At 44.4% G+C, this 72,089-nt stretch overlaps 3 protein-coding genes and 1 long non-coding RNA gene across 5 annotated transcripts; 2 read left to right on the plus strand and 2 right to left on the minus strand.

Annotated features, from left to right (window-relative positions):
- The first annotated feature begins 636 nt into the window (after positions 1-636).
- Positions 637-1,619, plus strand: LOC136541353 (cyclin-dependent protein kinase inhibitor SMR1-like). Its single transcript, XM_066533200.1, has one exon. The coding sequence runs from the start codon at positions 802-804 to the stop codon at positions 1,213-1,215; it is 414 nt and encodes a 137-aa protein (XP_066389297.1). The 5' UTR covers positions 637-801; the 3' UTR covers positions 1,216-1,619.
- Positions 1,620-3,229: 1,610 nt separating this feature from the next.
- LOC136541342 (uncharacterized) lies at positions 3,230-24,704 on the minus strand. Of its 2 annotated transcripts, none has more exons than XM_066533186.1 (25): positions 24,180-24,704; positions 23,915-24,082; positions 23,756-23,830; positions 23,353-23,431; positions 23,009-23,073; positions 22,825-22,914; positions 22,490-22,579; positions 22,162-22,248; positions 21,849-21,932; positions 21,623-21,742; positions 21,480-21,508; positions 20,946-21,078; positions 9,988-10,467; positions 8,907-9,388; positions 8,770-8,833; positions 8,562-8,664; positions 8,269-8,447; positions 7,133-7,258; positions 6,965-7,035; positions 6,469-6,531; positions 4,328-4,400; positions 3,988-4,107; positions 3,833-3,910; positions 3,576-3,626; positions 3,230-3,487 (listed from the first exon to the last, which is right to left on the minus strand). In XM_066533186.1, exons 1-25 carry the CDS (start codon positions 24,429-24,431, stop codon positions 3,377-3,379), a joined length of 3,273 nt encoding a protein of 1,090 aa, XP_066389283.1. In that variant the 5' UTR covers positions 24,432-24,704; the 3' UTR covers positions 3,230-3,376. The 2 variants fall into 2 exon arrangements, with proteins under 2 accessions (XP_066389283.1, XP_066389275.1); XM_066533178.1 differs by having other exon boundaries at positions 8,541-8,664.
- A 12,949-nt stretch (positions 24,705-37,653) lies between these two features.
- On the minus strand, positions 37,654-41,355 carry LOC136493536 (uncharacterized). The gene is made up of 3 exons (XR_010768374.1): positions 40,953-41,355; positions 38,710-40,853; positions 37,654-37,895 (listed from the first exon to the last, which is right to left on the minus strand). It is a non-coding gene; the product is annotated as an uncharacterized lncRNA (long non-coding RNA).
- Positions 41,356-46,535: 5,180 nt separating this feature from the next.
- LOC136463107 (uncharacterized) lies at positions 46,536-47,554 on the plus strand. The gene is made up of 2 exons (XM_066462143.1): positions 46,536-46,973; positions 47,069-47,554. The coding sequence occupies exons 1-2, from the start codon at positions 46,536-46,538 to the stop codon at positions 47,552-47,554; spliced, it is 924 nt and encodes a 307-aa protein (XP_066318240.1).
- Positions 47,555-72,089: the final 24,535 nt, after the last annotated feature.

The following is a 72,089-nucleotide window of genomic DNA, read 5'->3' on the forward strand; positions in this document are numbered from 1 at the left end:
TTTTTTTTTTTGAGATGGAGAGACCGTATGTCATCAATGGTAAAAAAAATTTCAAACAAAGATGCGTGCTCGCTTTCGTGACGGGAATAGGAAGTAATTAATGAGGCACTACCATGCATGTGCAATCCAAACTGATTACGAATTCTTGGAGGGATTTGAGTGGGAACGTACGTGCCACAAGTCTATTCAACGTGCCTGTATGAACTAATCAACATTCAACTCCGAGTGAGCTCACGACGCTGTTACTGTGACGACGTACCGATAATCGGGATTAGGACTAAAGAATGTAAGCATTTCGTAATTCGTATGGAGTACAATATTTTTAGTACCGTGAGATTCGGACTAAAGATTTTTGCTGAGAACTGTATTGAACCTAATAATTGAAGCGAGTGGTGGCCCAGTGGAGTAGAGTATCCATACCAATACCATCGCATGTGTGCACTGTGCAGGATTTTGTGTGGGGGGCTGGGGGCATGCCGCATGGGGCTATCATCATCAAGGACCTAAATGCAATAACCGTGTCATTCGAACGTGCTGGGTACAAAAGGACACCCAGCACAATACAAAAGGGCCGAAACAAAGGGCCCTTTCTCCCGAAAGCAGACCACATCCCCAGGCAAGAACCCCAACCCAGGGAGGAGAGGTAACCAAGCGTCTCAAGCAACCTCCCGCCCCCGCCCCTTCCTCGTTTCCACCCTCCCTCCCTCCATTTCACACCCACCGCCACACCTCCCTCTTGTCTTCCTGCTCTCACCAAAGAACCAGCACACACAGCCCGAGCAATCCATTCCCATACCCGCCATGTCTGCGTCGCCGGAGTTCTACAAGCCAGCGCCGCCGGCGTTCTCGCCGTGCAGCTCGCCGCTCCTCCTGCACGGGGCAGGGGCAGGAGCAGGAGCGGTAGCGGAGGAGAGCACCGCCGCCGCCGCGACCATGTGGCAGCAGGAGGAGGAGGACTACCGCTGCCGGACGCCGACGAGCGGGGAGAGCCAGGTGAAGCCGCCGGGGACGTGCCCGCCGGCGCCGCGGAAGCCGCGGGCGCCCGCGGCCCCCACGCCGTGCCGGAAGCGCCTGTTCGAGGTGGAGGTGTTCAGCCTGCGGCTGGAGGAGCTGGAACGCCTCTTCTGGCGCCCGCACCCCGCCGCGCAAAAGCCGCCGACCACCCAGAAGAAGCGCCGGAGGGTGGCCTGCCCGGAGCCCAAGAAGAGCAGCTAGCTAGCTAGCAGCTTCGTGTAGCAGTTGGTGCTAGTAATAGAGATCGAGTAGCAGCGCTAGCTAGGTGCAGGGCCGGCCAAGTGGTTTTGGCTGGGATCACATCAGCTTAGGAGGTGCATGGTGGTAGGGGTGTTAGCAGTACTGCGTTTTTACTGCTGTACTTGTACTACTACAGCTCGTATATATATCTCTATAGCTAGTTTCCTCTATAGCTCATCAGTAATCAGCAGTTCTTATAGTTGCTAGATGCTGTTCAGTGTATGTGATGATAGTGTTCAGTTATGGTGTCAAAAGGTGTAGCTTAATACTAGGCAGGATCGGAGCTGCATGCCCTGAATCTTCATTCTTCCATGTAGCCTGTGTAATGAGAAGCTCACTTGTACCACTAGCGTCATATGTACTCCGATCGAAGCTCTCATTTCGCATTCACTTATTACACGCACGGGCTGTTCTTTGTGTCTTCTGTTCAACGACAACTGGTCTTGGCCCCCTTGGAGGGCTTCTAACAGAGCTCCAGCTTATTATCAAGAGGCCCTACTAAATGAGATAAAAATGGTTTCGCCCCTGAGGCCACCAAAAAGCCGAAGCCCTTTTCGAATTAGAAACTAGATAGAATCAAAACTTTTGGTTCTCTCTGTTCCTTTCCAAAAATGCTCGCCGAAATCGTTTTACCAAACGTTCCATATGAAGTGCTTTAGCTTCACTAGAGAATCTGCTTCGCGTTGCAAGGCGGGGCCATTTTAGGAGAATCCGAGGTGCTGGCAAACTGACTTTGCGGTGAGACAAGACTTGTGCTCAATCGATACTTTCTTTTCCCCCACTGGAATGACTTGGCCTCCTTCATACGCTGAAGCTGACGCACATGATGACCGATGAGAGTTCTGTTTCTGCAACATGGACGCCTTCCAATCCGCCGTGGCAGTGTGCCACTGCCTGCTGCTGCAGCAACCAGCGAGCAGGACGTTAAGCAGCCTGCAAAGGAGAGGAATCCGAGCCAAGCGGAGCGAGCCAAACCGGTGGTAATCATGCGCGGCAGCGAATTCACCGAAACCGCTGCAGCTTTGGCGTCCTGCAACTGTTGGTGCGTGTGGACAGCAGCAGCGCAAGCAGTTGCAGCTGTCCGGCGCCCAGGAATGGTCGAGCAATCGCAGACGGCGGGCACGGCGCACGCAACAAGCGCGCTGGCGGGGACGCCTGACGCCTCCAGCAGCCCGCAGAGTCCCGTTGCCGTGACGCCTGACGCCTCCAGCAGCCCGCTGCTGCTCGCACAGTGGCGACGGTAGGTCGAGGACGGCGAGGGCAATTGGCAACACGGACGACACAGGTTACGGGCCTGAACTCGTCTTAAAAACCTGTTTAATAAAAGTATGAGATCCCGAGGCTTGGATCGCACACGTACGAGACCAGAGTCGGCATTGAAAGTTCTGCACAATCTTAAACACCTCTACTATATACAACCTCTTACTCCTCCAACCGTCCAATAGAGAGTCGACGTGTAATGGCCGTGCAAACCATGCGAGGTCGGTCCCGGTGATGATCACATCCTTCAGCTTCCAAGCAAAACGATGAAGGCTACCGGGCAATACGGATGAAAACAGACCTCACTGAGCCTGCCTCAAAAGCTTGTAAATAACTCAGGCTACAGTTGCTTAAGTATACGGAGGTGAAACAGACCTGAACCGGTATTAAGACATGGAGTACATGAATCTATTGCAGCGCCATTGATTCGTTACACGAGTACCAGAACTTGCTACCGTACAATGTTTCTGAGACGCATCCGTGCAGTTCATAATAAAGGCATCTGTGACATGCAATGCAACAGTACTATAATCTGAGAAAAAGGGTTGCTACAAGTATTTATGAACGATTCATATTTATTACTGAGCCAATGTTCCATGTAGGGTGTACAGTTCTTTTCCTTTTGGTGAGTGTCAACCCGCCCCACTCGCTTCATATAATACAGGGTCAACGCTTATAAATATACACCATGGATGGGCGGGCGATGGCCTGATGGTGTTGGCATCAGAATGGCCTGAGGGTGAAAGAATCGACAAAATTGATTCTAAGGTGAAAGAAGAGGAGGGGAAAAAAAATACAGCTCCTATGTGCAGCTGAAGCAAACAGAAGAAAAACAATCACCGCAAAAACCTCCCCATCGAGTCTATGGCCCTGCCTCGATCTTCTCGACAGTTTCTAGTCTCGTCTTCCGTTTCCACCCTTTCATGGTGGCCACCAGGTTAACCAACCCGACTACCTGACTTTTGCTGTATTCCTGTTGAGTTCAGAAACAGCAGCGTTTAAATTCATTTGTACCTCCCACATAGGATCAATGAGAGATGGAGGTTTTGCACGGTTCTTACTGGATGAGACCGTGCCCAGTGAACGTACTCGGTCTCCGGTAAATAGTAAGCCTGTTTGATTGGCACAAGAATTGTTAGCAGCAATCCTCTTTGCCAAGATTTCACTAGTATAAGAACAGAATGAACACAAATGAAACTGCTGTTCACGGAGAACCACTAGGACAGCAGGATGGCGAATGCTCTAGGTAATCAGAACGTGCCGCCGCTAAGTAACCAGGTATCGTAGGAACTGGCTACCACTAATTTGCTCTGCTTACCTTTATGAAAGTGTCCACAGTTTGCGGCTTCGGCCTTACATTTGATGATACGATGTGCTGCAGCCCATTAATTAGTACCTGAAAGAACATCAAAGCCGTTACTATGGATTCCTCCATGGCATTCACTTCCAAATATTAAATTGAAAAATCAAGACCTGGAGGTCAAGTGACATCAAAGCACGCCCTTCATCAGTGCACCTTTTCACTCTAGAGAGACCTTCAACTAAAACTTCTGATATGCTCTCTACGCCATACTCTAGCAAAAGGTGTTGGAGCTGGGAAGCACATATGTGAATTTACTCAGGTTGTCAGTAAATTCATCATCAAACGATTCATAAGAAAGAAAGAACAGCATCCTTTTCAAGATGAAGCAGAACAAACTCTAGTAAGTTCATTACTTAGCACCAGGATAAAAAAAAAACAAAGTGAGGTCAAAAGAAAGGGGGAGGAAAAAAAAGAAAGAGAGCAACTATTTATTAGTTCTCTCACACTGACCTCCTTAGAAATTCCTCCATGGTCCAATCTTGTTTTGTAGTGTTTGAATTCACCCAATAACAAATCAACATATCTGCAAATAACAAACACTTGGTCAGTGGTGCACAGCAGTATCTGCAAATAACAAAACACTGAGGGCCCGTTTGCATCCTTGGAATTGAATTCATTCTAATAATTATAATTTAGGCATAGATTAATTAAGCTAATATAGTTATATATAGAATATATTTGTATATTTATTGTTAGGCATACAAGGGACATACTTATATGTTGCATTTCTATTGTAGGGAAGTGAGTTGAAGAGTGTGCTATAAGTTGGAGAATAGAATTATAGCATAGTGATCTATAGAATCTATTTCCATCTCCCACCCTAAGAATTTGAGATAGACTTATTTGTGAGCTTGGGAATGTTATGGAATGTCAAATTCCAAGCCAAATAGCCTAATCCATTATGTAGATTTCAATTCCTACAAAATGAAGGGATCCAAACGGCCCCTGAGCATTTTTCCGATAACCCTCTAAACTGATTTTGTGTTCAACTTACCCATTCAGATCTTTCAGTTAGTCCAATCTACCCCTTAATAAGATTTTTCATTTTTTTTTTGTTTCTCCGTATATAAGTTGAGTTTTAGTTTCAATTTTGTAGGGTGATAGAGAACATCATTTGTGTTAGAAAAATATATTATGAATTTTCATCATTATTTTAGCTCAGGCATTTAATAACAAATGAACCCTACAGATACAAAATTATACAAAAAATTAATGATGAAAAAAATCCTAAAGTGTTTTTTTCTAACATAAGTTATGATATTCACTGTCACTGCTATCACCCTACAAAATTTGAACTTAAAACTCAACTTGTATGTGGAGAAATAAAAAAAGATAAATGTTATTCAGAGGTAAACTGGACGATTTAAAAGATCCGGAGGGGTAAAATGGTCACAAATTACTTTAGGGGGTCATTCAGATAACTTTCCTGTGAGCGCACTGGGGGGCAATAATTTGGACTTTTCCTAATATATTGCCAATTTGCCAGAGCCCGACAAACACCAGATCCATGCAAATTGATGGATTAAGTACAAGAGTACAACTGAACGATATATCCAGATGGTCTACTCAGCCTGGGCAATCGGTTTTAACCGATAGTTCGTAGTTCGGTGTCAGTTTCTTCGGTTCGGTATTTGGTTTCCACCGAAGTTCACAGAGGATTCAGAGGCACCGTGCCTAGGTGAGCGTCGCCGGTTATTGCGAGCTTGCTGCTCGCCTGCGCGCACAACTGCGCTCGTCGCTGCTCGCCCATGCGCCACACTCATCAACCATCACGTCGCCCGTGCTTGCTCGGGCCACAGCCCCGTACCACCGCCGGCCCCCACGGCATGCATCCTCTGCAACGCGCCGCGGCGCCGCCGCCTGCTGTCGGACATCGCATGCTGCGTCGCTGCAGGTATTCGTGCAAACGTGATTTCCTGCCGCAGGTATGCTCCTATGCGCTCTGTCAGTTGTGTGATCGAGATTTGAGACTCACGAGAGAAGAACGAAGAAGAAATAGATGAGGATAAAGGAGAGAGAGAGACGGCTAGATAGGGTCACGGGATTGCCTGTTTCCTTTCGGCTGCAGGTTCTGGAGTTTTGGTTGTCTACGTGATGGGCCTTGGGACAGGCCTAGTGCCATGCGGTTGCGACTTGCAGGACGAGGACACAGGCAGGGTGCGCCGGCGCACCTGCAAACTTCGGTTTTGATCGGGTGTTCGGTTCTCTACGTCTGCAAACCGACACCGAAGCCAAACACCGAAACGTTGAAAACATAAAACCGAAACCGAAACCTGAAAAAACCGAAAGCTTGGTTCGGTTCGGCTATCGGTTCTCGGTTAAAGTGTGCCCAGTCCTATGGTCTACTACACAACCACTGAAGATAAATTACCACAAAGTGCTTTCTACAGTAATCATACAACAAAGGACATCAAGGCTGTCAAGATTAGATTTAGACAAGGTGAATTGCTATAAAACTAATGTATAAATGATTATGAAGAGGTAAAGGAGAGTTTCAAGGAAGCGTAACAAACAGTAGGAAAGCTGCCAAAACAGAAACTAAGAAAGGGGGCAAATTTGTTCAAATTAAGAAGGCTCCAGCATAAGCATACCCATTGTGCTCTATTCCAAGCTCCTTCACCTCCCATTTAGCATTCGCAATCTTATCTGGATACCTGAAAACACATTCAGTCCGTGACTCAACTGAGCATACATGTGTCATGTGTGGTGATTCAAAACATCAAGCTATGGTACTAGTCCCTCCATTTAAAATTGTAAGTTTAAGTTTTTTCCTGTCAAACTTGTCCAACTTTGAACAATTGTATAGAAAATATATTAACATTTGCTATATTCAAATAAAAGCACTATCAAAAATATATTTCATGGTCTATATCCAATGAATGTTCATGCATTTTTCTATAAACTTGGTCAAAGTTGGAGAAGTTTGACTTAGGACAAAGCTAAAAGTGACTAACAAATTGGAAAGGAGGGAGTACTATCCATCTAACTACTAACAGCATGTCAGCATCAATGGTGATGCAAATCCCGCACAAATTTATATGGCCAAAGAGAAGATGAAAAGAGAAGGGATTGGATGATTTAACATACCCATCAATATGCAAAAGCATACGTGCACTCGTTCTGTGAATGTGCCCTGTCAAATCTGGAACAGAGTCCACCTGTGACACAGAAGGTAAACTCTGGAATTAATTGCAACTTTTCTATTTATGGACTACCAAATAAACAATGAAAACCTCCCAAAGTAGAGAAACGTACCAGTGTCCTAAAGAACTCTTCAAGAACAGAACTGTTATTTTTAGACAATACTGAGTGTAGATGGGCTCTAGATCGGTTCAAAACTCGAGCAACCAATGATAATGTTTCAGCAGCTGCACATCTCTCCTGACGGAAAAACAAGGTGAAATGCACTTTTTAGAACGAGGACACTGAAACTAAGGAGTCTGGGCATGCAAAAATTATCTTTTTTTCAAAGCATAAAGAAAAATGCATTCTGCCATACAAAATGCTATGCTTTCATAGCAACCTAACCAAGCAGAAAGGTAACTTCAGACTCCATGAGTTACAGTTCAGCCAAGGTTTACATTAATAATGGGGGACACATCCAATGGCTTATAGTAATCAAAAGGATGTCCATCGAGATTCTTTCCGTTGTCACTATTTTACCTCCATGGTACACACACCATTTGCTAAAGACATTATGTGCTACTTTTGACCTCCACTCTCTACCACTGTTATTTTAGGACAAGGTATATAATCGAGTTGCCAGTCCACAAAGAACTCTCAAAGCCTAGACACCTACTAACGCCTTCTACATTGAATGCCAAAAATGTCATTCCGACAACCTCCAAGGCTATAGGCCTATAGCTTATTGGCATGTGATGCTTGTATGGAAACAATTAGAATAAGCTAGTATTGTCATACCATCACTTCAATTATGGCAGCAAGGCAGCAACAATACAGAAATTCCTAAAAAGAACAGCAAACTAAAAACGAAGAATTGTCCCACATAAATGAGTAAAATGTATTGCCTAAAAGATGAACACCTACCAATTTTTTTTTTATTTTAAACAAACTTCGGAATGGTTAACATCAATAGTTGATAAGTCGATAAATACTAATTAATTGTGAGAGCAGATTAATCATATCTGCAGTAGACTTCAAGGTATATCTTCAAATTTTAGAGTTTAAGACTGCAGGAATTAGCAAAGTTGAACTCAAATGAGACAAGCTCAAGTCAAACAAGCAAACACAATTCACTTATGTCTATTACAGGGCAAACGTTGCATGGTAAATATCACGACTCAGTTCCATATACAAGAAAACATGTTAAGTCTGCAAATGAGTTGGGATTACATAGGATTATGTAAAGCCCATGTGAAACCAGCAGTTACCTTTAACCCATAGGAGGTGAACATTGAACTGGGAGGCGCAGTAGGCATCACATCCATTTGGCCGAAAGTTGAATTCATTGACAAAGGGGATGAGGATGAAGGTGAATATGAAACATTATTTGGCTTTGTCCACTGATCAGAGTCTTGTGTTACTTTTGATAAAGCGGCTTTAAGCCGAGCTGAGTACAGCGCAAGTAGTGGTAAGGACAATTAAGAAATGCGATCATCTATGTAAGCAGTGATAGCTAAGAAATGTGTATATGAGAACATACTGTGGAGAACTAAATCCTTACATGATTGATGATCAGGTAAAGGCTTGCTGCTTTGACTCTTGTCTAGATTCCCAAATGTCTCATATATGTAGTGATAAAAGATGCCAAACAGTTGGGAGATACCCTGAAAATTTTGTCCAGCATGATCAGACAATATTCCACAAACTAGACACCCCCCCTCCCTCTCTCCCGCAATTGACTACACGATGATGGATATGACATAACTAACCTTAAAAAGCTCAACATTGACGATTTCCAGCTTTTGCATCAGCCTGGCGTATTTGTCCATCATCCTAATTCCAGTGGCAATTTAGCCTAGGAAGCAATGCATAGAAACATTACTAAGTTAACACAAGCATTTAATACCTTAATAAAGAAAGTGATGAGCCTGTCTGCGATGAAATGTCTCCATCTTTCCAATGTGAAGAATTGCCTTTTACAATTTTTGTTTTTGGTATCCTACTAGGCAACTGACTATCTTCATCAATGAAATCCGCTAGAAGGTCTTCATTCTCTTCATCAAAAGATGAATTTTTTCCATTGCCATGATTAGTGCTAACTGATGAGTCAAAAAGCATATTGGACTTTGGGGATTCGGCAGAGCCATTTTCTAGCTTAAAAGAAAATGGATTTTCAATCTTAAGCCAAGAAGCAAATCCGAGCTTTTCGTTTCCTGAGTTGGCTGTAGTTGAATTCCCATGGTAACAATTTATTGGCAACTTGAGACTTCTACTGGTAGGAGAGCACAGTGCAGCACCATCACCAGTTAGACCTGCTAAACTAATTATTTGTGAAGCTTCAGCAGACATTATTGTCCAAGATTCCTTTTCCAGTACCATCTTAAGGGCCTGCCAAACGAATGGCAAAACACAGTAAGTTAAAAATGCTACATGCAGAAGACACAGAGAATGACTCACTGCATAGAGAGCTAACAGTTTGCAACTCCGATATTTGCAGTTAGGTCCAAAAGGTCAGAGTAAAACACAGTACTGACTAGAGCAACCACACATTCCCAGAAAATACACATTTGTTTTCTCTCTTTTAGACATAGAACTACAATCAAACGTCATTATTAATGTATTTTCTTACAGATTATACTGTGAATGAAGTGACTTATGGTACATATCAATTGCAAACCCTTCTAATGTGGATGCACTGACTTAATGTTCGTATCAGCTTCAAACTCCTTTTGTGAAAACATAAGAGCACTGGTAGCTCATATCAAAATCAGTCACAAAAATGGGCTACTATGAAACCAGCACTACCAATGGGGAAAAGGAAAAGAAATCCGAAGAATATTCCTAAAGACTACAAACACTTCATGAACTGCATACACATTTTAAGTTATATCTATGGCTACAGTTAAAAAGATGATAGCACTTCAAAATTCACATGTTTCAACTTTGAGCACTACTAATTAAGAACCGAGTCAGAGTTATTGACATACATATATATTTTGCCGGTGAAAGGACACCATGTAGTTCAAACAGACAGTCTTCAACTTCTGGCGGAACTCACTAGCTTCAAACCCACAAAATGCTTCGCCAGCCAAAATGAAAATGACGAGATCTTCATAATTCTTCAGGAATTGGTATGTGCTAGTTGAACAAACAGCTGAACTAGATAATAAAACAGACAAGCGACTTGTTGCCAGCTGCCAAAGATTTCTTCGCCCTCTTTGAAATGTTTGCGCAACAAGTTTTGTAGCATCTGTTCTAAGCTGATAGAATGGAGAACCTGTTTCTGATGTACTAGCATCAGGATGGCGGACCTCAGATGATGATGCTCTATCACTTTTTTCAGCTGCAGAACCGTCCTGAGTGACTGCTGCACTTGATTGACCTCTTCCTGAATTAACTAAAGTTTCATTGCTATTCTGAGATATGTCATTCTTATCTGCTAGATCTGGACCCTTGGAGTCAATATTCTGAAGAGGAAACCAATTTCATGAATAAGAACAAAACCTTATACTGAAAATTAGACTAAGTATAGATAGCATCAGATCCACATATATATGTATATATAGGTTATTGGATAGGATGATAGGTAGTATTAACTCAGATTTCTTTCATACTGAAAACAGAAGATTATTCACCATATATTGAATATAAGTTCAACAGAAAATAAATAGGGCAGTTGCCCTGTTCCACCAAACAAGAGAGTTTTAAACTGATAGCATTTGACATCTTTTCTACTCCAATTCAAAATATATGTCGCTTTACAATTCCTGCTGGTCAAGCTTTTAAAACTTCCATCAACATATGCAGAATTACGTAGTTTGGCTAAGATAGGTGTTGCTATTCATCATTATTGAGTTGCATGGTGGGAAATTCACTTATACTCCAACACTCCCCCTCATGTGGAGGCTCCCTCAGGCCTCAGACGTGGAATAGGAGCGAGCAATAATTATTTATTTAATTGCACTAGCCAAGATTCTATCAGTAGTTAGCCTAGTGTTTATGTTTTCCAGCATTTACATTTCAGTCCTAATGTGGTTGGTAGGGCTTGCCTTGGTGGTGAAGTTGATAAACACCTTGGCAGCCAAGTTTCCTAAAGCATCTACCATTAGGTAGTTAGAATATTCCCTGGGATAAACCCCTGGCCTATAAGAGCACATGGGGGGGGGGGGAACCACTTGTACAATTCAACTGTCTTGTATTTTGCAATTCAATAGAAGGCCACAGGCCAAGTTATCCTCCCAATTACCTGTGATCTGGTGATCTATGCCAACAATTGGCATCAGAGTTTGGGGTTGAGAGAAAGGGAGAGGCATGGCCACCTCCGCAGAGAGAGCAGCAGCAGCAGCCGCCGCCGCCGCTGAGCAGCGTGCGCAGCGTCTGGCCGCGGCAGAGGCCGCAGCCACGCAGGCGCAGCAGGCCGCGGAGGCCGCAGCAGCAGCTCGGAACGCGGCCGCCACGGCCGTGGCTCTGCGTCGAGAGTTGGTGGAGGATCCGCCGCGCGATCGCCGCCCGCTTCCGCGGAGGAGCCCGGAGCGCGAGCGCAGGCAGACGCGGTCGCCCAATCGGGATCAGGATCGCCGCCGCGGACGGGCCAGGGGCCGCTCGCCGGTGATCCAGACCGTATACAAGGATTCTGGCTCAAGCTCCACCTGGCCGATGCTCACCAAGTCAAATTACCATGAGTGGGCCTCGATCATAAAGCTGAAGCTCCAGGCGCGGCAACTCTGGGACGCGATCGAGTACCAGGACCTGCCGTACCATGAGGACAGGCGCACGGTGGAGGCGATCATCGCCGCCGTGCCGCAGGAGATGCAGATGCCGCTGTCTGAGAAGGGATCGGCCAAGGAGGCCTGGGACTCCATCGCCGCCGCGCGGATCGGCGTCGATCGGGTGCGCCGCGCCACGCTCCAGCGACTCCGCAGCGACTGGGAGAAGCTCGCCTTCCGCCCGGGTGAGCAGATCGAGGACTTCACTCTTCGCTTGATGGCCCTGAAGCAGCAGCTCCTTCTCCACGGCGACAACGACATCGATGAAGAGCGCGCGGTGGAGAGGCTCCTGCGCGCCGTGCCGCCGAAGTACGCCCAGCTCCGGATCGCCATCGAGACGCTTCTCGACTTCCAGGACCTCACCATCGAGGAGGTGTCTGGGCGTTTGAAGACGGTGGACGACATGGAGGCGCTGGCCGCAGAACTGGCCGCCATCGGCGGTCTGCTGCTAACAAGGGAGCAATGGCGTGCCAAGGAGAAGGAGGAGGCTGCCGCTTCCGCGTCAGGCAAGGAACCGCGACGTCGTCCACGCGGCGGCAAGAAGCAGCGCGGGAAGGGCAATCGCGACGGAGGAGACAGAGGCGGTGGCGACGATCGCGGGGCGGACGACGACACCTGCCTCAACTGTGGTGATCGCAGCCACTGGGCACGCGACTGCCGCCAGCCGCGCCGTGGTGGTGGTGACTGCGGCGGCGGCGGTGGCAACCAAGGCGGAGGAGGCAACCGCGTTGGAGGTGATCGCGGTGGTGGTGACCGCGGAGGAGGCAACCGCGTTGGAGGTGATCGAGGTGGACGGCGCGGTGGTGGGCGTGGCAGTGCTGCGCACGTCGCAGAGGCGGAGGACGATGATGGTGCTCTGTTCCTCGCCCACGGCTTCCTCGAGCTCGACGAGAAGGCCGACGCCGTTTGCTCCAAGGCCACGGCTTCCCTCGACATCAACGAGCCGCGCGCGCGTGTCTTCCTCAACACCAGCGCCAACGAGGAGGCGCTCGACGGCTGGTACCTCGACAGCGGGGCCACACATCACATGACCGGCCGCCGGGAGCTCTTCGCCGAGCTCGACACCAAGGCGCGCGGCACGGTGCGTTTCGCCGACTCGTCTCGAGTGGAGATCAAGGGGACCAGCTCCATCGTCTTCCAGGCCAAGAACGGGGAGCAGCGCGTCCTCCATGGCGTCTTCTACATCCCAGCGCTCCGGAACTCGATTATGAGTTTGGGGCAGCTCGACGAAGGAGGCTCCAGGGTGGAGATTGATCATGGAGTGCTCCGTATCTGGGACCGGCGTGGTCGTCTTCTCGCCAAGGTACATCGCGGGCCCAGTCGACTGTACATCCTGCACTTGGAGGCCGCGCAGCCGGTGTGTCTGGCCACCAGGAAGGAGAACGAGTCGTGGAGGTGGCATGAGCGCTACGGGCATCTCAGCTTCGAGGCGCTGCACCAGCTCGGCAAGCAGGAGATGGTGAGGGGGATGCCAGTGATCAAGCATGCGGAGCAAGTCTGCGACACCTGCGTCACCACCAAGCTCCGCCGCAAGCCGTTCCCGCAGCAGGCGCAGTACCGCGCGCAGGCGCCCCTGGACCTCGTCCACGGCGACGTGCGGGCCGGTGACGCCGGCGACGCCAGGAGGGCGCCGCTACTTCTTGCTGATGGTGGACGACGCCACCCGCTTCATGTGGGCGGTGCTTCTGCCGACCAAGGATGCTGCTGCGAATGCCGTGAAGCGGGTGAAGGCCGAAGCAGAGAAGGAGACCGGCCGTGAGCTCAAGGTGCTGCGGACCGACAATGGAGGAGAGTTCACCGTCGGCGAGCTGGCGCAGTACTTCGCCGCCGAAGGAGTCAAGCGGCACTACTCTGCACCACACTCACCGCAGCAGAACGGTGTGGTGGAGCGGCGCAATCAGACGGTCGTGGCGACCGCGCGCGCGCTCCTGAAGCAGAGGTCCATGCCGGCCAAATTCTGGGGGGGAGGCGGTGATGACGGCGGTGCATCTGCTCAACCGCGCGCCGACAAGAAGCTTGCAAGGCAAGACCCCCTATGAGGCCTGGCACGGACGAGCGCCGGCGGTGAGCTATCTGCGTACATTCGGCTGCGTCGCCTACACAAGGGAGCTCGGGCAGCTGCGCAAGCTCGACGACCGCGGCAAGGCTGGGGTCTTCATCGGCTACGCCGAGGGCGCCAAGGCCTACCGGGTCCTCGATCCGGCGACAGGACGCGTCAAGGTGAGCCGCGACGTGGTGTTTGATGAAGGGCGCGGCTGGGATTGGTCAAATTCGGCCGCCGGGACGTCTGCTTCCGCCTCCAGCGACTTCGACATCGAGTTCTGGGGAGTCGACGCAGACGGAGCTCCGCCGCGCACGCCGTCACCAGCTCCAGGGGAGCACGATCCACCGGCCTCCTCTGCTTCACCAGCAGCGGAGACCGAGCAGGCGGACCCAGTTGAGTTCACGTCACCGCTCGAGGACGACGACGATCGCCTTGACGCTTTCTACGACGGCGAGCAGCTGCGGTACCGTACCATGCCCAACATCATCGGGGACGCGCCCACACCGCCGCCGGCTTCACGTCTCTTCGCCGAGCTTCACCTCACGCACGCCGGCGAGCCGGCCAACTTCGCGGAGGCTGAAGGCGATCCTGCCTGGCAGGCCGCCATGGAGCAGGAGATCAAGGCGGTCGAGCAGAACCGCACGTGGGAGCTTGTGGAGCTTCCTCCCGGTCACCGGCCCATCACCCTGAAGTGGGTCTACAAGCTCAAGAAGGACGAGCGGGGCGCGGTGACCAAGTACAAGGCGCGCTTGGTGGCGCGGGGTTTCGTCCAGCAGGAAGGGATCGACTTCGACGACGCGTTTGCTCCCGTGGCGCGCATGGAATCCATCCGAGTCCTCCTCGCGCTGGCGGCCCAAGAAGGATGGCGTGTCCACCACATGGACGTTAAATCGGCCTTCCTCAACGGCGACCTCAAGGAGTAGGTGTACGTGAAGCAGCCGCCTGGCTTCACCGTCGCCGGGAAGGAGAAGTTGGTGTACCGTCTGCGCAAGGCTTTGTATGGCCTACGGCAGGCTCCACGAGCTTGGAACGCCAAGCTGGACGCCACCCTCAAGGAGATGGGTTTCCAGCAAAGCGACCATGAAGCCGCGCGATGTACAGGCGAGGAACAGGGGAGGAGCTGCTGCTGATCGGCGTCTATGTTGACGACTTGATCATCACCGGTGCCAGCGCTCAAACCATAGAAGGTTTCAAGGCTCAGATGAAGAAGGTTTTCGACATGAGCGACCTCGGCCTCCTGTCCTTCTACCTGGGGGTCGAAGTACACCAAGATCCAGCTGGGATCACTCTGAGGCAAACCCATTATGCCAAGAGGATCCTTGAGCTAGGAGGTATGGATGCCTGCAACCCCGCCCATACACCAATGGAGGAGCGGCTGAGGTTGAGCAGGCAGAGCACGGCTGCAGAAGTTGATCCTACCCAATACGGAAAATTGGTGGGCAGCTTGCGCTACTTGATCCACACAAGACCTGACTTAGCCTTCTCAGTAGGCTTTGTCAGTCGATTCATGGAGAGGCCGACTGCAGAGCACCAAGCTGCCATCAAGCGCATCCTGAGATATGTGGCTGGTACTCTGGAGTTTGGCCTGCACTACACTAAGGCTCCAGGGAGAGCAAGGTTTGTTGGATACTGCGACAGTGATTTGGCTGGGGACATTGACACCAGCAAGAGCACTAGTGGCACCCTGTTCTTTCTGGGAAGCAATCTTGTGTGCTGGCAGTCAGTGAAGCAGAAGGTGGTGGCTCTATCTAGTTGTGAAGCTGAGTACATTGCCACTACCACAGCTGCAACACAAGCTATTTGGCTATCCAGGCTGCTGGCAGACCTCCTTGGAAGGAATGTGGAAGTGGTTGAACTGAAAGTTGATAGCAAGTCTGCACTTGCTCTAGCCAAGAATCCAGTCTTTCATGAGCGCAGTAAGCACATCAGAATCAAGTATCACTTCATCAGAAACTGCTTGGAAGATGGAAGTATCAGGGCTGATCACATATCCACCACTGATCAGCTGGCTGACATTCTAACCAAGTCTCTTGGAAGATCAAAATTTGAAGAGATGAGGGGAAGAATTGGGCTCAAGCAGATCACTTCTAAGGACCACAAGGCTAAAGGGGAGAATTGTCAGTAGTTAGCCTAGTGTTCATGTTTTCCAGCATTTACATTTCAGTCCTAATGTGGTTAGTAGGGCTTGCCTTGGTGCTGAAGTTGATAAACACCTTGGCAGCCAAGTTTTCTAAAGCATCTACCATTAGGTAGTTAGAATATTCCCTAGGATAAACCCCTGGCCTATAAGAGCACATGGGGGGGGGAACCACTTGTACAATTCAACTGTCTTGTATTTTGCAATTCAATAGAAGGCCACAGGCCAAGTTATCCTCCCAATTACCTGTGATCTGGTGATCTATGCCAACAGATTCGAACTCGAGATCTCTGGCTTTGATATCATATTGAGTTGCATGCACCGACTAGTTCAACCCACATGCTTAAGCTGATGGGGGGAGGTGGGCAATTCACTTATACTCCAACAATCATGAAACACACCTTCATAATTTCTCCTTTCTACGAAATGCCATATTTTCATATAAATTTCTAGTCAAAATGTCGCCTTGTAAACCATGTGGATGTCCTAAACATCTTATATTTTGAACCAGAAGGAGTATGTCGACAGAATATCGTCGACAGTCCTCCGAGGGGTATCCCACGAAGGTAGATTGATTGGCAGAGGTGCGCATAATCAGGAACCGGATGGTGACACAAGACGCAGAAACAGCGATTTAGACTGGTTCGGGTCGTCTGATCGACGTAATACCCTACGTCCTGTGTTTTTTGTGTATTGTATTGAATATGAGATGATTTCGAGGGGGTCCCTGCCCGTCTTATATAGTCTGGGGGGCAGGGTTACAAGTCGGTTAGATCTAGAAGATAACCGGTATGTAATAACAGATTACAACAATCATGGGATCGAACGTATCCTAACAGCTCGTAGTATCTTCAGGATATCGCCCTTGATGTTTTGCGGTACACGCCAAGCAGTGCCGTGCACCGTGGGTCTTCGTCTTATGGGCTGGACCGCCCCTGGGAGCGCAGCTCATGTAGTCTGTCGTAGGTATCCGGGGTCGTACCCCCCACAGCTAGTCCCCGAGCACCTTGTATCCGCTGTGCAATGCCGTCTTGAGCTTGTCCGAGCAAGTGTAAACAAAGCCGAGTAGTCAGACTCATGGTCCGACCACCATAATGAGTTGTCGAGCAGTTGTAGACCGTAGCCGACCAGCTTAACTGTCCGGACGAGCACGGACTTACTCAGGTAAGGCTTGCCAGAAGGATGTAAGGAGCTCAAGTTCGAAATTGAAAATTTCCCCGCAGTGGACCAAGTGTTCCCACTTAGAGTTCGACCACAGGAAAGGGAGATAATCTTCTTCAACTTCAGGAGGCACGGAGTCTTCCATATTAAAGAAAGCACACTTACCGCAAGGTGAAGTGTGCCCACTTAGTACCCGAGCCTGACAGTAGGTGACGTGGTCACGTGGTGCCAGGGTCCAGAAAGTAGAAGAAAGGCAAAAAAAACCAGCCGAGCAGGCAACCAATCCCCGGGCGGAGCCCTGAAATGAAAAACACACATTCACCGCAAGGTGAAGTGTGCCCACTTAGTCCCCGAGCCTGACAGTAGATGACGTGTCATGTGGTGCCAGGGTCAGAAACAACAGTAACCAGAAGAAAGTCCCTTAGTCCCCGAGCCTGCTGGAAGATGAAAAATAAATCTTGTAGCAGGGTCAAAGAAAAAAAGTCTGAAAGCTTGCCGTCTTCATCTAACATGCGCGTATCAAGACCCCAAACGTGCTGCCCAAGATCAGCACCCTGATCCGAACAACATGGAGCAGCTTGATAGCACACCGATGAGGTGTAGCAAAATCCGACCACCAAGGGAGTCCCCAGCTTAGCTAGTAAGCCCCCAGTATAGCTGACGATGAAGCGACGAACAATCCGACCAGTTCGTTGACGAAGAAACGAGCGCCGAGCAGCCCAACCAACTGTTCGGCGGCGAAGTGACGAACAATCCGAACGTCGAGGAGTCCCCAGCTTAGCTGGCGAGCACCCAGCGTGGCTGACGATGAGGCGATGATCAATCCAAACACCGGAGTCTAGCGAGCCCCCAGTGTAGCTAACGATGAAGCGACAGACTTTCCGATCAGTTGGTTGGCGAAGAATCGAGCACCGAGCAGCCCAACCAACTGGTCGGCGACGAAGTGAGCGCCGAGTAGAAATGAACGGCGAACAGTCCGATCAACAGGTTGGCGACGAAGGTCATGAACCTAGCGGTCCGACCAGTTGATCGGCGGAGAAGTCCGAAGGCCAGGTGGTGCGACCACCCGAACGATGATCCGATTAGACGTAGCAAGATCCGACCACCAAGGGAGTCTCCAGCCTTAGCTGGCAACTCTTGCACGAAGAATCCGAACGCCGAGGAGTCCCCAGCTTAGCCGGCGATGAAGCGACGAACAATCCAAACGCCGAGGAGTCCTCAACTTAGCTGGCGATGAAGCGACGAACAATCCGACCAGTTGGTTGCGAAGAATCGAGCACCGAGCAGCCCAACCAATTGGTTGGTGGCGAAGTGACGAACAAACCGAACGCCAAGGAGTCCCCAGCTTAGCTGGCGAGCACCCAGCGTGGCTGACGATGAGGCGACGATCAATCCAAACGCCGTGGAGTCCCCAGCTTAGCTGGCGAGCCCCCAGCGTAGCTGACGATGAAGCGACAAACTATCCAATCAGTTGGTTGGCAAAGAATCGAGCACCGAGCAGCCCAACCAACCGGTCGGCGGCGAAGTGAGCGCCGAGTAGAAGTGAACGGCGAACAGTCCGATCAATTGGTTGGCAATGAAGGTCATGAACCTAGCGGTCCGACCAGTTGATCGTCGGCGAAGTCCGAAGGCCAGGTAGTGCGACCACCCATACGATGATCCTGCGATACAAATATGTAGAACGGGTAGTACATGATGTGAAATAAAATATACGAACTCGGTGATTAAAACAGCAAAGCGGAGTAGATAAACATTATGTTTGTTTGAAGTGTTCATATTTTAAATATGAGTAACTTCCTGCCAGTTGGTTCTGTATCGCATCACCAGCCCCAACTAGCCCAAACTCTATAGCGCGGAGTGGTTAGCACCCGTGTACGCGTAAGAGCACAGGCGTCTCTGAGGAGCCACTGCCGACCACCCATAACGCAGAGAGCTGGCGCTCGTGCACGTGTAGGAGATCGAGAACAGGGCTGTTTCAGGTAACGCAAGTGAGAACGTGGCTGGTCGGCGAGTTTACAGAGAATACGTTCAAGATATTGCATTATGGAGCATCTTAAACACGGAGATATTAAACGTGGAGACATTTAATTGTGGAGAATAACTGGAGAAATAATAATTGGAGAAGCATGGCGAAAACTCGGAGAAAATAATTGAAGAAAGCTGTATTAAACGCAGATATAGGAGATGTACTTAGCTTTAGTCAAAACGTTTGGTCGGCGCCGATGAAATCTCCCGGCCCTCGAGCTTTCCGGCCTATCGTCGTGGCGGCGGTCATCATTGCGACGCGGCGGGTGGTCAGAGTAAGTAGTCCGGGCGACGTCGTCCTTATATTAGTGGTCGAGCGGTCGGAACTGCTCTCCGGTAGATTCTTGATCGAGCCTAGTAGCTCCCGAGTAGTTCTTGGTCGTCTTCTAGGTTGTCGTCGTTGCTGCAGGACCTCGTGTTGAGTCAGATCGCCGGATCATGCATAGAGGCGTAGTTGCCGTGCTCGTATGATGTACGTATGCAAGAAACCAAGATTGGTTTGGCTTGCATGTTGCCGTACGTGTGTATGCGGCTCACGCACATACATGCAGGCCTAATTAGCTTGCGTAGCCATGTTGATCACGTAGTCCTTGTTTTCTTGTGGCTGCGTGTATGCTTGTGTAGCTGCATACGTGCTCCATCATGCAAATCTATCCGCGACTCATTCGACGGCTTGCTTTTCTGGTGTTTAATCTAGATGAGCTCCATGGACTTGGATTAGTAGTCCGAGATGCATCTAGGGTGTCCTGGGGCTGCAGTCTGGATCGGATCACACGTCACGCAGGAGCCTAGCCCAGCACCGCGTGTGGTGGAAGCAGGCCGCAAGCGACGCGGGGTGGTTCGTGGCGTCGTTCGCGGAGAACACGGCGGGAGCGCGGAGCCTTGAACACGCAGCACAGAGCGATGATGGAGATGATGCCACCGTAGAGTGCGCCGCGAGATTGCGTCACGCTGTCGCCTCGACGCGCTTCGATGTCGAGTCTCATCGGGTAGGCTAGGGACACCGTCGCAGCTGTCGGAGTTGCCGCGAACAACATTTGATCTTGAGATCTCATCTGGTTCGCCATGGATCAACACGCACAGCCCCTATCTGGCGCGCCAACTGTCGACAGAATATCGTCGGCAGTCCTCCGAGGGGTATCCCACAAAGATGAATTGATCGGCAGAGGCGCGCATAATCAGGAACCGAATGGTGACACAAGGCGTAGAGACAGTGATTTAGACAGGTTCGGGCCGTCTGATCGACGTAATACCCTACGTCCTGTGTCTTTGGTGTATTGTATTGAATATGAGATGATTTCGAGGGAGTCCCTGCCCGCCTTATATAGTCTTGGGGACAGGGTTATAAGTCGGTTAGATCTAGGAGATAACCGGTAAGTAATAACAGATTACAGGAATCATGGGATCGAACGTATCCTAACATATCTCGTAGTATCTTCAGGATATCGCCTTTGATGTCTTGCGGTACACACCGAGCAGTACCGTGCACCATAGGTCTTCGTCTTGTGGGCTGGACCGCCCCTGGGAGCGCAGCCCATGTAGTCTGTCGCGGGTATCCGGGGTTGTACCCCCCACAGAGTATAAGAAGCCTATTCAGCTGTAGGCTTCTGGCAGGTTTAATTATTCTTGGTTTTCCAATGCGATTATGTAGTTTATATGTTCAGTGAGGCAGGAAAATGAACTTTGTAGTTTCTCATATTTGTTTGCACTAACACCCTGAGCCTAGGCAGCTTTTTTTTATGAAATTCATGATTGTTAATCAGAGAGATATGGAGATTTCAACAATAAAATGGGCAGAAAAAATAAATGTACCTTATCTCCCGAAGAAAAGCTCATAATAGCATAATATGAGCACATCAATGAAAATAAGCACTCTAGGGTTCTCAACAAGCAGGGGCGAAGTTTGGGTTCAGGAACTTGAACACAAAGATCGCTATATGTAAACCTGCAGAAAACAAAAAACATTGGTGAAGTGAATGCTCAGAGAAACTTGAATACAGTTTGATACTTTGGTTCTATGAACTGATATTGTCTATGTTTTAAACAATTAAAAACTGCAGATGTATGACAAGATCTCTTCATGACCTGCCTTCTTGTGTCGATTACAAACTTCAAATCTTTTGAAAAAGAAAATAAAAAAACAGGGACCACACAAAAGTTTTCCACACAAACAAAAAAGAATCTAGGTCCACCCTGATAAATTCAACTATGAAGCTATGACTCGCAGATTACTAGCTATATCTATATTCCAAGCCATATCCCTACTATACAAGTCACAATAGTTTATTTAAGCATAGAATGCAGCCAAAAGAACCATTGAACCAAGATAAGGGGCTGAATACAGACCTATTTTTCTGCGTATTATTTCCAACCTCCTGCAATTACTTTACAATTAGAAAACTGATAACATAAAATATCAAAATATTGACACGGACAATCATATGAATAGCAAAACTATACAGAGCATGCTAATAAAGCAAATCTAATACCTCTTCCAACATTTCTTTCAGGACATAGTGTGTTCGAGAGAGTACTTCCTGCAAGAAGAAACTCTGCATCTTTTCAGCCATGCCACTGACATCACCCATTAGTGCATATGCATCAACAATCTACATCCATGATTAATTGTTAAAGAATGTTATTCTAGAAAAATAGATAAATAATAATTACCATGTTCTTCCAAGAACCCATAAAAAGATTCTTGAGAACACTCACAGTTAGATAGTTTTCTTCATCAAAGATCTGACAAACACCAAGTAAATGAGTGTCCAATTTTTGGATTGTCCGAGCCAACCATGCCTGCATAGTCAGAGCAGAAATATCATCACAAGGATAAAATATGAATCTATCAACTGGAGTGAACAATGCAGATAGCTCGACTTAATTTGAAGGTAGAAGATGTTTCTCTGTTTGAACATACCAACAGTGTATAGATTTAAGCCAGCTTACACTTCTCAAATTTAAGGATAAAAATATCTCAACAGCAGAAGGCAGGCTATAAGAGGTGAACAAAGAAAAAGATAATTACCTCTATACCTCGTCCCATTTCTTGTACAGCAGAAAGGCCTGAATAATTCTCCAAAATTTGCAAATATTCAGGCAACAATTGGAATGCCTAGAAACATCAGTAAGATATCATTAGAAACCTAACAATTATTACTGAGGGACCACTGGTATTTGACAACACATAAACACATATACTAAGCTTGTTCAGGTCGAAAAGCAACATACCCATATTCCTATAGGCGATTTATGGGTCAGAAATTTATCATAGCAAGATTAGAACGAAAAGCTGCTCATATCAAGTCTACTAATGATGAAGGAAGATAGAGTAACAATAGCCAAATCAAGCTCACCTGAAAGTAATTTTCTTTCTCAACAAAAGTTTCAAGTTCCATCTGCATGTCTAGAGCATGACGAAGCTCTGTAAGGACAGGAAGAACATCCTGCATTACACAAAAACTAAATCTTTTTATTTATAGATCCTCGATTCAGTTTACCTAGAGCTAGTGATAGTGGAAGAGAAAAGCATTTGAATTTACTATGTCACTAATAGTTTTCTCCTCAAGACATCAATTGATGATAGGATGGTAATTTAGTGGTCTACAACGATTGGTTGGGAACAGGCACCAGGATTCCAAAGTAAATGCTGCAAATTAGCATGATATAACAGATAAGAGCAAGCACCTACCAGCAAAGCTTGTTTCTTTTTTGATTTTACATTGACAACCAGATCCCTCGACACCTCATTCTTCGAAGAGGTTATATGCCTTCGGCCATTCTGAAATATTGATCTAATTATAAGGCCTAGAATCCTAGATATAAAAGAAGGTACCAAACAATGTCAGAAAGGACAAAGTTTCACAAGATATTACCATGCAGATTACATTTGCAACCTTTAAGTCTTGTTCTAATTCCATCACTAACTGCATCCCCTTCACTGGCCAAAACTAAATATCAGTAATCTGAAATGTCCTTAAAAGGAAGTCAATAAAGATCACATTTTGGTAGCAAAACTGAGGCTAAAGTAGCATTAGATATCTTCATTATTTCATAGCTAAAGGGCATTAAAACCTGAACATGTTGAAGGAGATGAACATTCATGAAAAGTATCAGTTGGAAAAAAAAGGAAAGGCATGCAATTGAAAACTATCCAGTCCTATGCAGAGAAAAGACAACTAAACACTGAACCGCTTCTCTACTCTGGTGGGAGACATACCCATTTCTTCATGGTGACCCATAACATGGTGTGATAATCTCTCTGCAATCTTGTCAAGCTGCGCTAATCTCAACGTAGACTGAAAAGAAGAAAAAATTACATTAGAAAAATAGATGACGTTAATTTGGTTAAGAAGCACACGTTCATGCAGGTGGAGCAGGACATTTGGTACCAATTACAGTTAATGGATAACTAGAATGCTTCTAAACGACAAAACGGGAACGGTTTCTTCTACAGAGGTCATAGCTCTCATTGTTGAAACCGACACCAAACCATTACAAATTTAGCTATGTGCACTTATGCATGCACACGTTACTCAAAAGCATGGTACACGTAAGTTTTACTAGCATGTACTTCGTTCATAATGTCCTAGAAATGAAAAACATAAGCTGCCGCCACTAACCTGCTTATCGAAATAGGTGGCATCGCCGCCTTCGTCTGGAATACTTTGCAGGATGTACTTTATTGGATCAAACTCCTGTGAATAATTCAAATTTCAAACTCAAAACACATCAACACTGAAAGCAGCAGACAACCAAATCTATGTCAATGCAGCACTCACCTCCTCATAGAACACCTCCTCGAGCTCCTCCACCGGCTCGCCCTGGGGGTTGCTCCCATAGATGGAGACCAAGTCCTCCGAATTGGATGGCAGGTTGATCCTCTCATGCGGTGGCAACCCAGCGATCGCGCGTGCAGCAGCAGCTGCCGCTGCAGCTCGTTCTGGAACCTATAGAATGTGCAAAACAAATGTGAGCGACCTCTACCTCATTGATCCGACAATGCGCGAGAGCAAGCCATGAAAGGAGGGAGAAAGCGTAAAGGACCTCAGGGCGGGGAGGGGGCGCGGTGGGGGTCGGTGGGAGGAGGCCAAGGGAGCGGGCCGAGCGGACAGAGCTGAGGAGTTTCTCGCCGACGCGGGAGAGGTCCATGCCGCCGCCCTGGATCAGGAGCAGGGGCAGGAAGACGAGCGGGCTGGGCCCGGACTCGAACAGGTGCTCGCCGCCGCCGCCGAAGAGGGATGACGAGGAGGAGGAGGCTGAGGGGGCGGTGGGTGGCGGCACCGCGTCGCGTCGCATCTCAGCTGCGCCGCCTTCCGGGGCCCCCCTCGCCGCCGCGGACCATGTGAGTGAGCGCTGCCGGCTGCTCCCAGATCCGCGCGGTGGTTAGGGTACGCGCGCGCCGGCGGTGGCGCGGTATTGGCTGGATCGCGCGGGGGAGGGGGTGACTGAACAAGGTGGTTGGTCGCGTCGGGACCGGGAATTCGCGGGATGTGTAATAAAGTGGAGAGGAGACTGCAATGGGAGCGCGGTGAGGTTGAGGTAACACGGGGAGGAAGGGGATGACCAGTCTCTCTCTCTCCCCGTAACTGTAAGCGAGTGATGACTTGTCTCCTGCTGTTTTTTAAGGATTTCCAAATCTAATCATTTTCTTTCAAAAAAAGCACAGTAACTAATGAAGTTTCAGGCTTCCATCGAATACACTATCAACTGTACAGTTTACATTTCCGCTTGTCCGTGTGTTTTTTTTAAGAAAAAGCTCCATATTACTGCCTCCAAAATAACCCCTCAAACTAACATCTAATTCAATTTAGTCCCTCCAACTATTTAAGTTGGTCCAACTAATACGTGAAAAAACAAAAAAAAACAAATCATGTTAACGGGTAAATTAGACCAACTGAAATAGTTGGAGGAAGTAAATTGAACTAAATGTAAGTTTATGGGGGTAATCTGGACATATGCAATATTTGAGGGAGTAATTTGGACTTTTTCCTTTTTTTTAAAGACTAAACCTAAATTGTTCTCCAAGTGTACCCTGGCTCTGTTTGGGTTGGCAATGTTCAACTTGCTCATGCAGACGTGGTGACCCTATGTTGGATTAAAGAGTAAAAAGTGATAAAAAATGAATCTATGTTTAAAATGTGTTGGGTGACTAACAACGATGCATTACTATATCTAGCTATGATTGAGGTAGAGATCACCTTCCGCCTTTCTTAACTTCACAATAGGTGAACATAATAGCCAACTATTCGAGGTAAGCCAATTTGCAGTCAATTTCCTTTACAACATTACTACTTTATTGTACCCAGCATTTGTTGCGAGTCTTAAAATTTATTTGATCGGATTGAAATAAGGTTGGGCCAATACAATTAAATCAAAATAAAGATCTCTATCCCACTATAATTGCATTGGATGGATCCAAGTGACTGCACAAGAAGTAGTAATATCCGGTTGCAATCCACAGTCATGTTTGCTAGTCTATACCTTAAAAATATTGGAAGGAGCTGAATGACGGCCAGTGGTGAGGTCTAAGGTAGGGGTGAATTACGCAGCTTAAAAGCTAATGACCTCTAAAACCTACTTATCAAAACCTAAGCAAGATATCTATCTAGATATGCACTATGTGTTTTGCTAAGTGTTGCTACTCTAGCGCAAAGAGTTTTACACCCTAGGTTCTAATCAAATCAACTAACCTAGCAAACTAGATTAGGAAAGGTAAAGCACACAACTTAGGAAAGCAAATAAAATGTGGAGCCTTACATGATATATAGAATGGAAACTCCCGTTGAAAGCTTCTCACTTTATGTAATTTTTCTTCTATTATCTTTGTAATTTTATAGGTCTTGCGAGTGAACATAGAAGCTTCTTTTTGTACAAATATTGAGATATACTAATAGATAATGATATTTAATAAAAGTCTTGGCGTAACCTCCCATCAAGCTATTGTTCCAAAAGTTTTCTCTTCTTTAATTAAGAATTGTGTTGCACAATTGCTTATATTATATAAACACGAGACTAGGGATGGATAACAAGTCAACTCGACTCATTATGGGTTGGGTTATTAGGATAACGAGCCAGTTCAACTTGGTTCTTTAAGACAAAGCTCGGCTCATTTAGCTCTCAAGCCAACTACTTTGGCTCATGAGCCGGCTTATTAACAATTTCAACCAATTAATAAACTAATAGCTACAAATTAGTTAATGCAACCATCTAGCTAAAATAAATATAGCTCGGTTCTAGACTTCCATCTCTTGCTTACAACATAGCACCAAAAAAATAATTATTACTGATTTAAATTATTAGACTATGAGATGATTGAGCTGACTTTTGAGCCAGCTCATTGATTTATATCTATATCTACATCTGTAGTATCTATATATCTTATAATTCTAAATCTCACTAGTCATTCTATCTCGACATGCAAGTAGTCCACCTCAGCAGTCCACCATGTATTTTATTGTCGACATTAGTATGTCACACCATCCACTACCATTAATTTATAATAGTTTATTTCTTTATATAAGTAATTTAGTCTAATTTCATTCTATTTCATCCGTAATTCCCACTGCAATGCGTGCGGTATGCTTTCTAGTTTAAAGAGATACTAAAATACTCCTTTTCGTTCTTAAAAAATGTCCCATAGGATTTTGTACGGGTCAAACTTTCTTAAATTCGATTACATTTATAAAAAATATTAACAACAGTTTATCTCCACATAAATTTATTATGAAAATATATTCATTGATTAATCTCATCATACTTACTCCCCCACACTACTAGAAATATCCACTTATATGACGAATAAATTTCGTTATTGAAGGAGTCAAATTCGTCATAATTTTAGTTTTATGACGAATTTATGACGAAAGTCGGTTCGTCATAAAAGTCGCGTCACTCTTGCATATCTATGTGAATCTGACAAAATCGTCATAAAAGTGTCTTGATCTGTGACGAAAAATATATCGTCGTAGAACTATTTTGGCATGCGTGGCAGGGGGCTGCCACGCTGGTGGGCGCTTTCGTTGGAGATGATTTCCACGTGTACATGCTATAGCCAGTTGTATTGGAGATGGTTCGGGTACGTGTCACCTTCTTATTGCACAACGTGGCCATCTCTGGTTCTTGCACGTTTCAGGTTTTTATTGGGCCACGTGTCATTTTCTTGTTGTTCTACATGTCAGTTTTCTACTAGCACATGTCGTGTTGCCGTCGGATCACGTGTCACTTCTTCATTGGACCACATGTCGTATTTTTATTGGTCCACGTGTCCGTTTCTTATTTGACCACGCATCACTATGTTGTCCGTCCACGTGTCGTACTTTTATACGTTCACATGGCTTGACGATTTCCTTCCACGTGTCGGATTTTTAATAGCCCACGTGTCGTGCCCTAGCCAATTCACTTGCCGTGCACTGGTTCGTCCACGTGTCGTATTTTTATTTGATCACGTGGCATGTCCTAGTTCTACCGCGTGGAGTACAATCAATTCGTCATAGAAGTAATTCGAGATCGTCACTACTGCACAGACTGACTACAGAACTATTTAGCCTGGTAATCAAATAACAACAATTTATATTTCACACGTCAGCAGCGAACCACTCACAGAGTATCACCACATTAAACCAACATACGAGTCCACATATCAAACCGATACATGAGTCCACACATCAAACCGATACATGAGTCCACACATCAAACCACAAATGTTCACTGTATCAACCCGCAGGAGTTGAAGACTGAGAGTTACCAGAAGAGCTGAAGCGCGTACATAGCTCACGAAGATTGTTGTACTCCTCCTATTGCCGTTTCTTGTATTCCTCAGGCTCCGTTTTAGTCTTTTCTATCTTCCTCTTTAGTTCATCCATTTGATCAACGAGGGCAGCGAAACTTTTTTGTTCAGCAGCAAGCTATTCCTGAACCATTTTTCTGCCAATATCTCTGTTCTGGTGGAGCTTGTCTGGATACCAGCATTCTTCAAAAAAAGGTTGTCGCCGCTTCCCTAGGAGGGGGCCTTGCCCTGGTAGACACAGAGGACCTTACAAACAATATCAGCACTAGTAATTGGTTGCTGCCCATCAGCAATAGGTTCTGCTTGCATAGTTGTTGACGGTAGTTAACATTCATCACAAACCGTCAATATACCTTGCATAAATGGCTAAAATAGATCACCAACGTAGACTTAGGGGTTTAAACTAATAAATTCCACGAGTTTTGGTGAATCGGTGTTTTCAGCAAGATTTAATCAGAAAACCATCAAGTAGAACCTATTTATCAAAGAAAATCACAGAATTCTGCCGCGTAACCAACGTGGAAAGGTTCCAGAAGACTACAGGAGGCTCTCCACCGAGGGAGACCACATGTCTCTGACATGTGGGGTCGCCCGACCCCACTGCTAGGCCGCTCGGCCCCTAGTGGGCCCACCTGTCAGCCACATTTCTACGTTGGTTCTTCGTCGCCTCCTAGGATGCATCTCAGCCATTATTTCAAGTCGGTTTGATCCAAGGGCTGAGGATTAATGCTCTGACCTATATATACCTGCCTGTACCCCCCCTCAGGGCATGCCTCATTTGATCCTGAGAGCTAAGAAGCCAGAAACCCTAATTCATATGTCCACCAGGATCAGGGCTAGCAATCAAGAGAAGATTAGTCCTCGATAGGATCTAGTCTTATATTAGAGATAGTAAGATAGAGTGAGAGGGAAGAGTTTTGGCAAAGTCCTGGTCTGTCGGTGCTCTCTCTACGGCTTGTATCCTGGCGGAATCAAGTTCTTCTTGAGCTTGCTTCTGAGATTTCTCTGGTAATCGACTTCTAATTCAAGTAAGCATCTTGTTCATATTATTCTTCAGGTTTGTGACTCTCTTTTGAGTACTTTAATCCTTGTAGCTTCTAGGTTAAAGTAGTATTCGTAGTGTAAGCGTGGTGCTTAGACTCGGTTACTCTTGGATGTACCCTATTTTCCGAATCGGTGGTAGCTCGCGAGGGTGACTCTTATAGCCTCGTTGAATCCTCTGTAGTCCACCTCCCGTTAGTAGGCCTAGCAATGCTTTGTTACTATAGTAAACATACTATGCTTGTATTTTCTCTAGTAATATCCTCCGAATTGAACAATAGAAGACAAAGCTTACCGAAGTTAGAACTAGAAGACCTTAGCACTCTCCTCTACGCTTCTATTATCTAGCCTTGATTGTGAAGTTAGGTTAAGTTAGAATTGGTTATTCTCACCCCCATTCCTTTGGGTTCGATATAAAACTGGGTTACTCTCGGTGAAGTGATACAACGGTATAATATCTGTGCGCTTGTGGATTATTCTGTGTGCATTAATTTATACCAACAAGCATTTCTGGCGCCGTTGCCGGGGAACGGTTGCTGAGTTAACTTCAAGTCTAGCTTAACCTTGTACTATACTTTTATCCTTTTATCTTTTCTTTCCTTTTTACCATGGATCTAGAATCCACCCCTATCTACCAATATGATGCACCCACGGGCACAAGCCTACATCCACAAGAATCTTTAAAGCCTATCCTAACACCTGGCTATGAGCTACGCCCACGGTTAATCAACATGGTTCAGGATCAACCCTTTTCAGGCGAAGGTGATGAAAACCCCTATTCTCACTTAAATGAGTTTGAGCAGACCTGTGCATGCCTACACATTGCAGGCATGCCAGATGAAACCTTATGATGGAAACTTTTCCCTTCTCTTTGACGGGAAAAGCTAAATGTTGGTACAATCTCACCATTGAGAGTAGACAAGAAGATTGGGAAGCCATGTGCTCTAGCTTTTGCTTGTAATTCTTTCCCATCTCTAGGATAGTCAGACTTCGTTTAGAGGTTCTATCTTTTAGATAAAAGAAAAAAGAATCTCTAGTCATGGCATGGGAACGCTTTAATGCTCTCATTAAAATTGGCCTTAACCTTGCCATTCAAGACCCTATTCTTCTTCAACACTTTTATATGGGTCTTAATAGGAAAACCTCGAAGCATCTTAATACGGCCTTAGGAGGCTCGTTCTTGCATGTCTCCGCCAATACGGAGAGAAGCATTCTTACTAAAATCTTAGAGGATGCCCCTGAAGAAGTAGAAGAGAAGCCATTAGAGGAGGAATCCCAGATAGTTGAACCTGAATCCTTGCCAGACCCATCACCAACTTCAGTTGTCTCTAATCCTGAACCACCGAAAAATGAGGAAACTCCAATTTCGGATTTCATGCTTGAATTTGAGGATGAACTCTTTGATAAATATGGAAGTATCTCGAATTACCATACTATGAGGAGACCCCAGAAGTCTAGGAAATCATCATCTCATGAAGAACCTTTAGACCCTTCTAAGGAAGCTTTCTTTAAAAAGACTATGAAAGAGCTAGTGTCTATTATAAGTAATGAATAGTTAGAGCTTTTCTCTAATGTGATTCGCTTAGATTCACCTTCTATATCCATTCATTGCCAAATTAATAAAGCTCCTTTAGATGCTCTTTACAATCCAGTTGTGGGTGTTAATATCATGTCTGCATCTTTTGCTCATGATTTATTGAAACACATGCCATTAACCCCAACAATAAAGTTATTGAAAGGTCTTTCAGGACACATTCTCCCAAGTTTGAGAATTCTTTATGTCCTCCCTATCTAGGTAAAAGGAACCAAAGTTCATTTGAGCTTCTATATCTTTGATATTATAGAGTTCGACCTGTTGATAGAACAACCAATTGAAAGACTTATCCAAGAACGACAAACAGGGAAGTTGAATATAAGACTTGGGAAAAACTTTAAGCTTTCTATACCCATTACTCATTCTCTAAATGCTTAGAGTGAACCAATTGCCGAGGAAGACACAATGGAAGAGGTTAAGGCTGCATCTCTTGATGACTTGATCGAACCCAACCTTAAAGATGATGCCTAGTTCTTCATCGAGGAGGAAGACAAAAATCCTATAGACCCTGAACCTCTAGATGAATTGCTAGAACCACCTAAGCCCTCCATTGAACTTAAACCCCTGCCTTCTGGTCTTAGATATGCTTTTCTCAATAATGATCAGGATTCTCCTGTGATCATAAGTGATATACTCTCACAGGAAGAATCCCTCCGCTTGCTAACTGTTTTAGAAAAGCATCATTCTACTTTTGGCTACTCACTCCAAGACCTTAAGGGAATTAGCCCTGCTCTTTGCACCCATCGCATCCCTACAGATCCTAACTCTTTATCTTCTAGGGAGCCCCAATGTAGGCTTAATAATGCGATGAGGGATATTGTTAAGAAAGAGGTTTTAAAACTCCTGCACGTCAAGATCATCTATCCCATGCCACATAGTAAGTGGGTAAGCACTACTCAAGTTGTGCCTAAAAAGGGAGGCATGACTGTAGTTAAAAATAAAAAGAATGAACTAATCCCCCAAAGAACCATCACTGGATGGCGGCTGTGTATAGATTACCGAAAACTTAACAAGGCAACAAAGAAGGATCACTTTCCATTGCCCTTCATTGATGAAATGTTAGAGCGACTGGCGAATCACTCTTTTTTCTATTTTCTTGATGGGTATTCAGGTTACCACCAGATATCGATTCATCCAGATGACCAAAGCAAAACCACTTTTACATGTCCATATGGAACTTATGCTTACTGTAGATTGTCTTTTGGATTATGCAATGCTCCAGCTTATTTTCAAAGATGCATGATGTCTATATTTTCTGATACGATTGAAGAAATCATAAAAGTTTTCATGGATGACTTTTCTATTTATGGAAAAACTTTTGATGATTGTCTTAAAAATCTAGATAAGGTTTTGCAAAGATGTGAAGAAAAGCACTTAGTCCTTAATTGGGAAAATGTCATTTCATGGTTAGAGAAGGCAAAGTGCTTGGACACTTGGTGTTCGAATGAGGGATTGAGGTAGATAGAGGTAAAATTGAAGTAATTGAACAGTTACCCCATCCCGTAAATATCAAAGGGATCCGTAGTTTTCTTGGTCATGCGGGGTTTTACCGCCGCTTCATAAAAGATTTTTCTCATATTGCTAGATCACTTACAAATCTTTTGGCTAAGGATGTTCCCTTTGAATTTGATGATGCATGCTTAAAATCTTTTAACATTCTTAAGAAAGCACTTATCTCTGCACCAATCATTCAACCCCCTGATTGGTCGCTACCTTTTGAAATTATGTGTGATGCTAGTGATAATGTTGTGGGGGCAGTTTTGGGACAAACTAAAGATAAAAAAGCATCATGCAATTGCTTATGCTAGCAAAACTTTGATAGGACCTCAACTTAATTATGCAACAACTAAAAAGAACTCCTGGCTGTTGTTTTTGCTATAGATAAGTTTAGATCTTACTTAGTAGGAGCTAAGGTGATTGTTTATACTGATCATGCTACTTTGAAGTACCAACTCACTAAGAAAGATGCTAAACCTAGATTATTAAGATGGATTTTGTTACTCCAAGAATTTGATTTAGAAATAAAAGATAAAAAAGGAGTAGAAAATTCTGTTGTCGATCACTTGTCTAGAATGCAGTTTGAGAATTCACAGGGACTGCCCATCAATGATTCACTACGAGATGACATGCTCTTCAAAGTCACAAAATCCGACCCCTGGTACGCAAATATTGTAAATTTTATGGTTGCAGGTTATGTACCACTAGGGAAAAATAAAAGGAAGCTCATCTATGAAAGTCGTCTCCACATATGGGATGAGCCGTATCTCTTCAGCGTCCGCTCTAACGGCCTACTCAGAAGAGTTGTACTAGTGGAGGAAGGCATCAAGTTATCGAACGATGCCACTCATCACCATATGGAGGACATTATGGGACATTTCGCACTCATTCGAAGATTTGGTAGAGTGGATTCTTTTGGCCAACCATGTATAAAGACACGAAGGATTTTATCAGGAGAATGTAGAGCATGTTAGAGGCACAGGAATATCAATTCAAGAGATACCATGCCACTCACCAACAACCTCCAGATAGAGCTTTTCGATGTCTGGGGAATTGACTACATAGGACTGTTTCCAAAGTCAAAGAGCTATGAATACATCTTAGTGGCAGTTGACTATGTCTCCAAGTGGGTTGAAGCCATGCCATGTAGAGCTACTGATACAAAGAACTCCAAGAAGATGTTTGAAAAAGTAATATTTCCAAGATTCGGAGTCCCAAGGATGGTGATTAGTGATGGAGGAACTCACTTCACGGACAAGAACTTCCACCACTATTTGATGAAGCATGGGATCCGTCACAACGTCGCTACTCCATATCACCCTCAGACAAGTGGCCAAGCAGAAACATCGAATAAACAAATCAAGAACATTCTATGAAAGACAGTCAATGAGATAGGGACTGCATAGAAGGATAGACTACCCGATACACTATGGGCTTACAGAACGGCCTATAAAACACCATTGGGGATGTCACCATATCAATTGGTCTATGAAAAGACCTACCATCTACCTGTCGAGCTAGAATTCAAAGCTCACTGGGCCATCAGGCGATGGACACATGGACTTTGAAGACGCAGGAACCAAGAGGAAGATGCAACTCTCTAAGATTGATGAATGGCGTGAAAAAGCATATCATAACGCCAAGATATATAAGGAGAGAACCAAAAGATGGCATGACAAGAGGATCAAGAAGAAGGAGTTCACCCCTAGAGATAAGGTATTACTTTTTAATTCTAGGTTTAAATTATTTGGGCACGGCAAAACTTCGAAGTAAATGGGAAGGACCATTCAAGGTGATAAGCACTTCGTCGCATGAAGCGGTAACACTTCAAAATGACAAAGGTATGTTATTTAAGGTAAATGGACACATTCTCAAGATCTTTCTAGAACCTAAAAAACTACTTGAGGATTTGGTTGAGGTAGATTTTCTAATTTTACCATAGATTTACACCATTGCCATCCTCCGTAACATTTCGTAACACGAAAATATACTTTTCGGGATTAGATAGGAGTTAGAAACCACCGCGAGAAAAATCACCCCGAGACCCCGACATGTGGGGCCGCCCGGCCCCATATAGAGGCCGCCCGGCCCACCGTCAGCGCCTCTCGTGTCCCGTCAACTCTCTCGTGTCTTCTAGATCCTTCCTCTTCGCAATCCCACAATTTTTCAACGCATTCTGTTTTTCGTCGTTACAAGACCTCATATGGATAGATCTTGACCTCTGCTGCAAGTTGAACCCCCTATATAAATGAGCCCTTGCCTGCCTCCATAGCCATCTCATCAAAGCTTTCTCCTCCAATAGCAACAAAGCTGTCATCCTCTTTAGTTCCAATGGCCGGTAGAGAGATCATCCCCTATGGAGCCCATCTTAGCAAGAAGCCCGACGCACTGGCGCTGACCGCCGTTCCTCTAGAAGTTTCCCCTATTTGCTCACATCAAACCTACTACACCCACTAATTGCTCCGCCGCCGCCACTGCTACATCTTGAAGGAAAGCCTCTCCAACAAGAGCTGAAGCTAGACGCCCAGAAGCTTTTCAAGGTGACGAAGGAGATCAACCGTCTTTCGCCGAAGGATCATGAGGTGCTGACTAGACTGAAGACCAACAAATTTGGAGACATTACTTGTGCGAAGTACTGGTCGGTCACCCCTCATACAATCGTTGATGGAGTCCGGGCTCTGCCGGATCAGATCAAGGTTGTTGCCCCAAAGGAGAGGAAGAGGAAGGCGCCATTACCACCTGAGCATCCAAGGATGACCATTGCCCTTCTAGAGAAGAAGATTGAAGACCTCTCTGATGTAGTTTATACCCTAGAGCAGAGGCTTGATGAAAAATGTGTTCGTCGCAAGAGCTTAAAAGAAGACCTAAATGTTTTCAATCACTTCGTTGTCAAATCTAGGAAGGAGAATTAGTTAGTCATTTTGATAAGGCACGAGTGTTAGGTTAAAGTGTGTGATATCGTGTGTTTAGGTTTGTCGCTTAGCTCAGATGGTTAAAAGATTGTGTTAGGTTAGTTAAAGTTTGTGCTTAGTTTGTGCTTGTGTAATAAAGTGCCTTATATATATGGAGTCGTATTATTATTATTATATGTTCTCTATTTCTTTTGGATATGTCTTTGTCTCCACATGTTGTGCAGAAAGTTATACAGGGAAACAAGTGTGGGGGAGACACACCGCAACAACAAGATGTAATTTAATCGCGAAAATCATGAAATTCGGAAAAGTAATGAATCAAGAACCACGTACAGCAAAGCGGTCCTCGAGCTGACCCTCGAGTGGGCCGCCCGGTCCATCACTGCACCACCTCGCCTCACGCTTCGTCCATGGTCAGATTTGCAGCCCATACACTATATTTTTACATGTTTTGCTTTCCATTTCGAACTGAATTGAAAATCACTTGATAAAACAACTTAAAACATTTGAAAATGTTATTCCAGTCATGACTTAAGGATAGACTCACTTTTCCTAGAAGTCATGCTACTGTTGGGAACTTATTATTAGGGACCCCATGTTACTTAAGTTGTTGTGGAATGAGATATAGTAGAATAATGAGAACTTGATTCTTGATGTCTTGTTATTGGAGAATTTTATTTTAAAAAGTAAAATGGATAGCTATACCTCTCCTTTGTGGTAAGCAATGTACTACCAGAGCCATACATGATATAAAGACTAGGGAAACCTTCTACATATACTATTTGTCATGGTGTTGAGTTTGGTCAAACCTTGTAACCCTTGTTGAGAAACTATCATGCTGTCAAGATCAAGATCACGTACAATCCACATATATCTGCTGCTCCTACACTGGGAGTACGCAACAATATGTTTTTCATCCACCCAAAACTGTTCTATTTCTACACTGGGAATAGACACAAAAATATGATTGTTAGGATAAATGCTCCAAGTTCTTGTAAATGTCTCTCTTGAAAAGTTGCAATTATAGAAGAAGAGGCATGGGCTATGCAAAAGTTATTCATAAAAGAAAGAAAAGTATTGAAAAAAATGGACAAGTGTCCGAGATATCTAAAACAATGGGTACTTAGATGCCCGCCTGAAAAAAAAGAGAAGATGAATAAGATAGCCCATGTTTTCTTACAAGAAGTTTTTCAAGTTTCAAAAATAAGAGAGACATGTTTCAAGGAGCATAGTAGCATTAGATTATCCACCATATACATATTCCACACACATGCACATTTTGATATAAGAGTATGACATTTTTCTCCTTGGATCTTTGTTTTGACTTTACAATATATGCAATGCGAGTATGTTTTCATTTTCATCCCTACCTAAGCTCCACATAAGCCTTTAGAAATAGGTAAAAAGAAGGCAAAGTCATTAATGCCTTGGTGATGATCCAAAAATACCACATATACGGAGTGATTTGAGAGTACCACAAAAGGAGAAGGTAAGCTATGTTTTGTTTTCAAAAATCTTAAACTGTTTCTCCAATTGACTTGATTGAAGGAAGATGGTGATCTATTTTAAGCTGTTCCATTCTTCAACCGCCCAAAGTTTTATGGTAGACACTTTGAATCCCACAGTGCATGTATGACTGGGAATAGTTTTATGTTCATGCCTTGTCCTAAGATTATGTCTTAAGTAATCCATCCTTTTATCGAGGACGTGTAAAAGCCTAAGTGTGGGGGAGTTTGTTGACGGTAGTTAACATTCGTCACAAACCGTCAATATAATTTGCATAAATGGCTAAAATAGATCGCCAACATAGGCTTAGAGGTTTAAATTGACAAATTCCATGAGTTTTGGTGAATCTGTGTTTCCAGCAGGATTTAATTAGAAAACCATCGAGTAGGACCTATTTGTCAAAGGAAATCACAGAATTCCGCCGCGTAACCAACGTGGAAAGGTTCCAAAAGACTAAAGGAGGCTCTCCACCGAGAGAGACCACATGTCTCTGACATGTGGGGTCGCCCAGCCCCACTGCCAGGCCGCTCGGCCCCTCACTACTAATTTTTTACCCTGTTGAACCGCCAAATTTTTGATGTAATAGGGCCAAAATTGATGCCATAGCTTGGTATCGCATCAATTTCGCGTTTGATGCGAGCCGATGCAATAGCTCTAGATGCAATAGCCTTGTCGCATCGGTTTGCTGTGACCGATGCGAGAGTTCGCTATTGCATCGGCCATCCGTTGTCTCTTGCATCAAAATAGAGAGATGCAAAAGGGTTATTGCATCAAAATTGTTTTGATGCGAGGTCGCTATTGCATCGGCCATGGATGTCTCCTGCATCAAGATAGAGAGATGCAAAAAGGTTATTGCGTCAAAATCATGTAGATGTAATACATCTAATAAATTTGATGCAATAAAAATTTCTATTGTAACGGCTAACGTTCGATGCAATAAAACCTATTTCATCAACATTACGTTTAGTGCAATACAACCTTTTTGCATCAACATTAACCTTTTTGCATCAACATTACGTTTGGTGCAATTCAAACTTTTTGCATCAACATTAGGTTTGATGCAACATAAACTACTGCATCAATATTAGGGTCGTTGCAATTTTATATTGCATCCATTTTTATTTGATGAACAACAAAGATTTACGACACAGAAATTCACAAAATTACAAAATCCAATGGCACAAAAGGGCAATGATATTAATAACTTTGATCATCCACATTCAATAGTTTGTACAATATAATGAAGTCAAAGGGCTTCCTATTTCAAAAAAAGTAATTGCAAAGTTGGAACTGCATAATAGACCACTAACTTATATAATTAAACAAATATAGATGACTCTTAGCACAGATTAACAAAGGATCTTTGTCATTGCGGAATCTTTGATTCAGTTCATCTTGCCAAGAGTCCCTCAAGGTTCATCTTCCTGCCCAATGGAAAAAGTCCAAATGACATATGCATCAGTAATATACGATGGATCAAAGACTAGGCATCAGATAATCTTCCAAATGACTACATTAACAGAAACACTTGCAAAGTAGGCATCACAGAATAAGGTATTGCTGAATCTTCCAAATAACAGAAACACAGACTAGGCATCTCAGGTATGACACATATCATTTGCAAACTAATGTCAGAAATAAATAGTGCAGGCTTAGCAAACATAATTTTGCATACTATTAAATTTGAGTGGCAAAGGTCAGATGCAGCAGCAAGCTGCAGACACAGAAATCAACCAAAAAAAATTCAGTGTACATGGAGTAATCATTTCAGTTAATCTAGCAAGCTGTGGACACAGAAATCTAGTAATTTCAGTTAATTGTTATCACTAGTTTCTAAACTATGCTGGAACTTCATCCAGACTACCAGTCATTGTTTGGTTTTGCACTTCTAATCACATATACAGTTGCTAAAACATACATTGCGTATATGTTGCCAAAATCAGGCTCCAGAAAAAGAACTATGCCTCATGCAGTTCTATCATGGACATGTGAAAGCTAATAATGCTTTGTCGGGAGGGTTAGTGCAAAATAAATCTCAGGTGAGATTTAGCAATTCCCTTGTTTGAAATGCAGCCCACATCTCCAGCCACATCTTAGAAAAATTAAATAAATGTCAAGGCTTGGCACAATGTTTCATTTATGTCCAAATCAACTGAGGACTCTGATAAGAATTCTGAACCTATTGCACTCTGACAAGGAAAAACATAAAGAGGGAAGAGCTTTGACAGAACGACCTACAATGATCCGGCTGAGGAGGAGGTGCTCGTGAAGCCACCGCCAGATGCTGCAGCCATGGAAGAAGCAGAAGCAGCCTGTCAGCTCGGTTGCTCTCTACTGCAATTTCATCAGCCTCTGCTGCAATTTCAGAAATGAGATGTCTCCATTCAACAATTCAAGCAACAATGATCGACAGGAATAAGCAGAATAATATGCATGCATGAAACAGGATAAAATTTACTATATTGACTTGATGTAACTGAACGGGCTCTGCATATAACATTCAACATGACTACTATGTGCAAACATGATAGAATTTCAGTAGCATATAGCTCTTTCCAAACAACATATTTCAGCTTGCTGTTTTGTTGTTGTTTCCTTTTATCACCAACAGCAACATCATCCTCTTGAGATGCACCAGCACCGCCTTGAGCTGCAGCTGCTTGAGATCCACTTGTGCCAGGGGTTGACATTGCTCTTGCTCCCTTGTTTTGAAAATGCAGTCACTGAAATACAATGCAAATATAATGATCAGCCTACAGACCTGCAGTACCAATATCAGCACCCTCTATCATTTGATATGATACAAATTGCAAAAATAAATATCTATTCCCAGCTATCTAGTACATGCAAACAAGATCAAGTGCTCAGGGTACCCAGCTATCTATTCCCCAACTCTGGAAACTCCCAAACCCAAACTGAGCAACTGAAGGTTACACTTCTCACAGTAAAAGTGTGTGCCTTCAACAGAAGGCGCTAGCAAATATGGTCTAGGCAAGTCTTTCAACCTTTGGAGTACCTACTGTGTATAAGATTAAAAAGATCAGTACGTGCAGGTGAAAAAGGAAAAGAGGATTCCATGTACTGTGAGAAGAAGCTGTAGCACCAAATGTTTCTTTGGTGCACATACAGGACACGTTTGATAAACCTCACCAGTCACCAGTAGCTGAGTTTTGCACCTATGAGAAATAAATCATTCTTTGGTTATCCAAAAGTAATATTGACAAGAAAAAAACCCAATTATTGGTGCCACAATCTAGAGTCAAACATGCCATGAATTCACCAAAACTAACTAGACAGTAAAATCAATTTCTAACTAGTCACTTTGTAAAACTCACGCTGCATGAATCTCATCCCAAGTATCAGGAATACTTTCTAAACCCTGTAGGGCCATAATGCCATTCTATAATTCTTAGAGTTGAATAGCTTGCCATAGAAAACTGGAGACGTTTTCATTATCTCAGAGCTGAGTTACTAACCATTTCATAACTAGATGAATTCCTAGTGCATTGCTGTGGGGAATCTGAGACAATAATTATATCAATGGACCTGACAAATGAAGCAAAGGTACAAACAGTGGAAGTATCAGGATATTTAATTAGGGGCATGGAAGTAGGAGTTCGGGGTCTGTTGAGAAAATTTGAGGGAATAGGTTGGGAAATTTGGTACAGATCCTTACCCCTTACATTTCCATGTAAATTATGATAGAAGTAACATAGAAGGTAGACTCAGCTCTTGTAATTTATTTAAAGAAAATACCTAGTTTGCTAAGGAAAGAACAAATGAATAAGATACACTCGTGAAATTTTATATCAATCATCATATATGCCTCGATTAAGAGGTGAACTCTTGTAGGCATCAATATGGCCTTAAGTACACAATTTACCACATCTCATTTGCTTAGTGCTACTAGAAATTGCATACTACCACTGACACTGACAATGTTCAGTATTGTTCAGTGCTGTGAAATCTGAATCGGAGCAAACATAATCAGTATTCCCTACATATTTTCTAGTACTAAAAGGCCATATGAAATGAATTGCTACTAAATATAAGAGACCAAATATTACTATTACAATGTTTTAGGAACAAAGTAATGCTGATATCCTCTCACAACATTTAATCTCTTTTAGTTGCACTTGCACACCGTAACAAGATGATGGAACAAGGATAGAATAAAATTATTGAAGTTGACAAGAAGGCGTCACTGCACCAGTGAACGGCTACACATTTCTGGATTAATAATATGCCTCATTGTTGACTGAGATGCACTTATATTCCCGATAAAATAGCAAACTGATACAAGCAGAGAGAAAGCAGAATACCCCTCTTGCCTCTAGATCCGCGACGATAAATATTAAATCCAGCACCTAAATTTATCCAACCTGTTACAAGTGGCATGTGACACTAATGCATACAGAAATGGAGAAACAGGAACATGACGGAGGAAGAGAAGGGGGGGGGGGGGGGGGTGCGGGCTTCACCTTGCTGAGGTTTCAGCGGCACATGAGCCCTACACACACCACGGCCATCCCCCACGTCTTCTGCAGTGAGAGGAAGGTGGGATGTCGCTCGCCATGGATCCGTTGCCGCTGGCCGTGGATCCATAGTGGCCGGCCATGGATCCGCCACCGCCGCCTGTCGACGGCCCTCGATCTCCCGCAGTCACAGTCGCGCCAGCGCCTGTGCGTAGTAGCTATGGATGAATCCGTAGATAGAGCTGAGTGGATGAGGAGAAAGAGAGTTCGGGGAAAGGGAAAGGAGGGCGCGGACGAGTCGGCCGGCAGGCCGGGTCCCGTGACGTGGGATGCGGCGCTCTAGAGAGCAGCTGCCGCAGTGGGGAATTTTGAGGAGGGAGGAGCTTAGCCAGCTAGGGTATTGCCAGGCGTAACTGACGCGGGGGATATCCTGAGCCCGTTCGTTCGGTTGTCTGGATCGTATCGTTGCTGGTTTATTTATGTGAGAGAGAAGTACTGCTGGCTGGTTCAGATGAACAGTATTTTTGTGAGGGGGCTGGGTCGGCGGCAATTTAACGCGGGAGTGAAAAATTCGGATAGAATTTGGATTTAGCTAGCGCCAAAATTCTAAGCTCAAAACAACTTTAATTAAAAATCTTTTCAAATGATATGATGAGTCATAATCTAAAATCTTAAAAAGTTTTTTAATTAAAAAAAAAATCAATGGAGCAATGATCTTGATTCTGTAGATGGCAGCATAGATGCTCCAGATAAAGGTAATTCCTTTTGCACCACGTATATATTTCCAAATGCATTTATGTCCTCATATTGCTGCCAAAAACTTTTAATGATTATAAAAATATAAAAAAAGAAAACTAATGGTTGTGTTGACATTGACATAAAAATTAGTCACACACTACAAATGTTAGATCGCACAGGTCACAAACGGACCGAGGCGGCATGACTCTGCACACATCGACATATGATTCAATGATAATGCTTAGCTAGTTTTCTCGGGTTGAGCCTAAGAATGCCTTGGGATAGCGAGGATCACACTTATGTGGTGAAGAACAGCAAAGTTTACGAGCAAATCACCAAAGGATAACTAATTATGCTTACGCAATGAAGAACGATTAGTTTTCAGGCAAACTAGCAAAGGAACTATCGGAACTCTCGCCCGAGCATGGAGGAAGTGATTAAGGCAAAGAGAAGTAAAATAGATTAGTTTTTGATTGATTGTGTGTTGGGCACCTTAACTTCGCCCAATTTTGGTTGTCAACGGATTGCAAGAGGTGACATGTTCAATTCTTATTTGGGCTATTTTTACAAGAATATAATGATTACAAAATCGAGTGCTCGGTGTGTCGATGGCGATGTGGAAAGAGCACTAGGGTATCCATGTTGGAGGATATAAAATGATTTTCACTAAATTTTTCTATAAGAAAAATAAATTTATCCGCTAGTCACATTAAAACCTACTAGAAGTGAGATAGAAGCTCATGAGCGTGATTGGTTTCCTGAATATGGAAGAGCCTTGCCATGGGAAACATGATGTGATTGTTTTGTTGCATGTATGCGTAGCTGACTAGGTTGGACATATGCAAAATGATGCGACGAGCCAGGCTCCAGGGAAACAAAATCCATTCTAGCGAGACAAGCTCCATTGGTGATGTGCGGTCGCCCACTGGGCACTTTGTGCGTGCATCTAAGACTCAAACCGTTTGGGTCATATCCATGCACGGAACTTGGTGAAGGGGAACCTGCCTGGTGAATCTTCTCAGCGAACCAATCATGCCTTATGTACATGTGCATGGAGATGTCAATAGGGAGATAGCTCCTCATTCCTGTTCCATAGTTTTCAATTCGGATTAGGCAAATCCGGCTTGATCGTCTTTTGTTTGAAAAATTCGAATTTGAAACCTGAGAAATTCGAACGTAATTGTTTACAAGTGGGATCATACATTGTTCACAAATGGATACATATCTCACATGTACTTTTTACAACCTATGGCCTCGATGAATCATGTTCTTCTAATAATAGTTACTAAAACATAATTCATCTGTGACATGATGCTTACTAGGCTATCCCTGTGACGGGACCGTGAATTTTTCTCCCCATGGGGACAGAGATAGGGAGCTATCCTTGACGAGAAATTTTCCATTGACATCCCTAACAGAAAGGCATAGGTGTTGGTTCTAAATATACTACCTCCGTTCTGAAAAGCGTGTCATTCTCACCTTCACAAAGTCAAACCAATCGCAAGTAGCACTAGTTTTACGCCTTGTTTGCTTAGCTTATAAGCCGTACTTTTTCAGCCAATGAACAATATTTTTCTCTCACAATAAATCAGCCAATAGTACTTTCAGCCATGACTTATTAGCCAAGCGAACAAGACATTAGATTGGTTTTTCACTCTACTAAAGTAAACAGAAAAAGGAAGCTATGCTTGAGAAAACTAGCCTTAGCTTCGAATCCTGTCCGTGCGCAAGAAACGTATTTCTACGTGAAAAAGCATGCCACTCGTGACTTGCGACGTGCAGCTGTGTAGGGGCTTCTCTAGATTTAAAAAATAATTTTCTATTTTTTGCCTGATTTTGTGATTTATGGAGATGATGAGCATGTAAAATATATTTTCTATAAATTTTATTACACCTAAAATCAATATGAAACAACCAGCATCAATATTTTTATCCGCGCGCTGCTATTTTCCATCCACGCGCCATTATTTCCATCTTCGCGCCTCGCGCCAGCAAAAATTTTAGTTCACCCGCATAATCTATACAGTGTTCGGGATAAAATACCAAATATGTATACTGAGCTTAAGAGTGTGTTTGGTTGCCCGCATAAGGGCAAACCAGGCTTCCGGGATGCAGCCTGCTCATGTTTGGTTCCCTGGCCACCCTCCCGAGCCAGGCTCCGCTCGTGCAAAAGCCCCCTCCTGGCCTGGCTCGCGAGGAACGCCCAAATCGGCCATTTTTCTTCAGCCTGGCTCGCTTCGTGCTCCCGTGAGCTCGCGCGCCTGGCGATTCCGTGCGCGGGGAGATGGCGTGAAGATCCTAGGGTTACCTCCCCCGTTCCCGCCATTCACCGCCTATATATCTTCCCTCCCACCGCCTCCCTCTCTTCTTCTTCTTGTCGCTCCCTGTCTGCGCCGCCAGTAAGCTCCACCTCCTCTTCCTCCTCCCCCAGTGTTCTTGATGGATTCGTGGCCTCCTAATGCCTACCCTCTCTCTCGATTTGTTGCAGGTGCCGTGGATTTGCGTCCTCTCGAAGCAAGTGAGTTTTTTCCCTTCTCTTTCTCCATTTTTCCGTGCGATTTGAAACCCTAGGTCACCATTGTTTGTTGATCTCGCTGCAGGCACACCAGATCTGATTTCTTGGCTGTTATTGTGGTATGGATCCTTGTTCTTAGGTCTCATTTTTTTTCTTGTTTTTTTCAAGTAAAAATCCTATTTTGTGTATGCTAATCCTCTTTTCTTTGCTTTGTGTGCTTGCAGATCTGAGCTCCCTCACCTGCTGGGTTGGGCTTTTGCTGGTGCTGCTGCTTATTGACGTGGGTATTTTGTATATCTACTCCCCCTCTCGCCTCCCCCCTAATCTGTACCGTGCGATAATGAGTCCTGCGTTCTTGGATTCGGATGCATGTCCTACTTTGTGAGATTATGAGCAAGTATATGAAGTTGCCATTTTGTCTGAGCTATTGTCCAAGTCTGTGATGATTCCTTTTGTCCTGAGCTATTGCCTTAGTCTATGATGATGCCTTTTTCTGAGCTATTGCCCTAGTCTGTGATGATGAAAGTCTTATTTTTAGCATGTTCTAGTATATGATGAATCCTTGATCTGAGCTTTTGTCCAAGTCCATGATGATGACATTGTCATTCTGAGCATTTGTCCTTAAATTCCATTCATTTTTTTCTAGATGGACTTGGAAGAGAAGAGACACATTCTTTTTGCTCGTGCTGCTGCTCTTATCACTGCTATGTATGCCCTGGTGTTTGCTAGACTTAGAATGCTTCAGAGTCAGCAGCCTCAGATCAGTTATGGTCCAATGAGCATTAGGGATGAGGAGCGCCAAAGGAACTTGAACTTAATTTACAACTACAATGATATAGAGTGTGTGAACATGCTTAGAATGAGAAGGGCACCCTTTTTTAGTTTGTGCAACTTGCTTAGGGACAAGAAGCTACTTGCTGACAACATAAATTCTTATGTTGAAGAGCAAGTTGCAATGTTTCTCCATATTGTTGGTCATAACCAACGATTTAGAGTTGTAAAGCAAAACTGGAGAAGGTCTATAGAGACAGTCCACCGCCATTTTAAAGATGTGTTGTATGCTATTGGTGAACTTAGATAAGAGATGATTAGACCTCCAAGCAATGAGACACCAGTAAAGATTAGCAACAGCTATAGATGGTATCCTTACTTTAAGGTAAAAAAAACCTATCATATAGCTGCTAGGATATTGTTGCATTAGCTCATGTCAATTTACTATGCAATTTTGGATGCCATGTAGGACTACATTGGGGCCATTGATGGGACTCATGTATTTGCCAAAGTTCTAGCCAAGATGCAAGCTGCATTTAGGGGTAGAAAGAATGCCCCCACACAAAACGTGCTAGCAGCAGTTAGCTTTGACTTGAAATTTACCTATGTGCTGGCTGGTTGGGAGGGATCAGCTCATGATGCCACAATTCTTGCTGATGCATTACAGAGAGAGGATGGGTTGAGGGTTCCACCAGGTAATTAAATCAACTGTGATAATAAGAAGCAAATGTAACTGCAAAATGATGAATCTAATTGAACTCCACATTTGTTTTAGGCAAATTCTTCTTAGTAGATGCTGGATATGCTTGTCGGCCTGGATTTCTTCCTCCTTATCGAGGTTGTAGGTACCATCTTAAAGAATATGGAAATAGGAACTACCCAACCAACCCAAAAGAGTTGTATAATTTGAGGCACTCTAGTTTGAGAGTAACTGTAGAAAGGGCATTTGGGGCTCTGAAGAACCGTTTTCGCATCATTGACACCAACAAACCATTCCATCGCTTGAGGACACAAATCAAGCTTGTGCTTGCATGTTGTATAATGCATAACTGGATCCTTAGTTTTGGGGTTGATGAGGTTATTCTAGAAGAGTTCTCTTGGGTACCAAATGACACAAATAGTCAGCCCCATCCTGCTCATATGGATGACAATGCTGCCTGGGCACTTCAGAGGGATGAATGGGCTAATCACATGTGGGCTAATAGGGGTCTTTCTAGAATCTAGAGTTCTATTATGTATCATTGAGTTGCCTGTAATTCATTTTATTCATGGACAAATGCTGTTTTTTTCCTGTGATTCTTCACTTGATCTGAGACTTTGGGCAATAGCAATGATGTTTTTTTTTCTGTGATACTACACTTGATCTGAGACTTTGGGCAATAGCAATGGTGTTTTTTTTTCTATGATACTACACTTGATCTGAGACTTTGGGCATGTGCAATGATGATAAATTTTCTGTGATACTACACTTATGCTGAGGCTTTGGGCATGTGCAATGATGTTTTTTTTCTTGACATAATACACCTGTGCTGAGGCTCTGGGCATGTGCAATGATGAATTAGGCTATGGCTGAGGAGATGATGCCTGCTGATGAGCTTGTGTTCCCTGGAATGGATGGCGGTCTTTTGGCTGGTGACAATGTGGTTGCTGGGGATGATGTGACTGGTTTCATACCAGCATCACAGGAACTTGCTCAGCAGAGGACCTCTCTGAGGTGGACTGAGCCCATGTCTGCCCTTGTGCTGAAGCAGATGTGCCAGCTCATTACCACTGGAGTGAGGACTGATAAGGGCTTCAAAGAAGTGCACCTGAACAAGGTGGCAAAGGCCCTGCAAGAGTTCTGTGGTCATGAAGTTAGTGGTACCCAGGTGTACAACCACCTGAGGAAGTGGAGGCAGAGGTGGGTGAAACTGTCCAAGCTGAGGGACCTTAGTGGAGCTCAGTGGGATGAGGACAACTGCATGATTGTTCTTGAGGAGGAACACTACAATGGTCATACCAAGGTGAGCAAGAACCTATGATACTACAACTTGATTTGTTAGATGACTCTTTGAAACATTTTGTCATTATGGCTAACAAGGGACAGTTCATTATGCAGGACCACCCCAATGATGCTCCACTGCTCAATAAGCCCATACAACACTACAAGCAGATGATGGTCATCTTTGGCAATGGTCAGGCAATAGGCAAGTGGGCTATGGGCTCCAATGAGCCACTTGGTACACCATCTGACTGTGCCGAGAGCTCACTGAAGACTGAGATCCTGAACAGTGGCAAGACTGTGACTCCTGAGGATACCAAGAGTGAGGGAGGAGTTGGTAACAAGAGGAAGAGATCCATGCTGACAGAAGAGGATGTTGTTCTGTTCACTGGCATGGCAGAGGCAGTGAAGGATGTTGCTGATGCTATTAGGTCGACCAAGGTTGAGGATTCCTACCCTGAGCTGTATGGTGCTGTTATGTTTGTGCCAGGCTTCACTGAAGAGGCACTGATGTGTGCTTATGGCCATCTGCTGGTCAAGATGTCTGACTCCCACCGTGAGCTGTGGCTAAGGACCTACTTAGCCAAGCACTACTACATGTGAAGGCTTCACAGCTTGGGGTTGATCCTTTTGTGCAGTGCCTGCATTATCATGGTGGTCTTCTAATGCAGTGCCTGTCCCTGTGCAGTGGTGGTCTCTTTTGTGCATACCTAACTATAGCTGGTGGATGTGTAGTGGGTTGACCTTCTCTTTTGTGCAGTTGATCTGATCCTGCATAGCTTACTTACTAACACTAACATATAGTTAGTGTCTTAGATAACCCTACACCTACAACCTAGATCAACCTAGTGGTGGCAATCTGACCATGAGTCCATTGCCAATGATGTGAACCTTGTGGTTCTGAACTTGATATGGGCACAAGCCTGTGCCTGTGATTTGCATAATTTCATTATGAGCACTTGCCTTATTGCCTGTGATGTTTGTTTTCTTATATCTGAGCACATGTCCATTGCCTGTGATGCTTTATGACTGAACTAAGCACTTGTCCATTGCCTGTGATGTTTTTGGATTGATCTGAGCACATGTTCATTGCCTGTGATGTTTTTTGATTGATATGAGCACATGCCCATTGCCTGTGATGTTATTTTAATTAATCTGAGCACATGTCCATTGCCTGTGATGTTTTTTTGATTGATCTTATGGCTTGGTATGTTGTTCATGTTGGGAAGGAGCCTGGGGTCTACTCCAGCTAGGCCGAAGCATACAACAGATGGCATGTTTGTAGTGGAGCCTGCAATATGTTTTGCAAAGAAGGGAGGTCACAACTGGAAGGATGTTGTAATTTTAGTGGAGGGTCTAATAATATTAGTCCAGGCTTTAGTAATTTTAATTTTACTTTCCAAAATGATGTAATATTCATTGCAAATAAATTGTTGTACCAATGTTTGGACTTGCTGGTGGTAACCTTACCACTCAAACAAAGTGGTAACTCCACCAGCTTCTATGCGGGCAACCAAACATGGTTCCTGCACCCTCACAATTTGATTTAGATGCAAGTTCAGGAAACCAAACACCGGCTGCATGTGTCCAGGCTGCAGAGAGCCAGCCAACCAAACACCCACCCCTTGCATGCACAGAGCCAGGCCAAAGGGGACCTGGCTGGCTGATGCGAGCCAGGGTAGGCTGAGAAGTGTACCAAACAGGCCCTAAGGGGATGGCGTCAGTTGGTCCACACGGTCTGGAGGGTAGAACAGTAAAATTTGTTTCTTTTCATGAATTGCCCTAGATCACCCACTCTCTCGCTTCATTTCCCTGCCGCCGCCCCCTCTAACTAACTCTCGCCGCCCCCTGCTCACTCTCTCGTCGCCCCCCTCAATCCCTGCCACCACCACCCCTTCCCTACCCTGCGCCAGGACTACTTCCCCTCCGCAGCACCACGATGCCTCCGGAAAGGAAGCCCCCTACCCTACGCCAGGACCACTTCCCCTCCGCAGCACCGCGATGCCTCCGGAAAGGAAGCCCTCAGGGACTCGAAACCTCGTAGGTAATTTCTCCACCATCCTCGTCTCACCATGGTTGGAATTGGGGCTAGGGGGCTCGTAGTTCAAGTTTCAGATGCTAGGTCATGGCGGCTCCGGCGAGGGTGTGGAGTCTGGGCCACCCTAGGCAGACCCCATGGGCCGGAGATTCTTGGGTCTGTGTTATGGATTTCGAGCAGGCAAGAAATTTGTACTAGAAATTCCCAGGTGTGGTTTTCACCGATGGATTATTGCACAGGTGGGGGTGTGTTCAATTTTGGTGCTGGATTTTGAAGGAGGACCCAATTTTGGTGCCGATGGGTGTCTAATTGCTGATGCATAATAAAGAGAAGCATGATGCGGCAGCAGCAGCTCTGTCTCCCTCTCTCTGCTAGATAGTGTCTCCACATTTTCAATGATTTCTGCTTTATTCTGAATTTAAATATGTTGATATTATTCTTAGTTCCATTCAGATTCCATAGTGTTGTCCTATATCTATTGTGAAAAACGAGCACCAGTATCATTTGTATTTGTCCTATCATATGTCTGCTTTACTCACTAAATTTCTTCAGCATGAGGTCTCTCTGATAGCCATATTGTTGCATGTTTTTGGTTGCATGAGCATCCTGGTAAGTCCAATGGGTTATTGGATATTGGGGTTGTATTCTGCAATCTTTAAGAAGACCCTGTTATAATATTCTTTCCTCAAGAAAACCAACTATTGCTAAGAGGTTATTTGGGGACCTTCATGCCATCAGGCTTAGCATGTCCAGGGCTTTGCATAGAATGAAAATGAAAATAAGTGCTGCTGTATCAAGTCTGTCAGTTAGACAATTCTTTATTGAGGCCAGTGCTTCTGTAGTTCTAGAATGAGGTGATGGATTTTTTTTGAGATTAGAGCAGACATGAGCAAAAGGTGTAGGCTAACCAAGTAGAGTACATAGAAAAATTCTGAGTTGGCTGTACGAGCAAGAGGTGGAGTATATATTATTCTGAATTTTTTGAACATGTCATTTTCAGTTCATATACAGTGGGTGTGCTTGCTGGTGTCTTTGCTGGACTGTTTGTCTTCACTGTCTCCTTTCTATGTCATATATAGTGAGTCCAGCAAAATTGTTTAGATTCAGTAACATAATATCTCCCATCTAAAATCAGAGATTGTAACAGTAACAAAGGCATGGTACAGGCCTTCTGCTTGAGCAGTGTCTAGTGATTCTGTAATGGCAGCAACAGAACAATTCTTTTGTAGGAAAAGTGTGCCAAACCAAGATTATTTTGTAGGAAGAGTGGCATCTGTAGTTCGTGAGGGCACTAAATTTATGTGGTTCAATTTATACAGCAGTATAGATATGTACTAGCCTTTGAATAGATGAATGATTAGGTAGCTTAGCTTAAGCAAATTCTCCTTTCCATGTCATATATAGTGGGTCTGGAAAAATTGTTAGTGTGGGTTGACATTTGCTAAGTTAATTAAACATGCAGCACTTGATGTAGGCTCTTGGGTTTTACAAAGGCATATAATCTCACCTAATTCTTGACGTGCCCAATTCACCATTGACACCAATAGCTTTGATCTTTCAGTTTTGCTTTGATGAATAAGATTACATTGCAATAGCTTTGATCCTTTAGTTTCATAGTTATTGACTTGTAGCAATGATCAGTTTGCACCTAATTCTTGGCGTCTTCCTTTTCAGTTTGGTTGTGCTGAAGTTGTGGCTATGGAGCATTCTGGAAGAGCAACTGAAGATTGATAATTAGATGCATAGCATAGAGCTCCTTTTGATATGCATTTGCACCCAGGCATGTCAACTAGTAGAGCTACATGTAGGGATGTTCTTTTCGAGATGTGTAGGAAGATATGTCCAAGGATATGATTATAAGATGTGTATGTGCAATGTAAATATATTTCTGATAGTGATATGTGATTCTACTATTATTGAAAATTTTTATAAATTCTAGAAGCAGACTTATGTATTACTCAATAATTTCATATCATTGCAATGGAGTTATGATGTATTACTTAGCAAACTTATATATTACTTAGCAAACTATATATTCTTATAATTACTTAGCAAACTTATGTATTGCATAGCAAACTTGGGCCCCGTTCGCTGGTCTGAAACTTGGCTGAAATTGGCTGGAAAACACTGTTCCGGCTAAATTGTTGTGAGAGGAAAACATTGTTTTGGCTGAAAAAAAAAGCCGAACAAGCTGAATATAGGTAAGCCGAACAGGGCCTTGAACCGATGTTTTTAGGTGTGCCAGCTTAGTCGTCGGTGAGATGTAAGAAGGCGTGCAACAACATAGGGGCAGCGTGACATAGGGTGGGGCACTTAGGGCTTGTTTGGGTGACACCTTAGGAGCGTTTTTGGCTGGCTTTCATCTTGCGTGTACCTTGCCTGCCCTCTGTTTGGATTGAGCCCTGATGAGGTTCCTGGACCAGGCAAGCTGCGCCTGGTGCTGCATCCAGCTTGCCTGGGCTAATGTCACTGTTTAATGGACAACTTAGTTAATCTTTTTAATTTGAAAAAAATAATCTGTCACTACTAGTCTATTATTAAATATGTGGTAAACATGCAATAATAGTGTGCAAGTATAATTAAGTTATTAAGTATAGTTAACTTTTTATTATTAAATTATTCTTTAGTTAATTAAGAAAAATAACACCAATCTAAATCATCTAGTTTCTTAATCAACCTATATGAGTTTATGTTAGAGCATCTTCAAGAGTTCACAAAACACTCTTCCAATCTAGGATTTTTAGCAAAATTGATTAAAACACGTCTCCAACAGCTCCTAAAACCACCTCCTAATCTTTTAGCACTTCCAAAAACTAAGTCCTTTGTGCACAAAGTTATGCGCAGTCTAGCTCGCACGGATCCTATCATGAGTAGATGAACCGAGCCTACGTGCTGCCCTTCTCGCCGACATGATCGAGGAAGAACACCTCGCCGAACCCCAGCAGCCACGCCATGGCCATGGGCACGCGCTTCGCCGCCTGCTTGCTGCCCAGGTCGTGCTCGAGCAGGAGCCTCCCGAGCGACAGCGGGCGCGCCGGCCAGAACTGCATCTGCCGCTCCTCCACAGGCTGCACCGTTAGGTACAGGCGATCGCACAAGTCGGCAGCGTGGGGAGGCCGGCGGCATGCCTCCGCGCCACCCCTCGCCGCCGGCGTGGCCCTCCCGGCCGGGATCGGCCGCTAGCTCTCGTCCTCGCGTGCCCCTGTGGCGAGCCTAAGAAGAAAAAGGGGGTGGGAAAGGAAAAGGAGAAATAACAGGATTCCAGATGAGAAAAGCATGGGAGAGAAAGATATGGTGAGAGAGCTTAAACGGGTATAAAAAAATTCAGGATTCCTAATGCAAAATATCACAAATCCTGGGACTGGTCAAATTTTGATTTGGGAGGTGGAATATTGGAAACTCTTGGAGATGGCCTTCTTTATTTCTCTTAATACATTTTCAGGAGTTGGAAAATATAGAGTTTTTAGGAGAAAAATTTAGGATACTTTTGGAGGTGCTCTTAATCTCACGTCATAAATATTTTAATACGCCTCCACGGTTATGCATATCCTCTCATTACTATTCTCGGGCACAAACCTCAAACCAAACAATATTTTTCAAACTTGCCTAGCCAAGCAAAAATCACTAACTTTTCAGGCAACTCTTAGGCAACATTTTTTTCTAGACAACTTCTCCAGGGTTCCATCCAAACATGCCCTTAAAGTTGGGTGGTGACTCTGTCTTGTGCGTCCTTTTTGTGGGCCTTTGAATCATATGTGACCCAACAATATGTTTTAGCATCTTGTAATGTATTTTTGATGCAATAATAACCATGCATCACATTGAATCATTGCTAAGCCGATGCAATAGAAGTCACCTATTGCATCGGAGTCTATCACTATCATTCCGTTGCAACAGTATTTCCTAATTGCATCCATATTCTAAACCGGTGCAATACCTCCTCCGTATTGCATCAAAAATCAATACTAACACAACAAAATTTGCCCGATGCAATAACTTCTACCTATTGCATCTCTTGCACGAAATCAATGCGATAGATCATACCTATTGCATCGACATGAATTACTATCGCATCAAATTTCTTCTCGATGCAATAATGAGCACCTATTGCATCATATTTGTAAAATTGATGCAATAGTAGCCACCTATTGCATCAGATTTACGTTTGATGCAAGGCGAAGCGATGCGATAGGGTAAAAAATTAGTAGTGCCTGGTGGGCCCACCTATCAGCCATGTTGCTACTATGGTTCTCCACCGCCTCCTAGGATGCATCTTAGCCATTAAATCACAGAATTACGCCGCGTAACCAACGTGGGAAGGTTCTAGAAGACTCAAGGAGGCTCTCCACCGAGGGAGACCACATGTCTCTGACATGTGGGGTTGCTCGACCCCACTGCCAGGCCGCTCGGCCCCTGGTGGGCCCACCTGTCAGCCACGTTGCTACGTCGGTTCTCCACTGCCTCCTAGGATGTATCTCAGCCGTTATTTCAAGTCGGTTTGATCCAAGGGCTGAGGATTAATGCTCCGACCTATATATACCTTCCTATACCCCCCCTCTCAGGGCATGCCTCATTTGATCATGAGAGCTGAGAAGCCAGAAACCCTAATTCATATGTCCACCAGGATCAGGGCTAGCAATCAAGAGAAGATTAGTCCTCTATAGGATCTAGTCTTGTATTAGAGATAGTAAGATAGAGTAAGAGGGAAGAGTTTTGGAGGAGTCCTGGCCTGTCAGTGCTCTCTCTACGGCTTGTACCCTGGCGGAATCAAGTTCTTCTTGAGCTTACTTCTGAGATTTCTCTGGTAATCGACTTCTAATTCACATAAGCATCTTGTTCATATTATTCTTTAGGTTTGCGACTCTCTTTTGAGTACTTTAATCCTTGTAGCTTCTAGGTTAAAATAGTATTTGTAGTGTAAGCGTGGTGCTTAGACTCGGTTACTCATGGATGCACCCTATTTTTTAGATCAATGATAGCTCGCGAGGGTGACTCTTATAGCCTCGTTGAATCCTCTATAGTCCACCTCCCGTTAATAGGCCTAGCAGGACTTTGTTACTACAGGAAACATACTCTGCTTGTGTTTTCTCTAGTAATATCCCTAGAATTGAACAATAGAAGATAAAGCTTACCGAAGTTAGAACTAGAAGACCATAGCAGTCTCCTCTACGCTCCTATTATCTAGCCTTGATTATGAAGTTGGGTTAAGTTAGAATTGGTTATTCTCAACCCTGTTCCTTTGGGTTTGATATAAAATTGGGTTACTCTCGGTGAAGTGCTACAATGGTATAATATTTGTGCGCCTGCGGATTATTCTGTGTGCATTAATTTATACCAACAATAGTTTCCATAGCTTCCTATGAAATTCAATCAGTAAAATATTAGGTTACAGATAGTGTAAGAGGACTTCAATTGAAAACCCAAGATATTGATTCATAACAAATAATGCATAGGTCTTCCTCAGCCTACTGCTGATAGAGATTACATAAGCTTCAGTAGATTTTAGTAGGATTTCTATAACACTATGGTCCTGCTACGTTTCCTTCTTTTATGGTAATGGCTTCAGTAGATTTCAAGGGAAGCAAAAAAAGCTACTTACAACTACTGCTCTTGCAATATCGCTCAGGCCATTTTTCCTACTGGTATGGAAGTCCCTGAAGACTTTCACAGTATTAACATCTTCAACAGGTGGACCATTTTCTTCTTCAAGTCCTTGATGTTGTTCTGCTGCATTCCTCTTGTTCTCCTTCTATTCACATTGCACATGAGTTTTGGTTTATATTTATACAAAGGCAAGAGAAACAATAAAACATAACCATCACTTACAAATTTTTGCATCTGGACAACATAGGAGCGAGATCCTATAGCTTGGTGGTACTTCACTTTTGCATGGTTTCGCTTGTTCTTCTCAGATGTTTCCTATAGATTCATTTGTGTTAGACTGCAGCACAAGTAGACCATAGCAAGACTAGACAGGAAATCGATGGGTTCACACACCTTGTTCTTAGCACTAGACCCAATCTTGACAAGTTCACACCACTATGCATCATTCATGGATGAGATAGGAGAGGTCATATAGATCTAATTAGTAGGGACACCATTGAAGTATGTTCTCTTCAACCTGTAGCATTCCTGACGTACCACAGACTGCATTACATTCTGGCAAGCTTTTTTTTGTCGGCGAGTGAGCACCGTTAATGCGTAGCCTTCCCTGCACATAGTAGTGTGAATGAAAAGGAAATCCGTTAAAGTTGCTCAAAGCAGAGTTGAATGTCAAGAGGGGATACCCATACATACATTTAGCCTTTCCACAAATCTTGTGCAATAGATGGCGCCAGGCTTCTCCCCCTTGTATTCTTTCCAATGCGTCAAAATTGGTACTTCCTTCCTGACTACTACACCTGCCTCTGAGGCAAACTTGGCAGCTTGCACTGTATCATGTGGCCTTCTATTCCCCTCAGCAACAGAGATGCGCATCCTCGCTCCTCCTAGTGATTTGCTCATTTTGTCAAGCATAATTCCATGAGTTCGAGGCCTCGGCTTCCTCGCTCTTCTCGGCAATGGTTCTACACAGTTTTCATACATTCAGATTGTTAGAAAAGTTACATGGATATCAAATAGCTAGTGCAAATGGATTGATAGACATCTGTAAGGTAATACCAACCTAGGCAACTTTTATCGTTCTGCGGTTGGGGGAGATAGGAGTTTGTTGAGAGGGCTCCTCTTCAGCAGGGCTATCATCATCTGGCCATGAGGAGTCTCTCTTAGGGCTAGGTAGGGTGCCATCCCGACCAATGTCTCTAGTCAATTGATGAACTTGGAATTGATCCCTAGGTCTGGGTGCCGATCGTGATGGAGAATTATATTCACCTACTGCTGCTACCTCCACCCTTTTGCTAGCAGAAGACCTCCGAGTATAAAATCCATGAGCAACCTCTTCTGGTGGTGTTGACCTCACTTGCTTGGAGAGCCTTCGCCCAGTACTCATGGCAGCGCTGCCTTTTGTCCTGCTGGCAGAGCCTCTTCTATGACTTCTTCGACCTAGACACTGAAATTGGAGATACAAACTTAAGCAGCAAGCATGTACAAATTCCATTGATATCCAAATAGTAAAGCATTGCATGGCTACCTATCCCCCCCCGATCCCCTCCCCCTCCGAACTAAATACAAGATAGAACAAGCACCTCATCAATTGATAGGGGCACTGGCTCATCTTCTAAATCTGAATCTATTTCATCTGTATCATCAAATCCCTCAACTACCTCCCCTGGTTCAAGGATATATTCTAAATCTTCACCGTGTCTACCCTTTGTGCTTGACTTTTTTGCCTTTAGAGACACAGGTTTTGGGCCCACACGTCGTATTCCAAGTTCTCCCATCTTTCTATGATTCCTTGCGATTTGTGCATCCCGTGCTCGTTCATAAGCAGTTAATGGCTGTTCATCTAGATTACAAATGCATTTATTAACTAAAGCTTCTACGGAATGTCAACACAGCAGAGCAAGAGTATGCAAATAAGCGCCTAGCTAGTAACTGTAGCTTATACAAAAGTCATTAATCTAATAAAGCACATGTTAGCTACATTTAACTATAGGAAATATGTAACCCCATCGCTATCTACATATCCTTGGTTCAGCCACTACAGTAGAGCACACATCATAAAAGAAATTTGGGTACCTCTTCCTTTGTGTTTCCTGGCTTTGCTTTGTCATTGGCACTGCCGTCCTATCATCGTGGTCGTGGAGCTGGTGCGGTCGGCGTTGACGAAGGGGTACCAGATCTGGCTCCAGCTAGGGATCAGATCTGGTCGATCGTGATAGGCGCCGAGCTAGGTAGGGGATCCATATCCGGCTTGTACCGTCATTGAGGCGGTCCTTCCACCATTAGCTGATCGACCTGCTATCGACGAATCGAAGGGGATCCAGCTCTGGCTAGGGTTCGGAAATATATGAGAGAGGGTACGGCTGGAGAGTGGAGAGGGAGTCGAGCTGCTATTCCGATGGCGCCTAGGGTCCGGAGCGGGAGGCAGAGGGGGTGGCTAGAGAGTGGAAAGGGAGGCCATGGGACTAGGATTTAGAGCTGGAGGAGAGACAGTGCGGCTGGAGAATGGAGATGGAGGCGGAGACGATGACTCTTTACGCTTTTATGTGGCCATCACATTACCACAAATGCCCTTGTCTAAAATCGATGGCGTGGTAAATCTATTTTGCACGCGGAGGGCAAAACAGAGACATCTAATTTTCGGTGCGTGTTGGCGGGACTGCTCAGCGCGGTGCGAAATCAAATTTTCGGGCGGGAAACCACCATGTCTGCTTAGTAGAGACCGAAATTTCGGGCGGCCTTAGTTGTTGCCTTTTTTGTTTTTTCATAATATAAATAAACATAAAACTAAAAGAGGATGATAATAAACAATTAAAAGATCCATGAATTTGACATCTAAAGATTACCAAAAAAAAGAAAAAATAAACCTGCTCGCTGCAGCTTATTGCGCTGCAACTGGCGATTTTTTTGTGTGTGACTACATCTACAGCTGTTTGAACTAAGACCTATAATTAGGAAGCAAGGGAAAGACATGCCCCGGTATGGAAAACCCTCAAAAAAACTAAATGGGTTATTCAAATGATATCCCCATAGATTTCCCACCCTGGAAAAAGTAGTCATGGATTCTAAGGTGCTTTGAGTTTCTAGAGAAGAGAAAAAAAAAATTAAATCCTCCTCCTCTTGGCTAGCGCTCTTGTGATTCGCTGACTCGCCAGTACTCCAGATCATCCACCTCCTCGCTGGAGTCATAGTCGGTGCTGTACTTTCCATCGCCCGAGTATGTCCCCATTATTCATGAGCCTCAAGCCAGTCGCCAACACCATCTTAGCGAAGGTGAACGTGGACGACAATATACTACATGCCCACCTCGACCCTTGATTTGTGGGATATATCAGTAGTACAAGTCATAACTAGGCTTGGTCTGTGGGATGACCATATGTGAAGTCGTATTTGTATGCATGTCTGTGTTAACTTTTGTAGGATCTCTGGTACGCCTAGAGGGGGTTGAATAGGCCTATAACAATTCAACTCAAACCAAAGTCAAATTCACCAGCGGCACTGCCGCACCTACATGAGAGATTAGTTCATAGTTCAAAATCTACCCAATGAAATTTAGATCGGGTAAATTTCTTAGCTTCCTACAGGATGGTAGATCATAGATCGACAGCTGAAAGTGGTGGGAACACCACACACAAGTAGATCGGCCTCAATCCTAGAAATCATCTCAACAACAACAAGAACACAAGTGTAGCAACACAAGCACAGGATGACACAAGGATTTTTCCCGTGGTTCAGCTCGCCACCAAGGCTTGCCTAAGTCCATGTTGTTGAGGTATACCACTAAGTCTTAGGTATTTGCAACCCTACCTCATTCTCAAGTCAAGAGAGTGAACTCTTAAGATGAGGGGTGATTTTACTTGCTACAAGAGGTGGTTACAAACCTCGTAGGGCTACAACACAAGTTGGCAAGCTCACCGGGCGACCCTCTAGCCAGCTAGGAGCCAAGCTCCAAGAGTAACAAACACAATCGTCGGCCAAAACGTGAACCAAGTGCTCTTTAGAGTTTGGAATCAATAGAGATGCTCTCTTATCAAGTTTTTGACCCTTATCCCTCAAGGATTAATGAGGAAATCAATGGATTTGCTTGGGGGCTTGAGATCAACAATGGAGTGAGAGAGAGAGAGAGAGCTCCTGCTCTGTTTTGAGTGTGCTGAAGTAAGGAAGAAGGGAGCAGGTTCGTTCATTTTTTTACCGTTGGAAAAGAAAGGGAAAGGTATATATACCCCCAGACCCCAATGGTCACTTAAATCATAGATAGCCATTGGGGAGAAAAAGAAAAGGTATATATACCCCAGGCCCCAACGGTCACTTAAATCGCAGATACCGTTGGGGAGAAAAAGAAAAGGTATTTATACCCCCAGCCCGCAACGGACATTGCACCCAAGAGGTCAGGCGAGATGAGGTCCGTGGCCTTGAGGTCGGGTGAGATGAGGTTGCCACCAAAGGGTCGGGTGAGCCGGAGCCCACGTCCAAAGGGTCGGGCGAGACGGAGCCCGCGACTTTGGGGTCGGGTGACACGAAGCTCGTGACCAAAGGGCCGGGTGAGCCGGAGCCTACGACCTTGGGGTCGGGCGAGACAGAGGCCGCGACTAAGGGTCGGGCGAGACAGAGCCTGCGACCAAAGGGTTAGGCGAACCGAAGCCCACACCCAAAGGGGTCGGGTGAACCGGAGCCTGTACCCAAGGGGTCGGGCGTACCAGTGCCCGCACCCAAGGGGTCAATCGAGTCAGAGCTCACACCCCGCAAGACAGTATGGATAATAGTGAAGTGTGGACTATCTTGGCTATAAATCTGAGGATGCATGTGGTTGTTTGAGCACTTGATAGCACAGATTAGCTAAACCATTGTGCCCCTCTTTATAGTATGGCTTTTTCTATACTCAAATTCAATATATAAAAGAATTTAAACCTCCTTTGAGTTTGAAGCCATCTATATTTGTAGTTGGGGGCTCCTCCGTTTCGTGTAGCATCCTCAAATATAAATTCCCTGCTTGTCATCTCGATAAATCTCATTAGTTCTCTAATTGCGAGGTCATTATCACCAAAACCCACAATTAAGGCTTGATTGCACTTTCAATCTCCCCATTTTTGGTGATTGATGACAACCCAATTAGAGCTTACAAAAGATATGAAATAAATACTGAGACTTTTTGAGCCATGGGTGTAGAGTCTCCCCCTAAATATGTGAATGGACAATTGAATTCTCAAATTGGCATAAGAAGCCAAGATTCACATTTTAGTGAAAGTGATGGGGCTCCCCCTACATCCAAGCTCCTGTAGGGTGCTGCATACTATGTTAGGTATGTAAAACATGATGCAAATGATAGTTTATGCACACATGTGCTTGCTGTTGTGCGGCAGAGCCACACCTGACTGTACGAGCAAGACAGAGTCAAGCACCACATAGTTAGCTCAGACAAAAGGATATGCAACCTAGCATAATAAGATGACTTCTAATCCACACAACGATACATGTCCATATCCGATAAACAAAGAGTCAAATTGTAGCATTATTTCACAATTTAAAGTTTTGAGCAACTCTCAAACTTTCCACCTAGCGAAGACTAACACTCATCGAATAGGACATGAAGTGCAGCTATTGCGAAAAGTTGTTGACCCTTCTAATTTTCTCCCCCTTTGGCATAAAGCACCAAAAAGAGAGGAAAAGAAGAAAGATCAACACCTACTCGTCATCTTCCTGGATGTTAGTCTAATCAATATCATCACCTCCTGCAGCAGTCCCGGCACCACCATCACAATTATCATCGTGGGAGTCAATAGGTGCACGGCCTTGACGGTGAGTGGTGGTGGTGTGGCAAGTGGAACGAGTGGAATGCCTCGGCTCCTGTCTCTGACGGTATCCCTCTGGGGTCTCATCCCAATCTGCTGCTCGTCCCTGCTCCTCTTCCTCATCATCTGAATCTATGTCGGAGAGACTCGGAAGGTCATACTGTGGAGGAGGTGGAATAGGAGGTAGTGGTGGAAGGTCCTGTCCATGCCGCTGACGTTGCTCAAGTTGTTTCTCATATGCTCTGTCAGCTGCATAGGTGCACTTTCCGAAGATTGCCTTCAACCACTTGCCAAACTTCTTCATCTTGCCTCCACTATGAGACCTAGAGCGGGGAGATTGTATCACCTGGTTTCAAGGACAAAACCAGATACACACCATATGTGAGCCTAGGAAGTCAAATCTCACATATAGCTTCAAATAAGGGTAATATCAATAGACAATGCTTAAATACATAACGTATTAGTATAAAGAATATAACCTCAGAGTATAGACAGCGGAAAGACAACTCCGATCTTCAGGTGAATACTCCAAATCCATAGGGACAACTGACTGGTTGATCACAAGCCTAATTCCTCTAAACTCTAGCAATCTGGTACCCATCCGGGATTTTTCCAAAGATTTAAAAAGTAAAGCAAGCATAAGTACATGTCGTACTCAATAAATATAACATGGGGTTCATGAGGCTCAAAAGGCTAACACTGGTTTAACTGCGATTAGCTTTTAATGGTCACAATTTTAGCATAGGAGTAGCAACAAGTTTATCACAAGCCCATATAAACACATGATTAGGTAAACATGAATAATGAATAGCATAAACAATAATCATTATTGAGCATCTTTATCAATAGTATCATCAGTGTTCACCATCTATTCCGTAAATGTTCTAAGGCTGCTCATGACCGTGAGCACGACTGATATACTAGTTTTACACTCTGCGGAGGTTGTACACTTTCACTGTGAGTCATGATTTACCCTTTCGCCCGAGGTGATCATCCCCTTGACCCACTACCAAGGAAGGTCGGTAGGGTTCACTATGAAGCCTTTCAAAGGTTCGTCTAACAAGTTAGGGCCGCTAAGGTTTCCCCATCAATAAGCATGAACCCCCCCTCCAAGGAGTGACTAACAAAATACAAAGAAACCAAAGTGCACCCTCTTGGCAGGCCGAGATCATACAAATCGGAGCCCCTCTTGCACCATAAAGGTAACCTCTAACAAGCTAGAAAAGGTCCTCATACTGAGCTAAAGCCAGAGCCATGTAGCCCTCACAACTGTACTGTAAGTCTCGGATGATCACTTATAGATAAGTCCTTAGGGAGAGGAATCTGGAGCACCATAAAATAGCCCAATGCTCTAGCCCCCCTTGTTCCATGTTGCTAAAAAGCATCTTTTAATGTGTATTGCATATACCATTAGTCAAGTTACAAGATCATGGTCTTTAATTAAGCGCTAGCATCATACTACCTAATGCAATACCCCGTAGGTATCAAGGTACAAGATATCAAATATCTAGGATATCCTTATTGGCAATAAGGTAGACACATGCAATATGAATTAAGTGATTAAAGGTGAATAGGTAACAAGGATGATCCCATGCTATACTTGCCTTAAAACACCGATCCTTCGGTAAGCTTTAATCTTCAACATTCTTCTTCTTCTTCTTCTTCTTAATCACCACGTATATCTCACCGACTGGACATAATCATAAAGCACCACACAAACATCCATGCAAGCATACACAAAGCAAACAATAGATCTAAATTAGAACAGTACACCAATTATAAAATCAAGATGAAAAGTTTGTGAAACGAATCTACGTCTTGCCACGAACACACAGACGCGAAAAGCACGCTAATCGGAGCTACGGTTGAAAAGATACAACTACCGAGAGATTTGCTTTATACGTGGAAAAGAAAACTATAAGTTTCACTTATTTTAACTATATAAATTCATATATATAGGATATTTATAATATATATTGAATTAAGTCAAGTTTAGATTTGAATTATAAACTAAAGTAAAACAAATCATATTTTATTTATAAAGTCCAGTTGCATAATTATTAATCAAGATATGATTCAAACCATGAAATTCCAGTATTAGTGACATGATAAACATTGTTACTAACACATAGATCTCATCGTAATAAATTTAGCACAACTTGAACGGGTCAATTTGGAGCTAAAACTTAGAAGATATGATTTAAACAAGATTTGCTTTATTAAAATAATAGATTAAATCTAACCTCAAATTTTAAAAGTTGAAAACATCCTTAACAGTAGTATGAACACGTAGACAACCTAAATATGAACCTAACATAATTTGAACGGGTCAAATCAGAGTTAGAATGGAGATTTTATGACTAAAACAAGCTCAGCGACAGATGTGTAAATATCCAGAATAAATCAAAATCAGATTTAAATCAAACCAGGGACGGTGGGTTGGATATCTAGAAAAGTGAGGGGGTTCTCTGCAAAACGGTGGAGCTGATCGGGTTGACCGGTATTTGACTTCAGTCAAAACAGATCTGGGCCGTAGATTCAATGATGGATGGCTAAGGATGATTAGATGTTTGTGTATTTCCAATGTATTTCTGGATTTGTTTTTGTAATGGAAAACGGCCACAAAACGTATACATGATGTCATGTGATGTCATCAAGCGAGGAATCAGAATTAGAGCAAGGCAGCACGCACGGTGCATGGCCGGTGGTGGACGGCCGGTGCTTCGACGCAACAGCGTTTCTTGCGCATGCGTGCAGAGGGAGCGTAGGGAGCTGCAGGCTCATCTCGGCTGTGGGTTGGGCACGGTGCCACTGGAGCAACCGGCATCGATGTGGGGGGTGTTGTCGCCATGGCTAGAAAAAGCTTGAGCCTTGCCGGAATCAAGAATCCAACCTCGCTTGGCCACAGGGATGGTATGGGGATGAAGAGGAGGCATGCCAAACTCATCTAGTCTGTTGGCGTTCACGACGGTTGAGCAGAGCAGAGGCGTCACGGAGCTAGCTAGCGTGGCTCGAACTCGACGTCGATACCCCAATGAAGCAGCACGGTCGACACAAAGCGAGAGGGATGTCCAAGACTAACCTTTGCACGATGATCGGAGAAGCTATTGCGGCGGCGGCAGAACGGCGGTGGCCATGGAGATGAAGAGCGATGGCGGCTTTGAGGGTTTAGGCGCTCAGGTGCGGCAGCTAGGGCACGGCGAAATCGAGCTCAGCAGCGGCGTCGCTAAGGTTGCGGCTGCTGCGGTTGGCTCAAGGCGAAGCGGTGGCTTGCAATATGGTTCGGGGGAGGCGGTGTGGAGGCAGGGTCACTATTTATGGGGGATAGCGGCGTGGGGCGCATGCCACAGAGAGGAATCGAGGTGGAGACGGACACGGCCACTGGACAGAGTCCGCGATAGAGAGGGAACGAGGTAGGAGATGACTCAAGGTGGGGCCAGGCAGTAAGCCAGAGAGAGGAGAGGGGACGCGTGAGCGTGCTGCCGCAGAGCGGGCCACGACGAACTGGGCCAAGGAGAAGGGACTGGGCCTACGCCAAGGAAGAAAGGAGAGAGTGCACTGGGCCGGCCTGCGAGCGGAGGCGCGGGCCTTCGGGAAAACGGCCAGCTGGGTCGAGCGGGAGAGAAAGCTGAGAGTGGGAGGGAGCAGGCCTCCAGCTTCATTGGGCCTACGTGGAAGAGAAGGAGGGGCAGGCTGGGCTGCTTGGTAGAAGGAGAGTGGGAGGGAGAGCTTTGTTTTTTTTCAAAGCTATTTTGTAAATCGAATTCAAATCAGTTTTGAATTTTTTTGACAAAGACCACTCACTACAAAAACACACATGCAATTGCATGAATGCACCACATGTTTCTAATCCTAATGATAAATTTTAATTTAATGATTTTTTTATTTTCCTATATTTTATGAGCACAAAATTTAGAAATAAATCATTTTAAACCTATTTTTAAAAGAGACAAATTTTAGGGTGTTACAGAGATTCAGGGATATCTACACGAGCATGAGAGCTCCCCGCTCCCTGAGTAGCTGCAACAGGCTGGGTCTTCTCAATTTTGTAGATGGTGTGCATCCCATCCTTTGGAAAATAAAATCCAGTAACCCTCTCAATCATGAATATGAGGTAGGGGGCATAGGGTAGACCCCTCCTCCCATCCTCCACGACAAATCTCAATTTAGTCCATATGAATCTAGGGACATTGAACCTATCCCTACCTAGAGCAAATCTAGCCAACACATTTCTCACATAGCCATTAATATCTGAGGCTGCTCCATCCTTTGGGTTGATGGTGTTCCTGATGAGGTTGTTGAGGATGTAATAGAAGCTGTGTAGACCACTCCTCTTGCCATCTGCAATCCTTCTATCTCTCCACATATAACTGATGTCATGGATCTCAGCTCGAGGCTCATCATGAATGTAAGTGTAACCTTTGTGCTCCTCCCCAAAGCCAAGAATCCTACTGAAAGTGATAAAGTCGACTCGGTAGTGCCAACCATTAGTCATCCAGTGAATTTCATCAGAGGTCTAGTTATAGAAGTATGTGGCATGAAACTGTGCAAGGACTTCCTCATTCCAGTTATACTAGAAACCCATGATGTCTGAAAGCTGGAACCTATCACAAATTTTGATCACCTTGTCAAACTCAGGCTCCTCCTTCTCCCACATCTCATCCTAATCAATATACTGCATCTTAATGATCTTGGTTTTCTTGGATGCAAGAATGGCAGTGGCATAAAAGTTGGAATGAAACTCATTCCAGAATCTATAATCAATGCCCAAATCTTTGCACACTGCATAGGGATTGATCTCCCTTGCCTCTTCCACTAGCTTCCAACTCTTGGAATAGTTGACAACTACATGCTGGCGGGAGTCATCTGGATGTCTCATGATGATCTCACCCTCAAAATCTCTCATGTATCTACCATCAAACTCAGAAAGATGCTGTGGGGTGTTGGGAATGGCATTAGTGGTACAACCTGTCATCTCCAGCCTTTCCTCATCTTCAATGTATTGGTCACGCCTCCCCTTATCACCAAGTCCCCTAGGAGCTGCACTACTGCCTGCTGCTGTTGACCTCCCTCAACCACAGCGAGGTGGATCCTTGTCTCTTTGCTCATTCATCTTCCTTTCCCCCTTCGGTCATTATCTCCGAGCTCCATCTTCTCAACCGAGGATAGGAGAGGAGAGGGAAGAAACTTCTCGGGCTAGGGGTAGTAGTAGCCGTCAACGTCACTGAGGGAGAGCTGGCAGCTGCCGTGGCACTGCCAGAGATTGGTAATGCGCGGCTAAGCGACGGTGACAGCACGGGCGCGAGAGGAGAGAGAGGCACGAGCGTCGGCGTCGGGGGGGGGGGGGGAGAGAGGGAAGGAAGTTACTGTGGTCCTGAGGATAAGAGGAAGAATAAATGGACCCTGTAGTAAAACCGTTTGGGCCAAATCTCAATTGAGATTCAAAGTGCGGCACTGCCGCATGGTAGGCGCGGCACTGCTGCACTCCCCAAAACATGGGAGTTAGCTATAATCTATATGACTCTCTCTGTATTAGATATGGACACATGTCACCTATATACCATGACCAGAAACAAATAATCAGTACAGATCATGATCATGATACATAAGTTGTCTTTTATAAATCATTTTCATGCACAATATGAAAATTTTCAACTCTTTTGCCTAGATACTAGTTTATCAAATAGAGGCATGATAAATTCAAACCACATTACGAGAATCAAGTATATTTAGCTCACTACGTAAAGCACAAAACATTGACTCATCGAGGGGCTTTGTAAAGATATCGGCTAGTTGCTTTTCGGTGCTCACATGGTGAATTTTGATATCTCCTTTAGTTTCGTGATCTCTCAAGAAATGATGATGGATGTCTATGTGCTTGGTTCTAGAGTGACTTACGGGATTGTTTGCAAGCTTAATGGCACTCTCATTGTCACATAATAATGGGATTTTGGTAAAATAACATCTAAAATCTTGAAGGGTTTGCCTCATCCAAAGTAGTTGAGCACAACATGCACCGGTTGCAACATACTCGGCCTCGGTGGTGGAAAGGGCTGCACAATTTTGCTTTTTAGAACTCCAAGACACTAGGGATCGTCTAAGGAATTGACATGTCCCTGAAATGCTTTTTCGATCTACTTTGCAACCGGCGTAATCGGAATCTGAATATCCAAGTAGATCAAACTTAGAGCCCTTAGGATACCACAAGCCAAGGTTAGGAGTGTGTACTAGATATCTCAAGATTCTCTTAACGGCCACTAAATGACACTCTTTAGGGTTAGCTTGAAATCTAGCACACATGCACACACTAAGCATAATGTCGGGCCTAGATGCGCACAAATAAAGTAGAGAGCCGATCATGAAACGATATACCTTGGTATCCATGGCTTTCCCTTCAATGTTGAGATCAAGATGTCCATTGGTTGGCATGGGAGTTTTGATAGGCTTGGCATTCACCATGTCAAACTTCTTGAGCATATCATGGGTGTACTTCGTTTGGCTAATGAAAGTTCCATCCTTCACTTGCTTGATTTGAAATCCAAGGAAGAACTTCAATTCACCCATCATGGACATCTCAAATCTCTTGGTCATGATCCTACTAAATTCATCACAAAAAATGATTAGTACAACCAAATATTATGTCATCGACATATATTTGACACACAAATATATCTTTCACAACTTTGTGAGTGAAAAGGGTAGGGTCGGCTTTGCCTATTTCAAAGCCTTTCTTGTTTAAGCAAGAATTCCTTAAGGCATTCATACCATGCTCTTGGTGCTTGCTTAAGCCCATAGAGCGCCTTTTGGAGTTTGTAGACGTGGTTGGGGAACTTGGGATCTTCAAAACCCGGTGGTTGCTCAACATAGACAAGTTCCTGAATGGGGCCATTGAGGAATGCACTCTTCACATCCATTTGATATAGCTTGAAATTGTGATGAGCGGCATATGCTAGAAGCATTCAGATTGCTTCAAGTCTTGCCACCGGTGCATATGTTTCCTCAAAGTCCAAGCCCTCTACTTGAGTGAAACCTTGAGCAACCAATCTTGCCTTGTTTCTTGTCACCACGCCATTCTCATCTTGCTTGTTGCGGAAGACCCACTTGGTGCCAATAATATTGGTGTTGGGTCTCTCCACCAAGGTCCACACTTGGTTTCTTTCGAAGTTATCAAGCTCTTCTTGCATGGCCATCACCCAATCTGGGTCTCCAAGTGCTTGCTCAACCTTAGGAGGTTCCAAAGAGGAAATAAATGAGTAATATTGGCAAAAGTTTGCTAAATGTGAACGAGTTGTTACCCCCTTTCGAAGACTCCTAAGGATGTTGTCAAAAGGATGATCATGTTGTATTGTTTGCCTTAGCTTTGGATAATCAATGGCCTCTTGTCCATCTTCTAGATCTTCATTATCTTCTTGCTCGAGTATAGGTTGTAGGTTCTGTCCTTGAATCAGAGTTGGACTTGCTGCTACTGTCAGAGGGAGTGCGACACTGCCGCTCTGCTGATTTGCAGTAGGGGTCGGCTCCCCCTCAGCATTAGGTATGTCAGCGGAACTTTGTTCATCAGCAGCTTCAGGAACCACCACTTCAGTGACTTTATCTTCTTGTGGTCTAATATCACCAATAGCCAATTGCTTGATTGCTTCACATGGTGGATCCTCCTTTCCTACAACACTTGAATCAACTTGCTCCATTTGAGAGCCATTAGATTCATCAAATGTTACGTCTACCACTATTTCAACTTTCCCGGAGGTTTTGTTGAAAACACGATAGGCATGCTCATTTGATCCATAACCAAGAAGAAAACCTTCATCAACTTTAGGTGCAAACTTAGAGGTTTTAGGTTTCTTATTAAGTATGAAACACTTGCACCCAAACACTCTAAAATAGGACACCTTTGGTTTGTTACCGGTTAGAAGCTGATATGAAGTTTTCTTCAACTTCTTGTGTAGGTAGATGCGGTTGATGGCATGGCAAGCGGTGTTGACGGCTTCGCACCAAAAGAGGTCCAACGTCTTGTACTCATCTAGCATTGTCCTTGCCATGTCAATTAGTGTATGATTCTTTCTCTTTACTACACCATTTTGTTGAGGGGTGTATGGAGTTGAAAACTCATGCTTGATGCCCTCTTCATCAAGAAACTCCTCAACTTGGGTGGTCTTGAATTCGGTCCCATTGTCGCTTCTTATTTTCTTGATGGGGAGACCGAACTCCTTTTGAGCTCTTCTAACAAAAGTCTTCACTTTGTCTCTAACTTGACACTTATCAAACAAGAAAAATACCCAAGTGAAACATGAATAATGATCAACAATAACAAGACCATATTTGTTACCCCCGATACTTAGGTAGACGACCGGTCCAAAGAGATCCATGTGTATGAGCTCCAATGGTTGCGTCGTGGTCATGATGCTCTTTGGTGGGTGAGGTACGCCAACTTGCTTTCTAGGTTGACAAGCGCTACATATCCTATCTTTCTTGGGCTTAGTTTGATCAGGAGTAGAGTTGGTAGCGTTCCTATTTTTGTGGGGAGCGGCATAGCCGGCCTTCACTGGGGCACTGCCACATCGCGGCACTGCCGCTGTCTGTGCAGGCTGATCTGTACCAACTCTTTCCTTCCTCTCAAACTTGACACACTCATAGCCATTTATGATCTTTCTTCCATTTGTCTTGGCTCCTACAGTGTGCCCAAGCCCATGCTTGATTGAGGGGTGTCTCCCTTGCTTGAATTGAGGCACTTTTGAATTATTTGCCTTCTTGTCACTTACTTGAGTCTTACCACTCAAGCAACCCTTGACAATGATCTCATTGGGTCTAGCAATTTCTTTTCTCATTGCCTCCATGTTTGCAAGGTTAGTGGAATAAGCATTCAATCAATATTATAACATTTTCCACTACCTTGACTAGTGGAGGCATCCTTTGCTTTAGAGGGATGTGAGTTGCTATCCCAAAGAATGTTATATTGTAGCTTAAGTTCTTTGTGCTTTTCATCTAAGTCACAATACTTTTTCTTGAGAGCAATATTTTCTTTCTTTGTGATAGCATGGTCCCCTTGTTCTTTGGCCAAGGCCTTGCGCAAGGATTCCACCTCACTTCTCTCTAATGCAAGAGCTTCCTTGCTAGCAATGTAGAGATCCTCTTGTTGGATAAGAGTTTTCTCTCTAGATTCTAGCTCGGCTTGGACACTCTTTAAGTCCTCCATTAGCTTAGTGATGAATAATTTAGTCTTTCTATCCAAACTTTTAGTTATCATGTTTATTTCTTTATCACTAGAGTCATCATCACTAGAGCTATCACTAAGATCACTACTAGAGATATCACTAGGAGGTGGAGGTGGAGGAGCTTTGGCCTTGGATTTGGATTTTACCTTCTCACCCTTTGCCATGAGACAAATATGAGGGGAGTAGTAGTCATCATCGAACATGTTGGTGAAGAGTCTTGGTGAAGAAGATGGCTCATGGATAGCAATGGTTGCAACTTTCTCATCTTGTTCACATGAGCTTTCTTTAGTTGAGTCCCATTCATGCCCAATGTGAGCCTCTCCCATGTACTTCTTGCTCTTTCTACGGTTGGCCTTCTCCTCTTTTTTGTCCTTCTTATGTTTGTTGTCCTTGATCTCATATGGACACTTGGCAATGAAGTGATCGATGCTTCCACAATTGTGGCATGTCCTCTTTTTCTTGTTTGGGAAGCTTCTCTTCACTACCTTGTAGCCTTGCTTCTTTAGCCCCTTGTGATACCTCCTCATAAAGAGAGCAACATCATCCACTTTCTCATATTGGTCATCATCATGTTCACTCTCACTAGAGGATGAGGTGGTATCTACTCTTTCTTGAACTTGCTTGCTTGCTTTGGGCTTGCTAGTTGAAGCTTGCTTGTTGGTCTTGGACTTGCTAGTAGAGCCTTGCATGCTTGATTTGTTGGCCATGAGAGCTACATCCTTATTGATCTTGATGCCTTCTAGCTTTGCTTGCAACTCTCCAAGCTTCTTCCTCTCATTTGCTTCTTCTCTTTGCATATCAAAGGTCAAGATCCTCCCAAGTATATCATTTGGTGTGAAGTACTCAAACTTCTTCTTGTCTCTGATTAGAGTGACTACGGTCTCATTTCTAGGTGAATAAGCTTTCAACATAATCTTGACAACTTTATGATCATCTAGCTCATCACAACCATAGCCTCTAATCTTGCCCACCATTGTCATCAACCTATCAAACATCTCTTGTGGCCCCTCTCCATCCAAGATTACAAACCGGTTGAGTTTTGAGATCAACAAGTCAATTCTTGCCTTTCTCACTTTGTCAACCCCTTCATGTGCTAGGTGCAAAGTGTCTCATATTTGCTGGGAAACATCAACTCCAATCACTCTATTGTACTCATCACCATCCAAGGTACTAAGAAACACACTTGTGGCTTGACCATTTAGGTGAATGATTCTCATCTCTTCTAGTGTTGGATTCTTGGGATCAACCGGTGGCTCAAATCCATTGCAAACAACCTCCCAAATGCCGGGATGAAGACCTATAAGATAGGCTCTCATTAAGTGCTTTCACTTGGCAAAGTTAGTCCCATCGAAATGAGGTAACTTGCCCACGGGCACATTGATGAAAGACTTGCGATCAAGGTTAGTCATAGACATAGAAGAATAGTTAGAGGATATGGCGGCATATTTGTTGTCATTCTTCTTGCCCTTTCCTTTCTTGTTCTTCTTGCTATGCACTCGGTAGGACTCATCATCATCACCATCTTTAGAGCTGCTAGATAGCTCACTTGAAGATGCATTGGAGGCTTTTGCTTCTTGTTCCTTCTTCTTTCTTGTTTCTCTTATTTTTCTTCTAGCTTTCTCTTGATTCTTCTTTCTTCTTTTCTTGCTTTTTTTCTTCTAACCACTGTTGCTCCTTTTTTTTCTCTCTTGCTTCTCTTTTCTCTTTTCTAGCTGCTCTTTTTCTTCTTCTTTCTTCTTCATTTTGAGCTTTTTCGGCATCGGTTGCCTCCAGCTGCGGGAGCATGGAGTTGCTCGCTGTAGAGGCGCTAAGCTCACTGCTGTCGGTGTCATGTAGCCCAACGTCCTCTGGATCAATGTTGATGGGCTTCACGACATCAGATCCTCCCCCGGGCTCCATACCTCACGCGGTGAAGTGCACATGAGGTAATCGGCTCCGATACCACTTGTAGGATCTCTGGTACGCTTAGAGGGGGGGTGAATAGGACTGTAACAATTCAGCTCAAACCAAAGTCAAATTCACCAGCGGCACTGTTGCTCTTTGAGCGCGGCACTACCGCACCTATAGGAGAGATTAGTTCACAGTTCAAAATCTACCCAACGAAATTTAGATCGGGTAAATTTCTTAGCTTCCTATAGGATGGTAGATCATAGATCAACAGCTGAAAGTGGTGGGAACACCACACACAAGTAGATTATCCTCAATCCTAGAAATCACCTCAACAACAATAAGAACACTAGTGTAGCAACACAAGCATAGGATGACACAAGGATTTTTCTCGTGGTTCAGCTCGCCACCAAGGCTTGCCTAAGTTCACGTTGTTGAGGTATACCACTAAGGCTTAGGGATTTGCAACCCTACCTCATTCTCAAGTCAAGAGAGTGAACTCTTGAGATGAGGGGTAATTTTACTTGCTACAAGAGGTGGTTACAAACCTCCTAGGGCTACCACATAAGTTGGCAAGCTCACCGGGCGACCCTCTAGCCGGCTAGGAGCCA

The sequence above is a fragment of the Miscanthus floridulus genome, chromosome 1 (assembly GCF_019320115.1).
Source record: "Miscanthus floridulus cultivar M001 chromosome 1, ASM1932011v1, whole genome shotgun sequence".
In the NCBI taxonomy this organism is placed as follows: domain Eukaryota; kingdom Viridiplantae; phylum Streptophyta; class Magnoliopsida; order Poales; family Poaceae; genus Miscanthus; species Miscanthus floridulus.

Coding starts and splice junctions, on each gene's coding strand:
- LOC136463107 (XM_066462143.1), top strand. CDS start 46,536: ATGGCTGAGGAGATGATGCCTGCTGATGAGCTTGTGTTCCCTGGAATG. Junction 46,974..47,068: donor ACTACAATGGTCATACCAAG/GTGAGCAAGAAC, acceptor TTCATTATGCAG/GACCACCCCAATGATGCTCC.
- LOC136541342 (XM_066533178.1), bottom strand. CDS start 24,431: ATGCGACGCGACGCGGTGCCGCCACCCACCGCCCCCTCAGCCTCCTCC. Junction 10,468..20,945: donor GCTTTTCTTCGGGAGATAAG/GTACATTTATTT, acceptor TTTCCTCTTCAG/AATATTGACTCCAAGGGTCC. Junction 6,532..6,964: donor ATGCTTTTGCATATTGATGG/GTATGTTAAATC, acceptor ATGTGTTTTCAG/GTATCCAGATAAGATTGCGA.
- LOC136541353 (XM_066533200.1), top strand. CDS start 802: ATGTCTGCGTCGCCGGAGTTCTACAAGCCAGCGCCGCCGGCGTTCTCG.